At 42.0% G+C, this 71,608-nt stretch overlaps 2 protein-coding genes and 1 long non-coding RNA gene across 9 annotated transcripts; 2 read left to right on the top strand and 1 right to left on the bottom strand.

Moving 5' to 3' along the window:
- Positions 1 to 15,460: 15,460 nt before the first annotated feature.
- LOC123286127 (uncharacterized) lies at positions 15,461 to 25,570 on the top strand. Its single transcript, XR_011503113.1, has 3 exons — positions 15,461 to 15,907; positions 18,579 to 18,753; positions 19,099 to 25,570. It is a non-coding gene; the product is annotated as an uncharacterized lncRNA (long non-coding RNA).
- Positions 25,571 to 32,303: 6,733 nt separating this feature from the next.
- GPR15 (G protein-coupled receptor 15) lies at positions 32,304 to 39,906 on the bottom strand. Of its 2 annotated transcripts, none has more exons than XM_070508547.1 (2): positions 36,834 to 39,906; positions 32,304 to 34,308 (listed from the first exon to the last, which is right to left on the bottom strand). In XM_070508547.1, exon 1 carries the CDS (start codon positions 38,338 to 38,340, stop codon positions 37,258 to 37,260), a length of 1,083 nt encoding a protein of 360 aa, XP_070364648.1. In that variant the 5' UTR covers positions 38,341 to 39,906; the 3' UTR covers positions 32,304 to 34,308; positions 36,834 to 37,257. The 2 variants fall into 2 exon arrangements, with proteins under 2 accessions (XP_070364648.1, XP_014685948.1); XM_014830462.3 differs by having other exon boundaries at positions 32,306 to 34,464.
- A 6,299-nt stretch (positions 39,907 to 46,205) lies between these two features.
- CLDND1 (claudin domain containing 1) lies at positions 46,206 to 55,954 on the top strand. 6 transcript variants are annotated; one of them, XR_011503112.1, is made up of 6 exons: positions 46,206 to 46,343; positions 47,625 to 47,934; positions 50,080 to 50,190; positions 51,575 to 51,712; positions 54,676 to 54,877; positions 55,530 to 55,954. XR_011503112.1 is itself a non-coding variant. In XM_070508549.1 (5 exons), exons 2-5 carry the CDS (start codon positions 47,643 to 47,645, stop codon positions 54,759 to 54,761), a joined length of 627 nt encoding a protein of 208 aa, XP_070364650.1. In that variant the 5' UTR covers positions 46,206 to 46,343; positions 47,625 to 47,642; the 3' UTR covers positions 54,762 to 55,954. The 6 variants fall into 6 exon arrangements, 5 of the variants coding, with proteins under 5 accessions (XP_070364650.1, XP_014685945.1, XP_070364651.1 ...); XM_070508549.1 differs by having other exon boundaries at positions 54,676 to 55,954; XM_014830459.3 differs by lacking the exons at positions 54,676 to 54,877; positions 55,530 to 55,954 and adding an exon at positions 51,867 to 54,662.
- The last annotated feature ends 15,654 nt before the right edge of the window (positions 55,955 to 71,608 follow it).

Genomic DNA, 71,608 nt, shown 5'->3' with positions numbered 1-71,608 from the left:
GATGTTTCTATCCCGCCAAATGGCTCCATGACGTTTCATTTCTCCCTTTATTACAGGGAGATTCTGAGGTTGACAATGTCTATAACCCCAATATTGTTGGCTGTCTAAAGCAGGGGTCTCCATCTGAGTCCCTGAACCGTGGGTTCCCTGAAATCATGAGAAAATGTATGCATTTTTCATAGCGTCCATAATGTTAGTTTGCCTCTCAAAAGGATCCATGATCCTGAAAATATGGAGCACTTCTCATCAAAGTCGGGAGAGCGTCTATACTTAGGAGGGTGTGTGTGAGAAGTCAGTGAGGAAAGACAGGAAAACATTTTTATCTGTTCTAAAGTTCTATTTTTGTGTGTAATTTAATTATTTGCCCCTAATAAATTAGCACATTAATGCGTATACTTAATTCACAAATACGCCAGGATATTTTGTGGGTACAAAATCAGCGGCACATAATCAAAAACTTTCAAAATTTGCTTGTCCAAATAGTGTGTATTTTTACACTTTTAAGGACTAAACATGAAAGAGGAGGAGTCAGAAAGCAGAATACCTTGATAAACCAAAGAAAGAAAACATAATAACATTAAAGGTTGTCTGCTTACCTCTGGCTGGAGTTACAGGGCAAGGAACAGAAATATGCTAATTTCTCATTGGTTTTAGAGGAAACTAACTGATCCTGCCCAAACAAACGGAGAACTGAGATGTTAAATAAAGATGTAACGATAGGGGTATTCACTAGAACAGAAATATGAACCGGAATTATCCGCAGAAGACACAAACATAATATGAAGTGAAAAAAACAGCCTGTAGATTAATCCACGCAGTGTGATTCCATTAGTATAAGTTCAAAAGATGCCAAATTAGGCCACAGACTGCTCTGAGGTGACAGAACTCCAGTCAGTGAAAAACCAGTGACAAACACAAGCTCAGGAGAGTGAGGATTGAGGAGGATTTGGGGCAGGGCCCCCAGGGACGTCCAAGAGCTCTGGAGCGTGCTGTTTCTCGAGCTGGATTCTGGTACACAAGCGACCATTTCAATATTTCAACATATCAATAGTATATTTCTTAATATCCTACTCATATTTTCTAAATATTAATGTATATTAAATATTTCACTGAAAACCCTTTAGGCTAGGAGCAGAAAAGCTCTTTTCCTCTGATACCAACATGCGCCTCTGTGGGTTTTCTTGTCGGCATCTTGATATGCGTTTCTTCAAAAATCAAGGATTTTTTTCCCCTAATATTTAAATTATTTATGCCTGTACTTTGTGGAAATTTTGGGAAATAAACAAAAGTGTCAAGAAGGAAATAACCATCATGTTGTACACCACCCCTCAGAAATGACCACAACCAGTCAATACTTTGGTGGATTTCTTTCTAGCTGTTTCATGCATTCTTAAATAGGGTTACATCATACCATGTACATAATTTTATGTCCTGATTTTTTTCTCCCTTAACTTTATATCTTGAGCGTTTCCCCTGTTATTAAAAGCCTTCCAAGACAGGGAACGGGCTGCGACTGAAAACAGACAGGGAGCTGCTGCCTGGGGCTCTAAACCAGGGCCGCCTCCTTCTTCCAGGAGATTCAAATAGTAGTAAAAACTTATAAGGTAAAAAGAGCAATTCTTTTTACAGAAAAGATAGACCTAAAAGCCTTGAGGGCAGGAGACTCAAGGGGTCTTTTCTAGAAAACTATTGGCTAGAATAGTTCTAGAAAAAAACCGCCTTACCACAGGGAGCTTGGCATTTCCCCCACAAAGTGATGGCTCTTTTCTTTGCCTCCCTACCTCGCCCCCCACCCCCACATAGAGCTTCTAATCGATTGTAGTGTCTCTTTAAAGGAATTAATAGCCCGGGATCATCAGATATTTGAGAAGAAATCTCCAAATATGAGAGAGAGTGATATCGACCCTGATATCGGTTTCCCCACGTTAAACCCAGCATATATGGGGTTAAAACCAAAACACTCATTCCTTGCTTACTCCCTGGCTTCCTGGCTCCAGAATCCACTATCCTCCCGTGGAGACAGACACCAAGCACCTGGGTTATCTCCTCCCGGCAAAGAGATACAGGCTGGTGGGGAAGATGCTGACCAGCAAGGTCATGGGCTCCCTCCTCTCTGCAAGTAGTCTCAAGACCAAAGACAGGCTGGTGGGAGACCTTTCCCACCAGCAAGGCCATATGCTCCCCCTCCCCTACCTAAAACCCCAAATTAAAACCCTTCCTTTTAGCTTTTCAGGGAGTTTGGGATTTCAGCGTTAGCTGCCCTCTCTCCTTGCTCAGCGCTGTGCAAAAATAAAATTCCTACTTTCTTCCACCACACCCGGTGTCAGAGATTGCCTTGCTGCACAATGGGTGAGCGAACTCACTTCAGGTTCGGTATCAAGAGGGAGAGAGAAAAATAAGCAAAGAGACAACAGACAAACAGACCTAATTAATATCCTCAGACAGATCAGAGATTACACTTATTGTTTAGAAATATGGAAGTAAACAGAAGATAGACCTAAAAGGCTTGAAAGTGGTTGCTTTGGGAGGGCAGGACCAGGGTGAATAGAAATGGGACAGAGAATTGCTCTTTTACCTTGTAAGTTTTTACTACTATTTGATATTTCTGAACTGCAGGCATTTATTAGATTAATAAAAATATTAAAAAATAAAGGCCATGGGTTTTTTTAAAGCTCTCAAAACATCATTTTCTCTATGTGTATTTTTCCATCATATAAGTGTTTATCAGAAAGAACTTTCCATTCTGTTACATTAATGTCTTATTGTGAGTTGCCCTTACTTTATCAGTGTTTTTCAAGACCTCTTCCTGTTTTTAACCTCTTTGTTAAGATTAATTAAATGCATATTATCTTCTAACTAGTGCTAACTTTAAGAAATCAGATATGTGCAGAGAAAAGAATTATTTAAGCAGTTCTAACAGTTCTCAAAGATTCATAGCACTTTCTGCATAGTACTCATGTATCTTTACTATCAGTAAAGACAGAGATAAGTAATGCCAGGAAGTAAAACTATTGTTCAGAAAATTCAAACCATACAGTCCCAGGTTTCGTACACATCAGGGCCCACAGGGAAGGTATGTCAGAGGGCGGGTGCTGGACGATGTCCCAGATGTGTGCCCTCTTTAAAGTTTTTGCTTGGGTGTTTAGAAGTTACACAGAAATCGGTGACCATCTAACAACTTGACCACTGTCTCTGGGGTTGTGTCTTCTAAACATAGCAGCCCCCTAGCTCAACCACAAATGCGTCTCATGAGCTGCAGGGGAACTTGAGCATATTTGTGTTTGTAAAGGAAAAAAGCTAATAAAAGCATATTCTAGTTTTTACTGCTCTGCTTTATGTTTTCTTCAGATTATATTTTAGTGACAACTTGAAGGGGATGCTACCGATGGTTGAAAAACTTCAACATGGTTTCCTTGGCAATCACTAGAATAGGGAAATGAAAGGAAAATAACCCAATGAAGGAACAAAACCCACAATCCCTCACTGCTCCCCCTTGATCCTCCCCAAACCAGAGGAAGCTCGATGGAAGTACTGAGCCAACCTGGGGCCTGGAGAATACACCAGCCTCTCTCCTGGCTTCCCGTATATGTGTGGCCACTGCAGTGTCATTAATTCAGGGTCAGACAGTGTGAGATTCAGCACAGGAGAGCAAAGAGATAGGATGGAAGGACACTTTCTGGTTAGGAAAAGTGAGTTACAAGGTGAAGAATACTTCTTCCAGAAATCTTGCGGCTTTCTCTCTGTGTTGTTTCCTGGTGTGGTTTCACCCTGGCCAGGTTCTTGGTGGGCAGGTGGGGTGGGGTCCTCCCATTCTTAGTTGATTTATGTGGTGTGACATTCTGCTCACTGTGGTTTGTGCCTCATAATTTTTTAGTGCCTTCCTACCATCTTAGATAAAGTCAGAATTGTCATAAACTCCTCTTCTTGACATAGCATGAAATTGTACCTTTATTTTTATTAATTCGGAAAAATATTTTACAGTTAGAAGTATTCACATTTTGAAAAGACAACCTAGCATCATGTTTTCACTACTTATCTATCTTATCCTGGGACCCTTTAATTTTATCCCATCAGAAAATATTTTTATTTATGTAATGCTCATAAAAATACAGGTGGGCTAACACAAAACTCATTTTCCCTTTTTTGTAACTCATCTTGTTGTTTTCTTAATGTACAGTGGTTCTTGCTTACATCTCTGTGGTTTGATGTTTTATCCTTTGGGTTAATTTTGATACTTTCTGTTCCATCATTAAAACACTTTTCCTTGCACACCACTTGGACTTCTATTGCACGTCTTTTTAAATTCCACATCATTTATCACCTATATCTCCTCATCATTTTCTTCTTAGATATGGATAATTTGTATGTCCCTTCCTTATATGTAGTACTCTAAATCTAGCCTTGCCTAATTGCTTCAAATGATGAGAATCTATTTATTTATTTATACTTCTAACTTATCCTAAAAGGAATTAAGGTGATTTATAATAACACATAAAATATAATAGGGCGAATTCAATTAAAAGTTAAAAAAGTTAGCAAAGGGAATGATGTTGGGGAATTAAGAAGAAGCCAAGAGTGAGGTCGGTACCCAAATGCCTGCGGATAGCTCTGAAGGCGGCCTTGGCACTGTGCCCCGGGTTCTGCTCGCCAACGGCAAGCCCCCTCCTTGGAGCCTGAGGACTAAACCCACTTGTGATCATCAGGTTCTCCAGAGAAACTGAACCAATAGGATGTATACACACGTAGTCATGTGCTGCATAATGACATTTTGGTCAGTGATGGAGCACATATATGATGGTGGCCCTGTAAGCTTAGTGCCATATAGCCCAGGTGTGTGTAGTACGATCTGGGTTAGCGTAGGTGCACTCTATGATGTTTGCACAGTGGTGAAATTGCCTAACTGATGCGTTTCTCAGAACACAACCCTGTTAAGCGAAGCTTGACTGTATGTGTAAAGAGATTTATTTTAAAGAGTCGGCTCCTGCACGTTTGGAGGCTGGCAACTCCAAAATCTGCGTTTCCGGTCCGAAGGCTGAGAGGCTGCAGACCTAGGGAGGCGCCAGGGTGGCAGTTCAGGTCCCGCTGAAGGTCCATCACTGCGGAATGCCCTTCTCCTCAGGGCGGGTCCGTCTTTGTTCTCTCAGGCCTTCAGCTGTTTGGAGGAGGCCCACCCACATTACGGAGGGTGACCTGCTGTACTCAAAGTCTGCCAATTTAAATGATCGTCCCATTGGAAAACACCCTCGCGGAAACACCCGGAATACTGTTTGACCACATGTCTGGTCACTGTGGTTGCCCAGGACCCAGCAGCCCAGGGCATCTCTGCCACAGCGGGGATCTGGGTCCATTTCTCCGCTGCTTGGTCCCTCAAAGGATGGAGAGCCCAGACACAGCCAGGTGGGGCGGGAATTCGTTGCTCTTCCTGGCAGGATTCGGAAGCTTGTGAGGAAAAATAACTTTCCAGCTTTCTTTTGGAGGAAAAACAAAAACAAAAATGAAATAAAAATAAGCCGACACATAAGATTGGCCATCCTCCTTGGGCCTGGCCTTCAGTTTTCCCCTCCCCTGGTCTCTCTTTTCCTCCTCTGTGCCCCCTGCCGTTTCCCCCTGATCCATGAAGCTTCTTTAACCCCTTGTGCTCATGCCTTACACTGGAGAGAATTCCAAGGGGGCCATAGGTGATGAATCCATGTTTCCGGGCTTGGGTGAAGCTCTACTCCTTGCTGGCGGCCAATGACTTCTCAGGAACAGGTTCCCGGGTCATCCTGGGCTTCCCACTAACCTCTCCTCCAATGGCCCTGCCCTCAGTGAAAATTCCTTACCTTGTTACAGGCCTCCTGCTAAAAGGGTTTACAGTAGGAAGCAGCTTTACCTACAGATGGCAACCTCCCAAAAGTTCTAGGCAGAGACGGAGATTGAAGCCCGTATTGTCTCCTCTATCCTTTTTTAACCAGACACAGGAGGACACTTAAATCATAACAGTCATTTCTAAAACCTTTATAACATTCCCATAGAATCTGAGCCCAGATATTGGACCAGTCGTGGCTGTGTGACCTAGGGAAAGTCACACAGACGCTGCTCTTAAGTTACCTCATCTGTAAAACAGAATGAGTAATGTGTTCCTCTCAAAATTACTGTGAGAAGGAACTGAGGTGGTGCTTGAGAAAGAGTTCTGTAGGCTGTCTGGACCTTAGGCATTTAGTAAATCAGAGCATAAGGAAGACTTTAAAACAAGTGATCAGATAGTTCGCAAGTGGAGAAGCAGAAAGAAGAGGAGATGAGATGGGTCAGGACGAAGCGGGGGTCGTCTGCACGTTGGGCTCGCTCTCCTCCGGGCAGAAAATATAAATGTGCGTGTGTGTTCACAGGATATACATAGATGCGTCAGTAAATTGCTTTTCACTTTTTCTGGTCAACATCAAAAATGCTAATTATTTTAAAGCCAAGAAATTTGAAGATGGAAGAATTTAGCTAGAAATGTGAAAACAATTCATTGATAAGTATTGACACATGTGTGAAAATATTAAACACATATTTTTATATGTGTGTACATTCTATTTGGGAAGGAAATAATATGTTCCACGCTGTGTGTTTTAAGTCTGTTATTTAGCATTGTTTCCAATCCCTTGTCTAACTTTTAGATTCTCTTCTGTTTTTTTCCCTTTGTGGTCAAGTGTACATCGAGACCACCTTAGCTTAGCTGAGCGCATCATCCTCGTGACAGCCTCGAGAGTACCACATCAAAGGGGGCAGAGAACTTGTTTCCTGGCCTGCTCCAGCCTCCTCGCCCTGACAGTCGGCCCCCAGCTCCAACCGCTGCCCCCGTCACCGTCTCACCCCCACTGGAACCAGGCTTGTTTCATTATCTGTGATTCTCATCTGATTCTCACGTACCACTCTGAAACACTATTTACCTCTTTGTAAATTTAGATTTACACTTACATGCTCCATCTCCCCTCACACCACCTAATATTAATAGCTAAAATGAGCTGGGGATTTACTCTCTGCTGGTCACTGCTCTAAAATTCCCTGAGTTAACTTATTGAATATTTGAAATAATCCTGTCAGATGGGCCCTATTACCCCATTGCAGGCATGAGAAAAACCGAGGCGTGGAGGGTGAGTATTTGCTCATCATCACAGGGCCAACCGTCCAGCAGCGGTAGTCTGGTCCGAGGCCGCACCCAGAGCACTGAGTTACCAGCTCACCAGGCGGCGAGGCCCTGCCACACAGCTGGGCTCCTCCAGCACAGAACCGTGATTTGCATTCAATAAGGGACCTGTAAACAGCTTGTGGTTGCAGATCTGGAAAACAAATCCTACTGTTACAGAAAAAATTTTAAAAGGCTAGGAAACTTGCATTCTACTAAAGCTATTTTTATGGCTTTCCTTTCATCCTTTTGTTTTCTAGTTAGATTAAAGATTTTAGCTTAAGCTGACTTGTACTGAGTTCAGAGTCAAGGAATGTTAATGATATCGAGGCTTTTCTGGCACTGATTTTTTTCTTGGTATCAACCTGTGGTTTGGTGACACAACTATAGAAACATGGATAGAAACTCCCTATTACGCAACAAACCACTTCCTGTGTCTGTTTATTAATTTATCTGCAGTGTTTTAGCTAAACTCTTCTCCACTTGTCGGGTCATCCAATCGTACTGTCTCACCACGTGGAACAAAAATATCACAGAGTGCTGAAGAGCGTGGACTTGTAGCTGGATTTCCAGGTTAGCATGTATGGATCCCTTATAAAAACATGTGCTTCATGAGGGTGGTAGAAAGGATTACCTACATTAATGTGTGTGAAGCACGTAAAACAGTGCCAAGCACGTAATAAGCACTTTTTCTTTTTAAAGATTGGCACCTGAGCTAACATCTATTGCAACCTTCTTTTTTTCTTCTTCGTCTCCCCAAAGCCCCCCAGTACATAGTTGTATATTCTGCTTATGGGTCCTTCTAGTTGTGTCATGTGGGATGCCGCCTCAGCATGGCCTGATGAGTGGTGCCATGTCCGCACCCAGGATTCGAACCTGCAAAACCCTGGGCCGCTGAAGCGGAGCACTCAAACCCAACCACTCAGCCACAGGGCCAGCCCCAATAAGCACTTTTTAAAAGTTTACTATCTTTATGAAAACCCCACAACCTCAGGAGATATTCTTAATCCAGCCTTCTGCAATCAGGAGCTTCAACTCAGTCCACCCGCAGGATAATGAAGTGAGGCCTCTATTCTCACGGGACATCAGAACTTAGATTTGAAAGGGAACCAGCAGTATGCTGCTCCCACTTCTTCATATACACCTAACAAGTGGTAATTGTGATTCTGCGTAAACATTCCCAGTGATGGGGAGCTCACCACCTATCAGGAAATTACATTCTGTGACTGGATAGTTTAATTATGAATAAGCTTACACTTTACATTGAATAGAAATCTACTCTTCCATAAATTCCACTCACTGGGTCCAGTGGTGGATCAGCAAAGCAGAGGTCTTCCAATTTCTTGAGCAGAAGTGCTTCAGGAATTTTTAAAATGTTTGATTTAAATTTTATTTTTAAAAAAATCCATTTGTGGGGCTGGCCCCGTGGCCGAGTGGTTAAGTTCGTGCGCTCCGCTGCAGGCGGCCCAGTGTTTCGTTGGTTCGAATCCTGGGCGCGGACATGGCACTGCTCATCAGACCACGCTGAGGCAGCGTCCCACATGCCACAACCAGAAGGACCCACAACGAAGAACATACAACTGTGTACCGGGGGGCTTTGGGAACAAAAGGAAAAAAATAAAATCTTTAAAAAAAAAAATCCATTTGTGAATTATTTGTTAAAACTGAAAATCCAAAAAAGGTGTGCTAAATCCTTGGAAAGATTGCTTAGCTTCTCCACTTCTCAGCTTTTTCATCGGTAAAACAGTTATAATTAGTGAATGAATGATGAGCACTCAGTAAGTGTCAGCTGCATCTTTCCAGTCATCGGCACTGTATCATTGGCATTTGACACAGCTATCGGGGGCTTCCGTGAACTCTGACTGTTTAGCTCACGCTTGCTGCAGACTGTTCTCGGCTACCCTCCTCCCTCAACCCAGCAGAGGACTTCGTTTGAGGCCTCAAACCCCAAACATGGCCTTGTAATAAACTGAGCATGGGCTTGTGTGGGTCTACATCCAGCTCAAGACAGTCCATCAAGAATGATCACTCAGGGAGCCAGCCCTGTGGCCGAGTGGTTAAGTTTATGCTGTCTGCTTCGGTGGCCGGAGGTTCACTGGTTCAGATCCCGGGCATGGACCTACATACAGCTCAAGCCACATTGTGGCAGCATCTCACACAGAAGAACTAGAATGACCTACAACTATATGCTGGGGCATTGGGGAGGAAAAGAAAAAAACAGAGGAAGATTGGCAACAGATGTTAGCTCAGGGCCGCTTTTCCTCACCAAAAAAAAGAAAAAAAGCAATCACGCAACTCTCAGCAGCTTCAGGCCCTGGAGGCCTTCCAGGACAGTGCTCGTGTGCTCCCGCCCTCCTGGGGGTGGAAGCTCTGGGAATCCACTGGAGCTGAGCTTCCCTCTCTCAGAGGTGCTAGAGGCTTTCCACAGTTGTGACCCTGTGTGACGGCGGCCTCCTGAAACCCTGCACATTCTCAGCTGCCAGACCGTCCAAAGGACCCTGTGGCCTCAGTATAGCGAGAGACCCACCACAACGGATTTCTCCTTTTGGGGTAATTCCTGCCTCATGTAAATCCAGCTCTGCAGAGGCTGGAGACCTGGAGACTAGGGAGGCTTGGTCTCACTCAGTCCTCACTCAGAAACCCATCAAAGCTTCTCCTGCTGACCCGCTCATCTCCTCTGAGCAGATGCTAGAGTGGGGAGGAAGTCAGTCTGAGCTTGACTAAAACGACAGCCCCTTTGGCCACCTGTTCTGTAAACATCTGTGGAGCTTATTTTTAACTAGTAAAAATAATAAATTAACTATATGTGCATAGTAACATTTTTTGAACATTGCCAGTATAAGTATAGAACATAAAAATAAAAAGTTGTATTTCCCTAACCCCTATCACCCCTGATTCCACTGCCCACTGATGGATCTCTTTATAAGTTGTTGCAGAAATTTCATTCTCTTGTGCTTATAATTATGCATTTATGACTTTTTTTTTGAGGAAGATTAGACCTGAGATAACTACTGCCAGTCCTTCTCTTTTTTGCTGAGGAAGCCTGGCCCTGAGCTAACATCTGTGCCCACCTTCCTCTACTTTATCCATGGGACGCATACTACAGCATGGCTTGCCAAGCGGTGCCATGTCCGCACCCGGGATCTGAACCAGCGAACCCTGGGCTGCTGAGAAGCGGAACGTGTGAATTTAACTGCTGCGCCACCGGGCCGGCCCCTATGACTATTTTTATAAGAATACTGAGGGAATCTTGTTATAAACGTATAAATATGTGCTTCACACCCTATATAATATATGTGGGGCCTTTTTCCATAGCAGCAGGTATGTTGTTTCCTTCACGGTTCTATAACAGTTTATTAAGTTAAAAAATTTATTTAACCAGTACTTTATTAATGGACCTTGAGATTCCTTCCTGTCGTTGTTGTTATTCTACACTGTGGTAACTAGCCTCAGAAGATGGCCTCAAGGAGCCTCACATCCTGGTGTGTGTGTGTTCCCTTCCCTCCCTGAATTGGGCCGACCTGTGTAACACAAAGCTACGTGGAAATGGTGGTGGATGGCTTCCAGGACTAGATCATGAAAAGCATTGCAGCTTCTGTTGCTTTCTCTTGGATCACTCACTCTGGTGCAAGCCAGTTGTCATGTCATGGGGACACTTCAACAGTCCTCCTGAGACATCCGTGGGGTGAGGGACTGAGGCCTCCTGCAACTTGTCATCTGCACGAATGAGTCACATTGGGACCGATCTTCCAGCCCCACTCAGACCTTCAGGTGAAGCTGCCTCCACCCACACCTCCACTACAACCTCATGAGGCACCCACCCAGCTAAGTGGCAACCTAGCTCCTGAGACACAGAGACTGCGCGAGACAACAGTGTTTATTACAACTGTAAGCTTTTGAGCCTTCGGGCAATTTCTTATGCAGCAAGAGACAACCATTACGTAAACAATGCCCCAATAATCATCCATGTCTGCTTGTTTTTGTGAGACTTCTCTGAAAGTCTATAAAACAAATTCCTAGAAGTAGAATTACTAGTTGAAAAGCAGGTGAATTTTAAATTTCATTTAATAACGTCAAATTTCATTTAATAATGCTCCACAGAGAATGAATGGGCCTCCCCACATTTACCCTTGACTTTGCAGCCCATGCTAGATTTTTGCCATTTTATAGGTTTAGAAAAATATGTGTTTTTTTTCAATTTGTCTTTCTTAGTGACAGATGAGGGTGAGCATTTTTTCATATATTTATTGACCAGTTATACGTATATTTCTCTTAACCATCAGTTGACGTCTTTCACTCTCCTTTGTGTTGAATTGCTCATCTTTTTCCTATTAATTTGTTAGAACTCCTTGTATAATAAGAAAATTAGCCCTTTTTTATATGTGTACGTTTTCCCTCACTTTGACATTTTAATTTTCATGTTACCTACAGAGTTTTTTCAGAGTAGAAGATTTTTACTTTTTGTACAGTAAACTGTACCTTTTAAGAAAATATTTTGGATTTCATAAAAAAAGCTTTCTCTACTGCCTCTAAAATTATTAGAAGAAAAATCCTCATATTATCTTCTGATTCATATCTTACATGTTTTTTCCTACCAGCAGTGATAACTGGAAAATTGGGCCTCAAAAACCAAAAGCACAAACCCTGATTTGTAGTATATGCCAATTTCTGAAGTGTAGACGCCCCACCACACCCAGTTACAAGCTATCAGTGTGGCGTCACTGAACACAGAGTCAGAGAGGAAAAGATGTGCACAAGGGGCTCCTGCCAGCTGGCATGTGCCAGCCCCACACATCATGGTGCCAGAAATGTGTCTTGACATAAGGAATAAGAGAGATCAGTGGCTGCTTCTTTTTTTAATACGGCTTTTTCTCTTCAAATGGCAAATTCTTTTTTTTTTCTATACTGAAGTGCTCAATTCTATCCTATTTATATCTCCTCTAGTATTTAGGTCTATTTTTATACCCTATGTCCTCTTTCATTGATTGTCTGTCTATTCCAGCACACGGTTTAATTACCAGAGTTTATTAATATCCTTCAACATCTGGCAAGGCTAGTCCTCTTCAATAGTCTTCCTTGCCAGAGTTTTCCCTAGCTCTGGTCATACACTGCTCTCACAGATGTGCCATTGATTTAGGAAGGTTTACAGCTGGGCACTGGTCATCTATAAAATTTAAGCGTGTAAATGCACAGAACTGGAAGTACACCATGAGGATGCTCCCATGCCCATGTTCCTGGCGAGATTCAGGAGTGCTTCTTGGTGAATGTTTTCCTCAGGCATCAATACTCAGTAGATAAAAGCAATTGAAAATGCAACTTGGTCATATTTTGACATTTTCATATGGATGGTGTTAATGCTAGCTGTAAATTTTAGATATGTGTCAGACTTTTATACTTATGCTAAAGAAGGCAAGCAATTTGGTAGTGCCCTTCAACACTTCTCATTTAGTTTAATGGAATTAGTCCAAGACTACAAGTTGAAATCTTTTAAAGGAGCATTTTCAAATATTTATTATTATGAATTGGCTATTTCTCAATGCCATACAACTAAATCAAAATTAAAAAAAGATAGATTGGATGCTACCAGCTGAAGTAGATGCTGAGATGCATATAAGATTACAACTTTCATTAAAATAGCTAAACTTTCATTTAACATAAATTTTTGTCAATTGCATTCTTAGTTAACATATTATGTAAAGAAGTGTAAACTTTAATTTTGACATAAGTTTTCGCTGTTAAAAATGTTTGCAATCTGGGGCCAGCCCCATGGCTGAGCGGTTAAAGTTCTGTGAGTTCCACTTTAGAGGCCTGGGTTTGTGGGTTTGGATTCCGGGTGTGGACCTACTCCCCTCATCAGCCACGCTGTGGAGGCATCCCCCATTCAAAGTGGAGGAAGATTGGCATGGATGTTAGTTCAGGGCTAATCTTCCTCAAGTGAAAAAAAACAAAAAGAGTGAGGAGGATTGGCAACAGATGTTAGCTCAGGGCAAATCTTCCTCACACACACACACACAAAGTTTGCAATCTGGGCCAACCCGAGTGGCCTACTAGTTAAGTTTGGCACATTCCATTTTGGCAGCCCAGGTTTAGTTCCCAGGTGCAGACCTGCACCACTTGTCTGTCAGTGGCCATGCAGTGGTAGCGGCTCACACACAAAAAGAGGAAGACTGGGGGCTGGCCCGGTGGCTGAGTGAATAAGTTTGTGCTCTGCTTCGGCAGCCTGGGGTTTCACCAGTTCGGATCCTGGGTGCGGACCTACACACCGCTCATCAGGCCATGCTGAGGCAGCAGCATCCCACACAGCACAACCGGAAGGACCTACAACTAGAATATACAACTATGTCCTGGGGGGCTTTAGGGAGAAGGAAGGGAAAAGAATGGCAACAGATGTCAGCTCAGGTGCCAATCTTTTAAGAAAAAAAAGCAAAAAATCTTAAAAAAAAAAGAGAAAGATTGGCAGCGGATGTTAGCTCAGGAAATCTTTCTCAGTGAAAAAACAAAAGAAAAAATTTAACTAATATTCAAAAAAAAAGAGAAAAGTGTTTAAAACCCACTGAGTTGAGTCTTCAGCAAGATGTGGGGATGGGTGGGGCAGAGAGAGGTGTGTCTCTGACTCACACAGTTGCTAGGGTTTCTCTTTAGGTCTTCAACTTCCCCACCCACATCACCCGTGGACCTCAGCTACCAAGTGCTCTCATCTGCTGTGTTTTTGCTTTGTTTCTTGTTCTAATTTTCATCCCCCCCCAGACTCAAAAACTGATGTTAAAATGATGAATGAAATGGTCAGTGGTTGCCAAGGGTTAGAGTGGACAGAGGGATGGACCGGCGGAGCACAGAGGGTTTTCAGGGCCCTGAGACTGCTCTGTATGATACTATAATGGAGGACACATGTCCTTATACTTTTGTCCAAATCCATAACATTTACAGCACCAAGAGTGAGACCCAAAGTAAACTGTGGATTTGGGGTGATGACGCATCAATGTACGTTCATCAACTGTAATGAATGTACCATTCTGGTGGGGGATGTTGACCATGGGGAAAGCTGTGCATGTGTGGGGGTAGGGAGTATGTGGGAAATCTCTATACCTCCCACTCAATTTTGCTATGAACCTAAAACTGCTCTAAAATATAAAGGATGCTAAAAAAAACACCCGTGATCTCAGACCCTTTCTCACACTAAAGTGACCAATGGAAGTGCTTCCTCTCCTGAGGGCCTTTGTGTTTTGACAGGGGACGAAACCGTAAAGCGTACGGCTAAGGCCTCAGTTCTGGCTGCAGGTTACTGTGAGAATTTACCAACATCACAGCCTTCCATGAATCACAGGTGAGGAGGGGAGCACAGATAAAAGGCTGGAGGCAAAACTGTGCAAGTGGAAGAACTGAGGGCGCGAGATTTGTGCTCTGGTCATGGCTCTGCCATTTCCTGGATGAGTGATCTTGAGAAGTCCCTGAGACTTGAGTTTCTCACCTCAGCAACAAGCCTAATGAGAAGAACATCCTATCAGGGCTTTAGTTAAGGTAAATCGAGGTAATATCTGCAGAATATGTGCAGACGTGCTTCCCTAACTGAAGGAACACAGAAGTGTCGATCATCATTTACAAAGGATGCAGACGTGCTTTCAGAACATGTAGCCTGAGGTGGACAACGGGATCAGTCTGTCTGGATTCCATCAGTTCACTCTCCTTTGCCATTAACTTGGGGTCTCAACTTTTTCACCCCTGAAACTGGGGTAACAACATTTACTTCTCCGGGTTGTTTTAAGGCCTCAAATAGATATGCTGGTAAAGTGTTTAGAAAAGTATCTGTTTCTCATCTCTCTCACCTCAGTAAGTGCTCAACAAAGGTTGTCGTTGTTGCTCCTATTTCCTTTCCAAATCCATGTGGAAAGACAAGTGTCTGTCTGTGAAGTTCAGCTCAACCAGTCTTGCCCCAATGCCCCAGGAAAGCAGAAACTCTGACCTTCCCGTGACTTCTTAGGGCATTTATCACTTTCCATCTCCCTCTGCTCAAGGTCCCACTGCTCACTCCTCAACACTTTGGGTGGGTGTGTGGCTTTTGCCCCCACCACTCTATTAAAATTGCACCTGTTTCTGAGGAAATAAACTATAAAGTGTTATTTGGACAGTTAGAAGTAAAGTGATGCATTTAGAAAAGGTGAGAATTTTAAAAACACAGAACAGCAATCAATTCTATTTTAACGTGCAATATATAGCAGAGAGCAGCAGGCATAGGTGAGAACTAGAATAATCCTCATTATTTGTTCCTGTTGACAAATTTCTGAAAAAGCTGTTTATTCTTGTTTTCTTCAGGTTTGTGTTTTCAGTTGCCACCTGTCTTCTTGGATAGCAACGACGCTGTTTCTACAAAGCTGCTGGGTTTCTCTGGGAGCAGGAGCTTCTGAACCTTGCGTGTGACTGCCGTCCTCAGTTCAGTCAAGAGATCAGTCAGCAAGTCGCCCTTTGCTCTCCTGCGATGGTTGCCACCTCTCGTTTTCACAAGAAAGATAAAGCAAATGAGTCAGCCCCTCGGACCCTTCCAGATTGGCACGCGATGCTCTAGCTAACCTCAGCTTAGCTGTAGCTAAAGAGAGTTCAAAAAAAGCCTTCAGAAACCCTTCTTCCAGAAAGACAGACACACATCTGGCTTCCTTCTTTTTTTCTCTTCTGCCTCTTATTGGCTTTTCGGATTTTTTTAACTTTTTAAAAACACCAAAGTCTGATTTTTATATATAGTAGCCTGTGATCTTCCCCTTTAAGGTAAGATTCTGCATAATTATGTGGAAAGAGAAGGCATTTTGAACAGTAGAAGAGGGTGGGTTTGTTTACTTCTACTTGTTATCAGCCGCCTCCTGGCCACCAAGCGCGATGTTAGAAAGATGGTTTTGCTCATCTGCGTCGTTGGTTTCCTTTTCTTCCTGCGACAAACTTGGCTTCAATGACTGTTTTCATAACTCATGTCATGTCTTCTCCTCTGTCGATTTTCTAACTACCTTTTTCAAAATCACAACAATTTTTAAGTACTTGGAATGACATGTACAATAAAATAATTCTTAAATAAGGGGAGAGAAGCAAAATATGTGACCAAGAAATTCTAAAGGAGACCCAGATCTGAACTACTTTTTTAACAGGCTCTGTAAATAATTACTTCTTCATAAGGGAGGTGGTAATTCATGTAGTGGGAGGGGTAAAAGCATTTTGGCTCCTTTGAACTAGATGTATCCTCTAGAAAGAAAGCAAACCAACAGCGTTTTGAAATTGTTTCGTCGCTACTCATTGTATTCCTGAGCATTCTTTCTCGTTGGCAAGAATTCAGCGTGTTACCGTCGGACTGAGTAAAGTGAAGCCGCAGAAACAGAACTTTAGGCAGCAGGAGCCTGAATAAAGTTGAGGGGAAAGGAAATGTTGATATTAGAGAAACCAACTTAGCTCAGAACCCAGGATGGGAAAAGTCAACTATTTGGCCAAAGCATCTATGTTTTAAAAAGAGAGAATTTGAATCAGATGAGCAGCTAGGACTTCAGTAGGAATGTTTACTTTTGTCTGTTTATACACATTCTTTATAATCACTTAGAGCAAAGGACATAGATTAGGCAGCATTATGCTTATATATTCTAGTAAATCGATAGCCACAATAAAAAATGTTATAAGATTGTAAGAAATGCCAGACTAGGCCAGATCCATGATCATCCACCGTAATCTCATCTGTTTCCGACCAGTCAGGATACTGTGTGTTGCCCTCCAGACAACTTCCGAAGTTTAGGAAGAGCCTATAAACAATGCCGATAGCAGAGCCTGGCAAATGTGCACTTGGTAATGATTAACATTTGTGGAACAAATGAACACACCATAAGGCCAACCACCAAATAATTATCTTCATTCCCTTGAAGCTAATCTTGGTTTATGTTACCTGTTGTATAAGACAAGTACTCTAAGGGTCCTGCATTATCTTTAAAATTACCTGTCTGTAGCATCAAGCAAGTTTTTTTTATTTCCCCACTTTGGTGTTCCAGATTTGATGGGTTTAGGTAGTCTTAAAGAGTAAAACCGAGAAGGAATGATATATTCCCCTGGTTGGTGTGCTCCCTGCCTCAGTTGAACCCCTGTTTCACTCAGAAGTGGAAGAATTCCGGCTTAGGTTGTAAACAACAAAGCCGTAAGAAAACAAGCTGTTTACCAGAGTGTTTACAGAATAGCCTACGTGAGAATGAATGTTAATTATGACCACTCCTTAACTCCAGGGATGTCACAGGATTAATAGGGGCAGATAAGAAAGAGAAGAGTAATTTGTAAGTAATGCTGGCAGCAGGTTGATTATAGGGCAGTGCACTATTATCATGTGGTAAGGATTTATTGCAATAGACCCTACCAAGCCTTTTATAGCATATATTACTACACTTGGAAAGGCCTGGAGGGGCTGAAAGAGGAAGGAAGCAGAAGCTAAATCCTTTGTCCAACTGAGAATCTGTTGACAGAGACACTCATTACCGTAGTTTACAATTTCTAGGAGCGTGAAACGGTCAATTAGTCACATCTGCTGTGAGGATGGGAGTGAAGAGGATGGCAGTTGCCCTGTATTTGCTACCCCAGGTTAGATGTTGCAGAGAATTTGGCTTATTCTTTTGGGTAGAAATGCAATTAAAAGAATAGATCCAACTGGGGATTTTTAATAAAGAAATATACTGGATAAAGCTGGACAGTATGAGATTCTCAGATTGATATTTCAGTCTCAATGATGTGACTGTAGGAGTTTGACCCCAGTGGCCTTCGGAAGCAATGCTGGGTGTTGAAGAGAGGGCTGCAATTTTAAATCTAGGAGTTTGTTTGTGGGTGAAGTATATTCCACTGAGTGTCTCCAAAGAAAAACCAATCTCTCGAGTATTAAATTACAAAGAATAACAAGTAATAAACTTTTAGGACTTTTTTTTTGGCCAGCCGTCTGACCTCTGGTAGGGCACGCACTCTGGGGTAAGGAGTCCTTTGGGGTCTGTGCACTCCCACCTCTCCCACACCAGCAGGTCTGCGTTGCTTGGGGAGAGTGTTGGTGAAAGGGCTTTCACCTCTGACTTCTCCTCAGTGAGAACATACTTTCAACAGATTGGGGGAGTGAAGAGAATTCAGGAACTGCTTCAACTAGCGAGGACTGAGATGTCTTCAAAATGCCTTGCCCTGGCTGCAAGGACATTTATTCCCCTGGCTCCCTCCCTGTAGGGTTGATTCAAGTTGGCAGCCTTTTCTAGAGATGTTTAGAGAGGGCTGCGCAGCTCCCTTCTTTGGGGGGCTGGCTCCCTCTCCTCTTCCTTTTGGACGTAGATACAAGCTCCGTTCTTACCCACTGAGTTGTTACCAGGCTATTGCACCACCCCTTGTGATCCCCTGTATTAAGTTCCTCTTGAATTACAATTTTGGCAAGCCATCTGTTTCCTCCTAGGATCCTGATACATCACCTCATATCCTGAAAGAATATAAGAGGCATCTTCAGTGTGCAGTAAGAGTTTTGTGCAATCTGAGAGAGAGAAAAGATTGGTTCCACTAATGGATCACCCAACTTGTGATGGGATTTTGTGCTCAAACCTGGAAGAACATTGAGCGCAGGGAGTGGTCAGGTAAACTGAAAGACCCCCAAGGACTCTGCTTGTTCAGTGGGCCCCCCTCCTGGGAATGGCTTGGGCGGGTGCTGTTGGCCATCTTACTTCTCTGTTTCCACGTGGGGTCATTTGGTACCATAGCATGTTTCTTAGCATCTACCACAAAAACCCTCTGCCTCCCTTTGGTAATGCTGCCATCCCTTCAGTGACGATTCTTCTTTCAGTTCTTATAAAATTAACCAAAAGTGTGAGATCACTGCAGCATCCATGCCCTGCTCTGAATTTAGATTCAGAGTCATAGGATTTTCAAGTTGGACGGTCATTCGGGGCTGTGTTGTACAACTTCCTCCTTTTACGCATTAGGAACTGAGAGTCTCTGTAACCAGATGCTGACAGCCCTTGTGACAAGCACCAGAGCTCGTGGTGACTGTGAGTGTCAGAGCCCATGAAACCCACAGCCCGTCTTCCCTGGTCTGACCGTTCTGTCCAGAGATTTTGGACTTGACACGTCCCACTACTCCAGAGGCATCTGTGGGGAGTTTTGCAGAATGAACGAGGAGAGAACAGTATAAAAAAGGGGAAATGTTTTTAACTCCTGTGGGCATTTTCTGAGGCACGCTTTGAGGCCTGTGCTTTAACAGGAATTCTACAACAATCCAGACACCAAGGATTTCTGCCATTTTTTTTTTAAAGGGTGGATATTTTCAAGAAATAGTCAGGGATTGGGGCCATGTATGAGGCCGGCAGCTCAGGAAAGCAGTCCACCGTACCCCCTGCTCTGCTTTCCTCACGCCCAGTAAATGAGGGCGCCAGGGTGGCCCCGAGGCTGGTGTGTGCGGGGCTGAGCTGGGCGCAAGCATCTCCCTGTCAGCATCGGGCGATAATCCTGAGTGGAGCCAGTAAATGTTGTAGGTTTGCTGTCAATCCTTGGATCCCAGGATCATTCTTTGTAATTAAAGTTCATTCTTAATGTAACATGGCTGGTCTCTAAAACTAATATTTTATTTATAAATGTGGCAGCTCCAGAGGCAGAATATGTCCATGACATCTTTCAGGAAAAGAGATACTTTCTTAACCATTTGAAATAAAAATTGAGAATATGGAAATGGCATTCCTGGCAGTTTAGTTTTATCACTTTTGTGCCTTCATGGGCGGGGTTCTTCTTTGTATAAATTTCTGCTGACTTCCCGGAGGAGGTCCTGAGCTTCCACGAGCTACTGGGAGTGGGCAGAAGAAAGTTGAGGCCCAGTGCTTTTAGGAATCTGTGTGTTTGGAGGGACACACTTGCACATGGTGTGTTTCCTAGGGCGGCCACAACAAAGTGCAACACAGTGAGGGGCTGGGAACAACAGCGATGTGTTGTCTCACGGTTCCGGGGGCCGTGAGTCTGAAAGCCGGGCGCCGGCAGGCCGTGCTCCCCCTGGAGGCTCCAGGGAAGGGTCCTTTCTGGGCCTCCTCCTAGTTTCCAGCAGCTCTAGGCATTCCTCGGCTTGTAGGTGGCCATCGACCCCCTGTGTCTGCATCATGTTCCCTCTGTGCATGTCTGTGTCCAAATTTCCCCTTTTTATAAGGACGTCGGTCATATTGAAATAGAGCTCATCCCGAGGACCTCGTTTTAACTTGATGACGTCTGTAAACACCCTGTCTTCAAATAAGGTCACATTCTAAGAGACTAGGGGTCAGGACTTCAACATATCTTTTTAAGGGACACAACTGAACCCATAGCAATACAGGCTGTTGAAATTGAATGGAATTGCTACTCAAAGTTTCTGAGCTACTCAGAACCAAACATACTGACTGGGCTTGTCACAGCCCAGCCGGGTCCCGCCTCTGCTCACTGTGCTGCTCGCAAGTTAGGGTACAGCCGAGTGTTTGAAATGAGTGGTCCTGAGGTATGGGCTGGCTGGCTGTTTTCTCTCTGCCCTTTCTGAGTCTCCTAGGCAAGCAAGACGCTTCTCAGAAGTTAATGATGATGGCGCGCTTGTCTTGTGGTCTAAGGCAAAGAACGTGGCTTCGGGCAGAGCTGTGAGGGTTGAAAAATCACAAAATGCACATTTTGGGAATTTGGTTATAAAATAGACAACTTTGTGTCTTGTAATAATTATATTCTTAGCCAAAGTTGCTAATGATGTTGTTTTCCCTTTGGGTTAAGCATCCTCCTTTCTCTAAAAATTACCTAATGATAGCAATAAAGATAATTCTCAATTATACATCTTCTAACTCAATGGAAATGATGTTCAACATTTCAAAAAAAGTTTTCTGTGACTAAATACAGGAAGGTACAAAAAGTATAGTTGTAATAGAGGACTCCGGAGGCATGTTGATTCCCTTAGCCATATTCAAACGTATGGAAATACTTGCTTTCTCAGATCTATAAAATCAGAAACGCGTGGATTTGCAAAGTGACACGTGTCCCAAAGATGAAAGCCGTTTGCTATTTTACAGTTATGACCAGTGCGTTACTTTTGCTGCTGCCCGTGCTGCTGCTGACAATGGTGTTTACTGAGCACATCCTCTGTGCCGGGCACTGTCCCGGCTGTTCGACCGTGTTTTGACTAATTTCACTTCCACCACAACTCAGTGAGGTAGATCCCCTTATCTGTGATTAAAGAAACTGAGGCATGGAGCCTAATGTTACACAATCAGTGGCAGAGCCAGAATTCAAATCTGGACTCACAGCTCTTACCCTTAATCACTAAAAAAGTCTTCCAGGGAAATACATTCCAAAGTCTGTGCCACAGATCACTGACTTTATTAAAAGCTCCAGGAAAAAAGAAAAAAGAGAAACTTTACATAGTTGAATCCTTTTGGGAACTACTGCAAACAATACCCGCTTTGTGTAGACTCATCATGCATGCTGTATCAAAACTTATGAGAATCCTCCCAGAAAAGAAACCTGGATAACAGAAGGCAAAACTGAAATTTCGGCTCGGCATCAAGATAAAATAAATGCAAAATTCCCCGGTGAGGGTTAAGTCACCATATGCATATGTCCAAGCACAACATCTGGGAACCGGTTCCACAGCTCTGGAGCCTCTTGGGGAAGAGCGAGGTTTGGTAAGACATCCTCAAGAGACACAAGCAGCTGTGCTATGGGCCCCAACCTTTTCCCCTTGGAAAGCTGCTCCTCCCACACCAAGCCCAGTGGGCAAGGGCTTCAGGGGACGACTCCGAGAGCTTAATGCTGGAACACTGCAGACTGAGGTTGATTCCCTCCTGGGAAATGTAGATGCGAAAGCCCATCAGCACTTTGGTGGCAAATCTAGGAGCTTGCTGCTGCTTGGAAGTAAGGATGTCTCATGCTTCCCATGGACCAAGGGTGGGCTGTAGGAGTGACAACTGGTGTGGGGCCTCCCAGCTGATGGCCTAGGGGCTAAAGTGGGGCAGGCATCCTGGGGGCATGAGAGGTATCACTCAAGTCTTGAGAGTTGACACTGGAGAGGACCCCCCAGGTTGGAACGTTCAAAGAACTCCTAAAATTGGCCCATAAGGAGCCACTTTCACCATCTGCCATGCCCAAGGAACATGAAATCACTCAGCAAAGTAAGGACTGGAAATCCCCTCACCTCTTCTGCCTGCCCTCACCTAGGGGTTGCCACAGAAAATACAAGGTGCTCAGTTAAATCTGCATTTCAGATGAACAGTGAACACTTTTTTATTATAAGGGTAGCCCATGCAATATGTGGGACAGTCTTACATTAAAAATTATTTGCTAGTTATCTGAAATTCAAATTTAACTAGGCATCCTGTATTTTTATCTGCTAAATCTGGCAACTTTACTACACCCCACCTTCCCGGAGCAGCTGGTGAGGAGGTGAATGATGACAGGAAGAGAAGAATGGAGGTTATTCTGTTGTTGGAATTAATGCTGTGTTTTGAGATTTAAAGTTCTTCCCAAAGAATAAGCAGAAAAGTCCATAGACCAGCCAAAGTCTTCGGGCAGGGGCAGGAAATGATCAGCATACTGAATAAATTAGAAAAGGATTGGGTGAGAATAAAAAATTAAATTTAAATTTTGAGTACACCACAAATCTTCTCTGCCGGGTGATCTAGTTCTGTCTGTTTGACTTTTCTTATTGAGCTGTTCCTCTCCAGGACCATAATATCTATTAACTTCTCTTGGAATTCGTGCTCTTCAGAATATATCTTGGGAAATTCTACTTTGTTTTATAACTTTGTGGTATAATTAACTTTAGGGCTGTACTGGATAATTTTGGCAAAACTTCACTGGGGAACCAGGGTATGAGTTTATGAGGTCCCTTAAGGTTTCAAGTAAAAGAAAACCAAACTGGGAGGGGCTTCAACAAGAAAAGAAGTGCTTGGATCAGGTGACTGGGAGTCCAAGATGTAGTGAGGACTTCAGGGATGGCTTGATCTAGCAGCTGAGCCCTGCCAGCAAGGACCCAGCTTTTTTTGTTTTGTTTTGTGTTGCTTTGCTTTTCTGTCTTTTCTCCATACTGTCAACAATGTTAATTTTATTCTAAGACTGGCTCCCTTGCTGTTAATGAGGTGGTTGCAAGTTTCAGTAGGGCCCAATGCCAGAGAGAGCAGGGCTGTCTTGCATTCCAAATAGCCTGACGGGCTGGTCACATGCTTACCCTGTGTGACCGTGGCCAGGGGATGGAAGTCTGAGGACCTGAAGTCTATCCAGGCTTTTCCATGGGGCTGAAAGCAAGTTCAGCTTTTACTCAAACACATGAGTCGTGTGGGAAAGAGCAGAGAACTGATTGCCTAGGGGTTGGAGTAGAGCATGAGAATGCCTGCGGGCTCAACCAAACAAATGTCCAGTGGGCTGGGAATTTAAGTTTCTGTCATTGACTGCATGCAGGGGTGGCACTCAAAGCTATTTAACAAGCTGCACCCTCCTGGGCACCACCAATGGAAAGGACACTGCTGTCAGCACAGGAGGCTGGCTCCTAGCGGCCTCTAGCTTGGAAAGTGTTAACCCTTCAGTTGCTTGATGCTGAAGGGTCCAGGAGCTCCCGGGGAAGGTGCCCAAACGCCGCGACAGGAGGGCACTCAGAGCACTCAGGGCAGGGCTGTTTCCCGGCTGGCACAGACATACATCATTCTCTTAACAATGTTTGTAGTTGTAGCCATGAGTACCAGCACAATGTTGTAAAAAGCACAACTGAGTTTGGCTTCTGACTAAGACTCTTCACTTAATTTCCTCATTTGAAAAACAGTGGGTTGAATGAGAAGATTTTACAGTTCCCTTGACAGCCATGTGTGTGTTGTATTCTATAAAAATTTATATAAAGGAGCCTTTAATTCTGTCTATCATGCACACTGTGATATGTCTGCATTAGATAGAATATTGCAAACGGTTGTTATGAATTTTAAAATGCAGAGAACCAAATTTCCTTTTGAAATTCAGCACATTAAATTGAACTGAATTTAAGTCTGAATTTAACCAGAGCTTTACCTCGAAATTTCCAAATACACTATTTCTAAAGACGATGAGGAGCTTCTTGCTGTTTCTCATTTTCTGTATTTTGCAGTAAAACAAAGGAAAATACCCACCGTTTACCCTGTCAAAAACCGTTAATGCTGTTTTGACCTTAATGGAGAGCAGAGAGGCACAAAACCAGAAATGGCTGAGGAAAATTAGACTTGAGATGAAAGCCATGCATTCACCTGAAGATGGTTCAGCGGCTGAGTATTCCGTGCATGGCACCGCTGCTGGCAGCCTTACCCAAGGGTGAGGATAGCAAGGGGGTATCGGCCCCAAGGTCCCCTCCCCCCTCCCCCCTTCTGGGCCGGCGCCCTCACAGGGCACAGCTGAGTGCAGTCAACAGGCGCTTTTCTCCAGGGCTTTGCCTGCTGGTTCTAACACTCCTTGGAAGCCTTCCCCACCCCTTGGGTTCTCAGCTGGCTGGTCATCTGAGCCACAAAAACACACAGGGGAGGGGGCTGGCCCTGTGGCCGAGTGGTTAAGTTCGCGCTCTCTGCTTCTGGCGGCTCAGGGCTTCGCCCGTTAGAGTCTCACCTAAGCCAAGCTGAGGCGGCGTCCCACATGCCACAACTTGAAGGAGCCACAACTAAAAATACACAGCTATGTACCGGGTGGCATTGGGGAGAAAAAGGAAAAATAAAATCTTTTAAAAAAAACAGCACAGGGGAGGAATTTTTTCCTAAAGTAAATGGAAAATCAGTAAGAGTGAAGATGCCGTTTTCTTATTTCTCATCCTCTTCCTTGTCTCTCCCACATGCCCCCCACCCTGCCCCCAAACTGAGCTCGTTATTCCGGAGGGCAGTGTGGTGGGCACCACAATTGCAGGCAAGAATATTATATCTATCTCTTTCTTTTTTTTTTTTACAGACACAGGCACAAAATGTGTGTGATATTTTGAATTCCAGTCTATCTGATGGAGCATTTTAAACATTCGCAGATCTATATTCATAGATCTGTCTGCGCTTTTTAAGTTCTCAAAAATGTCAAAGCCAAGAAAGGGTTTGACTTTCAAAGAGAGAAGTTCTTGCCTACAGCTAGCATTTTCTCCTACCCTCAGAGCAAAACCGCGGCTGGTAGATATTTATGTCCCTCCCTCCCTCCTTATGTATAATTTCTGACAGAGATATGTGTATACACACATCTGTGTTCATTTTTCCAGATGAAAAACTTGACGTACAGAGACTAAGGAAAGACACAGAGTCACGGGAATAGGGATGATCACCTGATCCCCTTAAAGGTGTTTTCTGTTACAGCGGGAGCTGGAGCTAAATAATAAATGTATTATAATGATTTGAATAAAAATCATTCTCAAATATAATTTACATAATTTGCTGCCCAGAGGCTAAAATAGATTTATTAACCATGAAAGAGGGGCCTGGTTCTTTGGGTCTGCATGCTTGGGTATGAATATAGTCTGCCTAAGACATCATGTTATGTATAGTTTATACAGACTCCAACAACAGCTTGATGAATGTAAGTCTCCACAATTAAATTATTTTAAATTAAAATTTGTTTTTTAAATATATATATATATGTATACATATTTGTGTCTGTGCACACAGGGTTAATAAAGAATATAAGAACAAAGCAGACATTACTTTCACAACGTACATAAGTTAGCTCACTTATTTAATTCTCAACAACTCCAAGGAGATTAGAGTTATCCTCATTCTCCAGGTGAGGAAACTGAGGCAGAGAATGTAAACAACTTGTTCAAGGTCACATAGGCTGTACTAGTGGTTTCTTGTTACGGTTTTCAACTCTAGTTTTCTGATTCTAAAGTCTTTGTTTTCCATTGTATCACACTATGGTTTTTCACTCCATTATTTTAAGGCACTTCTCATTTTAATTTTCCATGGAAGTGGGAGAAAGTTTGGAAATAGTAGAAAGGTGCAAATAGACAAACTCTAATAATATATTAGACATCACTATAGTACTAAGAATTATTACCTATCGCCTAAGGTGTCAGTGAGGATTTTTCTTAAGTCAGTTAAAAAAGATACTTCTCAGAGGCACATTTCTACAATTCTCTGCTGAATATATGACTTTCACAGTACGAAAATGCACAAAATACTTGTTATTCTGTTGTATAGTGTGCTCCGTCTTTGATATGTCTGAAAACATTTCCCAAAAGGATTCTTGAACCCTCAGAAAACTTATATTCTCTCAGAAATTTTTTTTGTCTTCATGTGTTAGTTCAGGTTTGCAGAGAAGCAGACCTCAAGACAGGAGTAGGGAAGAGATTCTTGGCGGAGGAAGATAGAGGAGGAGGGAACGGACCCACAGACTGAGCCGAAGAAAACAGAGGGCAGGAAGGAGCAGAGGGTAGGCCTTTCGACAGGCTGGTTTATGGGTTAAATTAGGTGTGCTAGTGTATTGAACCATCTGACGGGTCCTTGGTACTAAATGAACACTTGATAACCACAGATTTGATTCTCAACCTTCATTTTGGAAAGTTTTTGCAACTAGAATTGTAGACACTGATGTACTGTCCTCTGCCCTGGGCACTTTTCTTGGTGATAGAGCCTCACTGTTAACAATGGAAAATTGACATCAGGCCGGTGGTTCTCTTTCCTTGAGAGTTTAGTGAACAATCTTCAGACATTGAAACTAGAAAACTTTCTAGGTAAATCCAAGCGAAAGGGAAAAACATTAAAGGTCGACATTATCCTCATATGACTATTCAAATAAAAGATTCAGTACTTTCGTTTTAGAAATTTTTTGCTTGCGAGTATTTGCTCTTTTCTGGAAGTATCACGTTATTTATAAATATTTTAGAATAGAGCATTTGGAATGAATGATAAAACTCACAGTCTACTGTTATCCTATCCAAGCAACTCTAACTTGCACTTCATTGGAAAGTTTAAATATTTAAAAATTAGATAAAGACTGTGTCTATATACACAAACTAGCCTGACCTTTGACTTAATGGACAAGTCAATTTAGCAAAAGTAAATCAGAAGCTTTGAACCAAACAATAGCTTTCTGCATTTGATGTGAGAACAAATGTGATTTGATTAAGTTTTAATTTGATAAGGCTTTGCCTAAAGTTAAATCATCCCAAAGTTATGGATATTAAATTTAAAATTCAATATGATGTTTAGAAAATTCCTATTTTGACTGTAGAGGAGAAGGCAAAATTATACTGAAATGTTAATAGTTGTTTAATGCCACCTGTGACATTTAGTTCAGCATCTTTTAAAGTTTAAAAAAGAAATACATACTCATTATAGAAAATGTAAAATATTCATTAAAACATTAAAAAATAAATTAAAAGTAAAAGTAAATTTATCCTTATTTCTACTACCTAAAACAACTTAGGTAAAACTAGTTTTAACTAGGTTAAAACAATTGTTAGCATTGTAATATATTCCCTTAGTAAAACAAGCTGAGATAATTGTTCTTTGATGTTAAAAAATAAAGAACAGGTTTAATACTCAAATACCATGCTGTCTTATTCTAAAAAAAATTATGTTTCCTTTTCTCCTTGGTTGTGAGTCAGTAATTCTTAACCTTATTAGCGTTTTCCTTCATTACATTCTGAACTCCCCCTCCTAAGAATGCTGCATGGAAAATATAATTTCTTGTTTAAAGTAAATTTAAATTGTTTTACTTTATGATTATGGCAATCTACAATGTTCCTGATTTGAGAAACCCCTGTGTTTCCTAAAACTAAATTTGGGAATCCCTATTCAAATTAGGTTGCTCGTACAAACGTGCCTTCTGAAAAGTGTAAAGGGATCTCCTGCAGGACAGGAGCGCTGTCTGCTGAGTCTCTTCTGCACACAGGCTGGTGCAGCTTCTTGTCGTCCCAAACAGCGTCTGACAAGAGGGACGGGAAAGTCTGAACTTGTGATCCTGGCTCGGGTCGCACAGCCCGTGGGCACACAGTGCACAGAGGGAGCGTTGGCATTAGATTTACTTTGTCTTCTTGCCACACGTGTATTACAAGAAAAATGTGACTAGAAAAACTTTCAGGGATAGAGAAAATGAGGCTACAATTCTTACTTAGTCTGTATATGCTCTTAAAAAAGTTGTTTTCCTGTGAGGGCCCCTCCTCCAGGTGCTGCTGTCCCTTAGTGTGGGACTGGGTTTGGGGTATGAAGTCAGTAACCGTTCATGTCTTACAGGCAGCATGAGATTTTTACTCACCATCGGAAGGGACAGAAGATGCCATTTCCAGTGCATCACTATTAGGAGATCATGTTACAGGGAAACATGTTACAAGAAAGCATTTTCCTTTTGGAAAAAAAATGTATTTTTAATAAAATGGACTTCCTCCTCCCTCAAGCCACATTTTCCTTACGTTAGTCCTGAGCAGGCAAACCGTTTGGTGATTTGGGATATTTGCACTGGCAAAAAATAAGAAACGTAGTTTGAATGTGAGAAATTATTGTAGAGAGAGAGAGAGAAAATAAACTAAACCAAGAGAAGACTGTGGTGTTAACAGAATCTATCAAAGATTCTGGGAATCCGAGAAAAAAATATGGTGAAATGGAAAAAGCTTGTGGTTTGGGATCACATAGACCTGGGGTTAACCGAAATCAGAGTTTCATTTTTGGTTCAGTCACTAAGAAATGTGTGAAATCTGATTTCTTCGAATCCTATTTTCTTCATTTGTGAAATGGAGTTGTTTCTGAACTATGGTTTATCAAGCTCTTCCCATGTACCAGACTCTGTGGCAAATCCTTACACTCCCACTTCAGTTAATCAGAGCTGCCACCATCTAAGGCCAGTAGGGCAGTCCCCATTCATGGAGAGAAATAGACTCAGAAAAGGTAGGAAACTGGCCCACATTCCATAGGCAATCAATGGCACATTTGGGTCTATCTGTGTCCTTCAACCACAATGCTGTACTACCATCCAGGGGAAGCAGCTGGATCATAGTGAATATGATCAGCTAATGATTTAAATGTTTTGTATCACGGTACTTGAGTTAGCTCTGCTCTTTTCAGGCAGCCCCAGAAAGATACTATTAACCGGTATAGTGTTTTTTACAGTCTTTATGGAGTTTATCTTCCAATCAATTATTTGACCCATAATACTGTTCCCAGTCCCTCTCAAGAGTGCAGAGTCATACAAATTAGGCACTACCTAATGTGGAATATAGGCTTGGAGTTTGTGAAAAGATTTATAACATCCTGGCGATAGCTGGAGGCACTCTTCACTCTCAGATGATTATAATTGGGAATCACTATTTTTTATCACAAATCATAGTGGATTTACATTAAGAAAAGTCTTCCACTTAAATAGGAAATCAATGTCACAGAGAGAAAGAGCTGACTAGGACTCAAGTAAAAGTTATGTTTATTTCTCTAATCATAATCCAGCTGGAACGACCTAAAAAGTTAAAGGAGAGTTCCAAATGAAGTATGACTGGTATAGACTTCTGGCCCCCATAGTTACAACACGTTAAAAGCAAGGAAGTTAAAAATACAAAATTTGAATAATAACATTTGTAAAAATTCTTCATTTTACTTTTAGCCAAAGGTGTCAAGCTTCTAGCATGTTCAGTGCAGTTCAACAGTCCCGAGTGCCCGATTTAGAACAGGGATGTGGATGTACAGACGTGAAGACGTGGCTGTCCCCGTCTTGGGGGCTGTCTCACCTCAGCTGGGGGACAGCCCACCAGATGATTCGGCACGCAGGCTGTAATAGCTGCTGGGCTAAGGGAGGACACGGAACATGCTGGAATGGTCAACCCCTCATCACCATTTAAGAATTTTAAATGTGTACCAGTTCTGAAAGTTTTTCTCTTAGGAAATCAGGTACTTGCAGAGGTAAGAAGAAAGGCCCTTCTAAAAGAATCAGAAGATTATTAGGGAAGGTCTCAAGGCCAGTGTAGGAGTTATACTCAGAAATCAGAAATACACTATGATGAAGAACCGGAGGACCTATGGTTCAGAGTCAATGTTCTACAGCAAATTTACTTTAGCTACTATTTTTATCTTGTGTACTTCATTTAGAAAAGCAGCTAAATTTAGCTTTTTTTCTTACTACAAAATTAACACATGTTCTTTTCGGAAAATACAAGCAATAATAAAAAAAATAAAAATCACCTTAACTTCACTACCTAGTGATGAACAAAGTTAACGTTTTGCTGCATAGTGTTCTGGCATTTTTGTATTCTCACATAAATGAAATAGTCACAAATGTGATTATTATGTAGATACTATTTTGTAGTCTGCTTTTTTCACTTAATTTCTTTTAATTTGTTATGAAGACTTTTCAATGTTGGTAAATGGCACCTATTTTTAAAGGTTACACAGTCTTCCATTGTAAGGATGTATAGGAACCCTAATTTATTCAGACAATCCTCTATTAGTGAACATTAGGTTGTTTTCACTTTCTACTTTTGCAAACAATACTTCAATAAAAATGCATGTACTTATATCTTTGCACGTGGCCATAATTACATTCCAGGGTAAAATCCTCGAAGTGGAATTGCTTTTCATATATGTTTCTTAATTTCCTCTAGAAACTTAATCAAATTACACTCAATTAATAGTCCAAGAAGTCTGCCCACACTCCACACCTCCAATTCTGATCAACCTCAGTATTTAACGTTTAAATCTTTGCTAACTTAATAGGTAAAAATTATACCTTTTATTTTAATTTGGCCATCCTTACTTATCATGCTAAATATTTTCATAAGTTTATTGGCAATACTTTTTCTATGTTTGAATAATAGAAGTGAAATTATGGTTTAAAATCCTAAAGACTGTATAAGTTATGCAGTTCTGCATTGACTTTTTTGCAATTCTTTGCTAATTGTCTAATTTTAAACCACTTTCGTTAATGCACACAAGTCAGGCCTGCATCGCATGAACATCTTTTTCATTAGAAATAGAGCAGCTGTTTCCAGCCTCCTCCAACTCCTCTGAGTCTGTGTTTTTTGCTTTAAACCTGAAACCACAGGCAAGTGTCTTTTTTTGCTTACCACGTCTTCACCTGACCTGTCAGTTTTGCTTTTGGTGTAGACTGAGGGTCAGGGAGAGGGCGTCTCATGACATCCCTGTCTTTGGGCAAGGTTTGTGTAGTCACCACTTTGCATATCTTCTTTACTTCATCATTTGAAAATAAATTGAAACCTAATGCTTTTCAAAGATGTGCTCTTTGGTTTAAAATAATCTTTTATGTGTAAAAATCTTTAAGGATGATGAAAGTATTTTCATTTGGTGATGCCAGTGTGAACATTTCTTTAAGAAAATGTGACAATATTTAGTAAATAACCATATCAAAATGGCGGGTAACTAAGTGACTTGTACATGGACTAAGTATGGGCTTCTCCCTGAACATTGGAAAAGAGCAAAGAGGGTGATCTGACTTGTAATTTTCTTTTCATCTACCAAGTTCTTCTTGCATGCCAGTACCTCATTCTTTGATTCAAAAATAAGTAACTATTTGGATCGTAAACTCCATGAAGAAACAAGTTCTACTTCTTCCTCTTTAAATTTTAGAGTTAATAGTGCCATATATAGAGCAGCTGATTGTGGAACAGGCTGTTTGTTCAACCTTTTAATAGGGAATTTTTTTTTCTTTTAAAGATTAGCACCTGAGCTAACAGCTGTTGCCAATTTTTTTTTCCTGCTTTTTCTCCTAGATCCCCCCAGTACATAGTTGTATATTGTAGTTGTCGGTCCTTCTAGTTGTGGCATGTGGAACGCCACCTCAACGTGGCCTGATGAGCGGTGCCATGTCCGTGCCCAGGATCCGAACCAGCAAAACCCTGGCCACGAAGTGGAGCACATGAACTTAACCACTCAGTCACGGGGCCAGCCCCTTAATAGGGAATTTTAATCCATTTGTATTTTATTGTTGCTGTTGATATATTCATATTCATATGTGCCACTTTGTTTTGTATTCTCTATTTACTATATTTTTTTCTTTGTCTTATTTTCTCCTTTCTTGTATGTTCTGTCAGGTACCAAAGTCTGATTATTAGCAACAAGATTCATAGATGCTTATCAGTTTCATTTGCACACCATGTGTTTGTGTATTTGTGTGTGTGTGTGTGTGTGAGATAGAGAGAGAGAGGTTTTGTGAGTGAGAGACCACTATATGCCTGGTTCAAAATCTATCAGTTACAATAACAAATCCTTGGCTGTCGTAGTGCATTGTGCACAGCAAACACTTCGCATTCACAGTCTGATATTGAGATGCTGACTGTTTTCAAGGAACTCCACAGGTCTGTAGCATAAAGGGCATAAAATTAAACCACTGACCTATGATGTGATGAGGAATGAGTGACTTAACTAGCGAGTCGGGCCAAACATCCAGGACTGACATCTCAATTCTGCTTTATTTTCCGCACATCATGCAGTAGCTTTGAAGAGGTTACACTTTACCAAATTTGTATGGAATAAATTAGATGCTATACCAGAATTTGCAAAATTTAGGGATTTGTGAAAGTTTTGCAATAGACAGTTGTTAATACCGTCTATACGCTATAAGGGAAAGAGCAGAGTTGCTTGCTGAAGACTGCCACAGAAACATTTTTTTAAATTAAAAATAGTCTTTAGCCACACAATTTTTGATGCATTAAATTTTATTTGCTCTAAGAACATCACAAGATCTAAATCTTCTGCATTGTATATAATTAAGAGCAAATGGGAGAGTACACTTTTGAAATATAGATCATAAAGTATTCTAGCAATGAGGACCTTTCATGTTTCATGTGAACTGATAGTAACAGAGAAATGAAATGTTTCTAATCAGAATTGATAAGAGTTAGCAGATAAGTATGTTAAATTTCCCATCAATGTTGACAAACATGAAATACTCATAGATGAAGCTTAACTCTTGTTAACGTGGGCGTAATAGGAAACTAGCTAATTATTAACTCCTCTTAATTAACAAATAAGAAAATCTCTGAATAATGTCAGATTGATGATATCTTCCCTTGGTCCATAGAGCATTATAAAACTAATATGAACATTGTATCATAAATCTTTTAAATTGACCACTTTAAGTTAACCAAGATTCAACTTAACCACATGTGGCCAACTCAATAAAGTTCCACTGTAATTTTAAAGCACCTTTGGGTCTTAGAAATTTGGTATTCATGTACGTACACCAAGAAATCTTTAGTTTAATAACGGCTGCCAACTAACACAGTACTTCCCTCCACTTTTAGATTGACTGATGGACATTTCATGTGAATTATATTTTGCTATGATTTAATTTGTCATAAGAACCTTCACTTTATTAACAGTTTAAAACATTGGATATTTAAAGTAGGTGTTTTTTTTAATGCTGTAGGTTAATCTTAGGATGCAACGCCCACTGATCAAATACATTTAGGAAATGCAGCTCTACTAAAGAAATGACAAGGATAACAAGAGACCAGGGTGACCTATCCCAAGCTGTATTTTTCCGTCTGCAGGACAAAGGCCGGTCACTGGCACTGTTGTTTTCCCCTAACACTTATACGTAAAGTCTAGTCATAATTGTTTACTCACAGAACTGATAAAAACAAAGAATGTTGACTCAAAGAAAAGTACTTAAAATACGAACAGGCATTTTCAAGAGGCAATCCAATCCACACCAACCTCTGCGGAAGGCCAAGCGCAGTGCCGTTTGCAAATATTCTGGCGGTTGGAACCATCCTCCTGCTTTCTCTCCGAGGGCACTTTTCTCTCGGGGCTGGAGGCCTCATCTTGCTGGCAGTCTACACCAGTGGCACTTTGAGAAGTGAATTTGTAATTCTTTTAATAATGCTTGACTTTTGTGAATGAGCACTGCAGGGAAAGCCAAGGCTCACTGTCTTCTGTGGCACACATTTGACAAGTCATTTCTTACTTCTGAGATTGCTGGGGGAATAGAGAATGATTTGAGGAGTCGAGATGAATCATAGAGGAAGACTTCTTTCACTCAGCTTACCATCGCACTGTGCATTTCTGCATCTATTTAAAAATTAACTTGTGACCCCTAGCAATGGTCCACTGTCAGTCACGCACATGGCTTCCTCCAAGACAGCCGTTCTCACTCGGAGGTGATGTGAGTTGTTAGAGAGGACAAAGGCCGGGGCTCCCAGGAACGTCAGGTTAGTCTTCATCTTTCAATGCGACCCGAAGAGAGCAAATGTGTGTTTGAGACTTCATGCGCCTTGAGGATATCTATTTTAAAATCAATTGTAAGTTACCAGACAACATCTTACGTGCGCTTTAACGGAGAGTTTTTCTGTGGTAGGTTCACGAACAATTGCTTGAGAAATCCTTGGGAGATGACTCTCCTTTCATATTTGTGATTAAAGTGCTGGCAGTGGCTTTGGTCTGCTTAAACAAATGACAACAAATAGTATTAATCTGCACTAATTTCCTTACGCAATTATTCTTGTTAAATTTTATTTTGTTTTTCTCAGTTTGCACGTAACCAGCAAGGCATGATCCTGTTAGGGTGCCCAATTAATTTTCTAGAAATTTGTGGCAATATGTGTTGATTTGTTCTGTAATGACATTAAATTCCCAGAAAGTAGCCCTCAGCGAAGTTTAATTGAGATAATAAAAATATTGAAAAGTTATAAATATATGTCTATGTTTCTATATATATCTGTATCTATATATGTATATAAACAAAATTTGTTCACATCAAAAATGTGGAAATTATTATGGTTTAAAATACATTTAAGTGGTTAAAATATTATAACGTAAATTACATTTCATACTAGAGGAATCCATATACGACATAGTAACATGCCAACTTAATCAAGTTTTGAGTTACCTTCCATCAGAGTTATGCTATCTGTAAAATTATGCCTATTTTTCCTTCCATCACTGGTACATTATGAATATAAAATACACTAAGTTTCTTAAGGCACAAAATTATCATATCCATTTAAAGTAGTAAAAAGTTCAACAGTATATTTTTCTTCTATGTTATTTTAAATATTCCAGAAAAAAGTAAAGAGATAAAACAGAAGTGAGACAGAGTCTTAATATTTGTTAAATGAGAGTGATTGTGTCATTTGATAGTCTAGTTTGGAAAATTTTAAGTAACATTCAATAATTAATAATAGAAACTCAATCACTTTATATCGTAACTTTTTACTCAATATTTTAAAAAACTTTATATTTATTAGTCTTACAATATCCTTGAGAATTCTATAGACGTGGGTATTACATAGGTATGAAAGATTAAAATGATTTGTTCAATGTGCCAACATTAAGGATGAAGCTCAACCTAATAACTCCAGTTTTCTCATTTCCTAACAAATACCTCAGCTGATGGACTGGGCTCTTGTTCAAGGGTTATATCTCTCAAAGGTGATGCTTCGTGATGAGTAATCCTGCTTTTGCTGATTTTGCTTTTGTTTTATAGAAGTGAATGTCTTCTATTCTCTGTATTTTGTTTTTATTTAACTTTTGGAGATCTATTCAATTGTTTTGAAGTTTTCCAACAACTTTATTTCTTATGATTTACACAGTCTTTTCTTTCTCTATTTATGATAATTTATTAAAAGGCTGTTTGAATATCAGTATTAATATCAATATGTTGATAGAAATTAATACAACATATAAGAATACTTATACATGGAAATTATATTTTTTATTTAATAAAAGTTTAAGAGAAATTAACAAATTAACCAATGTATAAAACCAAAAACTATATTTTCAACTTTTAAGTAGATTATAATATAAGAAAATGCCTGGTATTTGAGATTTCATTTAATGTGAAAGGTACATAGGATGAACTTGAATTACCTAGTCTCTGAAAAGATTTAAAGCTTTCCCTGATTTTCAAATCTAATATTTAGAATTAAAATAGTAATTCATTTGCATCAACAGGGGGGTAAAAACATAACCGTTTCTCCTGAATCAAAAGATGTTTACCCAATAGTATGTTGCTGCTCCAAAACCTTTCGTGGTTGCTGCTAATCACCTATTTTTCACTTCAAAGTCTTTAAAAGGAATATGGGTACCAATTGACTCAATATACATTTATTGGGTGAAGGAATTCAGGAAGGTTGTCGGGTTTGGAAAAATGTATTGAAAATACGAGTAACATCTTCATTATAGATTTTTCACTTCAGAGCATCCTACCTTCCTATACTACTGGACCAAACCTTGAAAGTATATACACTGAGCAAATGATGCTACAGGGAATGTGTACTACTAACATTTTAATTAAAATACAAAATAATAATCTGCATGTAGCTAAGCATTTGATGACCTCCAATTATATTATTAGTAACATTTTCATTTGATAACTAGATAACTGGGTAATTAAAAACATGTAATTAAAGCAAAATCATATCCTAATTTATAAAGGCAATGAAAACAAAAGAGCATAGTAAAACCCCATCGCAAAGTAGTTATTGCATCATTCCAATGAGATACATTTTTACCAACACAGCTTATAAAGAAAATAAAGGTCAAACCTTGCTCTATGCTTCCTTGTTAAAATACTCTAGAAAACCGGGTGATAAAATAAATCATAAATGCAATCATAAACACAATACAAAATGATTTTATCCCCAGGAGCTTTTGGCTAGGCCAGAGTTACTGTGAAAGGCACAGGGTGGAAGACAGTGCTGGAGATGGTAAAGAATCACCATGCAAAGTTTCAAAGATTAGGCCAGACCCTCACTCATTACACAGGAACAACTAATTACAGAGCATAGATGTATTATATTTTTTTCTACCTGCATTGTCACCACATTTGTCACCAGATGAAAGTGGGCAGAATCCTTTAAATGTAGTCCAAATGGAGCCTGTACAAAAGGTCGTATGGAGGAAGGCACCTTGGTTCTTGGAGAGGAAAAGGCCTGTACATGCACGAACACTCCTGAAGAAAGCTGGTCCAAGCAGGAGACTTGCCCTCAGAGTTCAAGGCCACAAAGCTGTATTGTGCCTGGTGAACTTGATTGTCAAAGGTCAGATAAGGCCACTCAGCTAAAAAACAGCACACAGCCTGATTATATCCACAAACACAGGGACTTTGCAGTCACGTCTTCAAAAGTCAACTCTTGTATTTATGAAGTAATGTGAATATCATCACTAATACTTTTCTTTGTCGCTGACAAGTTAACTCTCCAGCCAACAGAGCTTGAAATGTCCCAGTCTCCTTTAGAGTGACACAGACCTCTTCCTCCTTCTGGCAAAATCCTCTGCATGGACGAAGTTGGAGAGAACCTTAGTGAGGTGACTGTCTGAGGTCTCGGTGCTGCTCCCAAAGTCATAGTTCTTCAGGCAAGGGCACAGGCAGCGCACGATGGCCCGGCGGATGTAGCCATCAAAGACGTAGTAAATGAAGGGGTTGACACAGCTGTTGGCAAATGCCAAGGGCCCGCTCACGTCCATGCCCTGCTTCAGAAAATCTTGGGAAATGTAGAGTTCTTGCTGCAACCCAGAGACAATGGACAGGAGCTTGAAGGTATTGAAGGGCAGCCAGGAGAAGACAAAGGCTGCCACGACAATAAGGATGATCTTTATGGATTTCCTCAGCTTTTTGTTGTGCTTTCCTGACTGCTGGTAGTGGGCACACAGCTTCCTCGCGATGCAACAGTAGCAGGTCACAATGCTCACCAAAGGTGCAAAAAAGGTAAAAATTAGGGCCACCAGGCTCCATGCCCACTTAATCGAAGTGGCTCTCTTCTCTGCACAGTATGGCTTGTCACCAATCATGGTGAGCTCCCTGGACAGAAGAGTAGGCAAGCCCAGGAGACAGGAGATAAACCAGACACTGGCGCAGACTCCATACGCACAGTCTCTCCTTCTGAATTTCCTGGAGATGGCTGGACACACGATGGCCAGGTAGCGGTCTACGCTCATGCAGGTGAGCAAGAAGACACTGCAGTGCATGTTGACTGAGATCATGTAGGAGCTGGCCTTGCACAGGAAAGAGCCTGTCCTCCACAGTCCTGATGATGCTTCTTTATCCACCCAGAGAGGCAACGTGATGAGGAAAATGAAGTCAGAGGCAGCCAGGTTGATGATAAAGATGTCAATCAGTCTTCGGCTGCCCCGTTTGAAATGCAAGGCACTCATGAGCACGAGGTTCCCCAACACTCCGGCCAGGAACACCGCCGTGTAGAAGATGGGAAGGAAGATGGATGTGTAAGGCACAGGGGAGTGGGCCTCCTCAATTTCAGGGTTTTGGCTTGTAGCATAGAAATAATCCAAATAAGCTGAAGTTGCTTCTGGGTCCATCACTAAAGATCAGGAGCCAAACCTGGTGAGTTTCCTTACCCAGGAAGTTTTTGTATGAATTTTAGAAATCTCAAGACAGTTTCTTTTATACAGTACCTGCCTTTCCCCAACCCCCACCCTCAAAAGATCTAGGGACAAACATAAAAACAGAGATGAAAAACTGCAGTTTCTACCAATCCTCAGAAAGGGCCCACCAGGAACACCCCCTGATTGGTGTCGGGTGGCTGTGGTTGTGGTTTTCTTTATTTGCATTTGCCCAGGAAACTGAGGTGTTTTTTTGACTTTTTTCTTCAAGATATTCAATTTGTTTCTTTAAATCCAGAAATTAGGAAATGAATGTTTTTCCTCATCAACTTTAAAGACATCCTCTGCTTTCCTGACGCTGACCCCTCTGATCCAGCCTTCCATCTCACATAGAGGATTCTCTCGTATTTTAGAATTTTAAGGTGATGATGATGAAGATACTCTTTTTACTTACATCATTGATGAAATGTGAAGAACACAGTCTTTCATTGCATAAAGAGTAAATTGAAAATTTCCCGATTCAGACCAGTCCACATCTGCGGCAAACACGATTCCAACAAGGGTTTGAGATTTTCCCCATTTATTTCGCTCTTTTGTGTCAGACATAATCGATTCTGTCACATTCAGCATGTTCTTAAAAACAACTTGTGCTTTCATTACTACTTTCCAAACTTTTCCACTACAATTAGCACAGCAACTTGCATATATCTGGTGCTGTGGAAATGTTACTTTATTTGAGTTGATTAGGAAAATGTGTGTTTCTGTGATCCAGTGTTGTCGGCAAGGATGAATTCACTGGGGTATAGCTGCAGGCATTCTTTTTATTTATGTAGTTTACAAACAGGTTTAAAAATCACAAAGTGCTATTTTTACACTCTTGTCTGCTATTCTAATTCAACTGATGAAGTTCCCTTAGGTTAGAGGCACCATCCCTGACCAGGAGCTTTTCTCCCGACAACCCTCCATACCCATCCTCCAGCGGACTCCAGACTCCCTCTGATCTTCTCTTGCTCACACCTACCTCCAGTGGCAGTGAGTTTTCAGCTTTTGAGCGATGACTTTTCCTTAAATACCTCCACACACCAGTGAACTTCGCTTTTGGAATTACAGACCCGGCAACAGACAGACCTATAGTAAGTGACGTTATAACGGAGGTGCCAGTATAGACACAATAAAAGGAAGATCTTTGGTTCAAAACACTTTGACAAACAGGCTAACACCGAAAGGATCCTATTACGTTTTCCTCTCATCTGTTCATCTTTAGACAATAGCAAAACATAACAAACTCTAGAACTGACTCCAGCTGTTTCAACTCCTTTCTGGCCGAAGCAGCTGGAGGCTCTCTCACATTCTCCTCTTTTCCCTTTCCCTCCATCTCATTTCATCGCCAAGATCACAGTTCCAGGCTGATGTTATACTGCACAGAAGAATGTATGCCGGTAGATGAAAATACAACTGTTAACCATTTGAAATCCTTTCTATTGAATTTCTATTTCTTCCGTAATTAATACATATTGAAAAGCACGATCCTACCCGCTGGACGCCCTCCCCACCTCCTTTTCCTGATGTGTTCTAATGTCACCTCAGTCTCTAGGGAAGCACGAGGGCTCCCTGATCTGGGGCAGCCCCGGGAGTCACCTGGGAGTTGAATTATGGGCCTGCGTCTGCCTTCTTCTGTGTCCCTGGCGGCTCTGTGTGGTTCATGGGGCATATCCTTCACCCAGCAGAAGCCACAGGTGAGAGAAACGAGTGAATACTTGACATTTCTGGGATACAATCTTTCCCCTGGGTAAGCATTAAATATTTAGTAGAGTAATTCATTTTGTCAAGTAGTTTGAAGTAGGACAATATTTGAAAAGGATAGATGGTGTAAACATGGAATATTTAAGCACTCTATCTCTGTATATGTGTGTGCGTATTAAAGTACCAATCATATATATATATGATCGTAAAGTGTATATATGTACATATATATATACTTTATTTACTTGATTTATAATTGCACTTTAATCATACTGTTAGAATTTTGCATTCTACAACCAGAACTTCTTATGGCATTTGAGAAAATTGATGAGATTGATTCTAGGCCTAAGATATTAAAAAGTTTCTTTTTTAGTTATGTCTCAAGAATTCCACATAAAAGTATTATAAAATGAAAAAGAGTTCACACGCATACTCTAGAGGAAAACATCTGGCCATACGTTTATTCTGTGGGCCTTACATTTTCTTTCAGCATTCAAAACAGCATTCAAACATTGTGGGCCTGCTGATATAAACTATCTCAAAGAAATCTGACTTCCTCAGTAACGTTTGAAGCAGTTTGTAGACAAAATGACTCACTTTATCATTCACAGTCACTTTATAATATGGTAATTAGTGTAGAATGCTGCCACACAAGAGCATCCATCACTGACCAACACTATCTTGGGACCCCAGTTAGAAAACAAATCAAGTGTTTTGAACCAAAAAAAGGGGAACAAATAGCATAGTACTGGGCTTTTAATAACTCAAAGAGTACAAAGCTTTTCTAAGACAGAACCCACAGTAAAAGCTGACTAGATAAAGTAGGAGGTCATACTTCTAAACAAGCTTGGTGCAACGGTCATTTTTAGGACTTTCCCCTTTGAAATAAAGGTGAGGTTTCTAACAATAAAACAACCAACTATACGCAGACCAAAACTCAGGAACAACACTGGACACCATAAGCACATGGAAAGACAGCGTGAACAGTCCTAGCAAAAAGAGAGTAAGATGCAAATATTAGTCACTGCAATATAGCACACATGCCACCTCTTAAGAATTGTTTTCCCAGGAAAAACGCTCCGCTTTCCTTCCTCTTCCCTGGCAGAGATAATTACTTTCACCTTCGTGTTCTCTAAGAACTTTACAAGACTGTTTGCAAAGTATCTATTACCTCATTTCACATGGTTGGTTTGGAGTCTGACCTCCTGAGCGGATCAGAGCAACTTGAAGGGAGATACCATCTGTGCTCTCTCCACCGGCCTCTGCTCATGGTAGTTACCCAACTACAGTCTTTTTTGGACTTTCAAAACCATTGTTTTGAACCTGTGGGTGCCAGACCACGTACCCACATTAGAGTCACCGGGGCTGCCTTCTAACTGTAGCTTTCTGAGCCCCGTCCCAGAGCTATTGATTGAAATCATTCTGAGTGGAGTCTAGGACTCTGTATTTAACATGCGTCCACAGTGATTCTTACTCACACTAAAGTTTAGAGTCACTGTTCTAGTTTACAGCTGAACCAACCTTGTATGTTATGCTTTGTTATTATTTTGGCTAGCTTTTTAAAAAGTTTAAAAAATCCCCTCTAAATTTGAACTTCTTAGAAGTCTTCTAGCCTGGATCTCACAAAATTTTAGGAATTAGTTTAGACTTCTGGGCCCTCCCTATTCTGGGTCCCAATTCCTGAGATATGTTCAGCATTGGATCAGACATTGGAGATGAGGAGAAAGTAAGGTTTTGTCCCCTGAGACACACGCTCGAGTGAATCTATCATCATCTATTACACGGCCATGGCTGCAACTTGCAGCCTCTGCTTCACGGGTGGGCTGCAGGTTTCGAGTGAACACAGCCATCCCTAATGGCATTACAGTATATTACTTCTGCTTCTTCTCTGTCAACTGCTCTGGACCCCATATTAGAGATGGATTCATCAGACTATATAGCATATGACATGGCAGAAAGAAACCTCTATTCATACCTGCTCTACTGATGTGTCCTAGAATAAATGGCAAAAATCATGAAGCAATCAGAGTGATATGTTCATTTGTTAGAGAGAAATACTCTCTTGTCCATTTCTTACTTGAGCATCATAAAGTATATAACCATTTAAATAGTCCAGTTTAAGAGATGTGTTTATACTTTAAGAATTAATGATTTTTTTATTCTGACAGTTACTTGGCGAGTTCAGTGCAATGCAATGTAATATATCATGCCAAGTTAAGTGGCATGTATTTGCTGTTATCACGGTCCTCCCCCACTTCATTTATTGGATTATTTCCCTTGGTACTCCACATTTACATGAACAGTAGTGACATTACTATTCTAGGTACATATACTTTAGGCTTCTTCATAATAGTTGATTTAATCTGGATTAGGTTGTGCATAACACAAACTGTATTTATTTACATTGGTGTCCCTGGTACCAGCATGGTGTCTGGCGTAGAATAGGTGGTCAGTAAACGTTTGTAGATAAGGACTGAATTATGCTTGAATTTTGAGTCATTTCCAATGAATAGTGTCTTTTCACAAACTTCTTGGATGGCTTCCAGTTTCCATGATTACCGTTTGTTGTTGAAACAGCAGAGGGCTGTGTTGTTGTATCTTTTCTAATTAGAATGCAGAGAGCCTTCTTGCTTTTCCTTTGTCTGTCTGCGTCTCCCACTCTCTCTCTGCCTTGCATCTTTCCTACGCTGGAGGTGTAGGATACATGAATTCCCCAACGGAACCTGAACACTGTGGATCTATGACAGCCACATTTTGGAGTTACGTTCTTCTTCTTCCAGCAGAATTATGAATCATAAAATTCTAGAGCTTCAAGTGACATTAGCGCTCATCCAGTACGACCATTTTATGAAGGAAGATACTAGGGCCCAGAAAGAGGTCAGTCCCAAAGACTCACATTGATGACTTTAAACTTCTCTTGGGGCCAGCCCAGTGGTGCAGCAGTTAAGTTTGCATGTTCCACTTCAGCGGCTTGGGCTTCGTGGGTTCAGATCCCGGGTGCAGACATGGCACTGCTTGTCAACCTATGCTGTGGCTGGCATCCCACATACAAAGTAGAGGAAGATGGGCATGGATTTTAGTTCAGGGCCAGTCTTCCTCAGCAAAAAGAGGAGGATTGGCAGCAGATGCTAGCTCAGGGCTAATCTTCCTCAAAAAAAAAAAATAATAATAAAAATACACTTCTCATCTACACATGGTCCACTCCCTGTCCTTCAGAAGCAGGGACATCTACACAGCTATAGTTTGTTACTTTGTGTAGATTTTGGCAGAAATTGCTCAAAGGAAAGAGCCATTTTAGATGCACATTTCCATTTGCCTCATCCTTGATTAATTTTGCCACCATTCTAGAGTGAAGGAGTACAAAGAAATTCAAAGACTGATGCATCTTTTTTGAGGATGGCTGTTGATTGGAACTCAGAGCTTGCATATATTCCTATTTTCCTCCTTTCTGCACTCCAAAGTTCACAAGGAGAACAATGAGGACAAAATTATATGAGAAAAGCCTAACGTAGATCTATCTTGTTTAACATAATTTTTAGTTCCTAAATATACGTGCAACTAAAAGGAAATATTTAAGGGATTAGGGAATTTGGTATTGAAGGGGATTCTCACATGGAACTGTTTGTAAGTATGTAATATAAACAAGTTATAATATCTGCATATCTAGATCTTCAGTTTTGGGGTTTATTTAAAATGTAGTGTAACTATACAACCTTCCTGCTGAAACCAGAACCATCTTCAACAAATTAAGCCAGAGGTCTAGTGCAACTTCGCTTTTAAATCTAAATTTCACAATCTGTACATGGTTGCACTAAATCATCTTTAACATTTGTAAAAATACGTCAGGCCAGCCACTGTTTCCCAAACAGCAGAGTAAGAAACAGAAGCAGAAATTTAACTCCATTAATTCATTAAGGATTTATTTTGCCCACCCACACAACATGCAAGCAGAAATAGAAAACAGAAAACACTCACAATACAGGGAGAAATCAGAAATACGGCTGTGTGCTTGGTGGTCCTGGGAGGGAGGAGGCGGTTCCAGTCCTTTGTGCTGAGCGGGAGGACAGTCTCATCTCCACACGCAGACAGTTCCAGGTCCACACTGAACGGGTGAGTGAAATGTGTCTTATGTGTTCTTGAGGCATTCTGCAGACTTGATGGGTGACAGTGTCCTCCTCCTTTGCAGGGCTCCCCAGAAGCATCCACTCTTGAATCACGAAGACTTAAGTATGCTGTGAGCCCAGCCTGGGAATCTCCTGGGCAGAGCTAAGCATGGATGCCTGACATCTGGTCCCGGCAAGCCTTTCCTAGTCGTTTGGCAGTTGGTCCAGAGGCTGGTAAACCTGCTGAAGTGAGCAGGGACACCTACCTCTATAAATGGCTTATTTCTAGCCTCTGGGAAATTGGGAACTTTTAAAGCTGTTTATACTGACCCTACTCAAATATTACAGATGTTCAATAAATATTTGCAAATACTAATTATTTAATAATTGTTTACTAGGCCCTAGGTCCTGTGCCGGGCATTTTATGTGTATTTTCTCATTTTATCCTCACAATGATCACATGGGACAAGTGTTATTGTCAACATCCATATTTTGAGAAAAGAAAAAAGACTAAAAGAGGTTAAGAAAATTGTCTAATGTCACAAAGCTAGTCAGCTCACCCCAGTACTCAAGCTTGGTAAGTCACTTATTCACCCTGGGCTCAGTTCTCTAGTCCATGAGTCGAAGTGGTGTCTTTCAAACTTCCTGTTTACCTGGGTCTGTCTACCGTGTGACTTCACCGGACAGGTTGTTCTGAAGGTAGGGATTTCCAGTGAGGGCCATGGATGGAGATATTTCCTGGTGCATAAATGCACTTAGGAGTCAAGCTGCACAGAAACAATTTGCCTGTGCACCTCCACCACTTTCTCTAGCCGGTGCCTCTGACAAAGTTCTCCTTTGATCAGGTATTCTACACGAAAATCCAGTCATATTTGAATATTACATTTGGCCGTTACTTTATTTTTTGTTACTTTTATTTTATTTATTTACTGGATATGAATACCAGTTCACCAACTCAGGCAAAAGAAATATAACTCCAGATAGAAAAACAGATCAATATCATACCTCCAATCTGTCATGAATGCCTTCAATCATGCCTAAATCTAGAAATTTAATATCAGTGTGAGGCTCCCACCTTTCTCCCGTGCGGTGGCTAAATTCCAAGGCACTGGGGGATGGGATAGCGTTTGCAAGCCGCTCTGGTCCTTGAGTCGGCTGTCTCTGCAGATGTCTGTTGAGAAACCCATCATTTGCTGGTCCCAGGCCACGTCCACGGGTCCACACACGTCATTGCTAAGATGTCCCTGCTTCCTGTCCATTAATTTCGGTGCAGCACTTGACAGCTTAGAATCATTCCGCTGACTCTGTGCCACACAGTCATCTGCAAACTCTGAGGCTGTCTGCCACCTTATCTGCTTACGGCAATATTACGCCAAATTCAGTCTTTTTCATAGTACGTAAGCAATTTTCTTATACACGTTTTTTGACATATCTGGTACCCTCACTATTATTATTAATTTCATATTTCTGTTTAACTAAATGGAGTTTATTTTAAAAGGAAACTTACGTACAGTCAATAGAAAACCAGTATCGTGCCATAAAGAGAAGTATGCATAAATTATTTGCATCCCCATGTCATCACATTCTAGATGAACCCTGTCAAGTCACATCCTTCTTAGTCTGAAGTTCAGCGATAAAACCAGAAGGACTATCTGCTCCAGTGGGAGTGAGGTTGTGAGAAAAGAAACAAGCAGGTTAATATTTAAAAAGCGTAATCTCGTTGCTGTTCACAAATTTAGAGGTCGGGAGGTGTCACGGGGGAGCACCGGACTGGACCGCCTGAGTATAGAGGTCACAGGCAACGACTAGCGGTGACCGCAAACAGATGGCCTCCGACCCAGGACCTCGCTCTCCTCTAAAACCTACAAAGGCCTCAGCCCACACCAGCCTCTGGCGCACGGACGTGACTTTCCTCTGGCGCGGAACTACATCCCCCACAATGCATCGCGCGGCGCCAGGCCCCCTGCTCCCCCCCCCTTCCCGCCTACAATTCCCACAAGCCCCCGGGCGGGGCGGGGCGGCGCGGGAGCGGTGGGGGGCGGGCTCTGCGGGAAGTGCGTCAGACGAGGCGCGCGGAGGACAGGGCTGCGGTCCGCGCTGGACGGCGAGGCCGGCGGAGCAGGAGGATGGGCGGTGAGTGCGCAGCCCGGCGCCGGGCGCGGGGCGCGGGGCGCGGCGCTGCCCTCGTTTTCCGGAGGGTGAAAGGGGTCCTGTGCGCGGGGGCTGGGCTGCGGGGCTGGACGGCGGGTCCCGGCCGAGCGGGCTGGGCGGGGCCTGGAGCGGACCCGGGTCCCTGGCCGGGCCGCGCGGCCGCTCGACCCCCGGCCCGCCCTGCGCCCCCCGGGTGACAGCGCCGTGTCGGCCCGGGCGGGCGGCCGGCGGCGGCGGGACCCTCAGAGGTCGTGGGCGAGCCCGGGCTGGAGCGGGTGGTGAGGATGAGCGCGCGGAGCCGGCTCTGCCGTTGCCGCTGCCGGTGGGCTCGCCGGCCCCGAGTGCCCGGTCCCCCGACGCCCGTTCCCCCCTGCGCGGGGTTCGGGGTCACGGCGGACTCTCCGGAGGCTGACTCAGCCTGTCCGCCCTGAGTCATGGTGCTGCGGCCCTTTCCCGCGGCCGAGCAGCCGTCCGCGCCTTGGGAGGGCTCCTGTTTTCCTCGTTCAGTTTTCTTTCTGGTGGAGGAGACATCGTTTAGTTTGCAGATGAGGTTCAGAAGTTTGAGGAGTGGGGAGAGTAGATGGGAGCGAAGAAGTCGGCAGCGCGAAGGAGTTGGCTTGGCGTTGGTGGATTAGGGGCAGATTAATATCTAGCATATTACATGTTGTTCTCTTTGCTGCTCTGTGCACCCGGAACAGCTTTTCTCTCTGGGTTAACAAACATCTTCAACCCTGTCTCCCAGATAGCGCCTGACCCTTCCCCTTGTTGTAGAAGGTTACCCTCTTCAGAGGAAGAGCGGATTTCCTCTGCTTCCTTTCCTCTGCCCTCTTCACACTCAAACCCAGAACGCTTAATGCTCTGCAGTTTGTATAAAAATTCAGTCTGTAATTACAGAGGTATTCACGGTGCCTTGCTGACTCCGGGCATGTCTGTTGTTTGTATCTGTAATGTGTATGTCCATTTCAGTGTTGTCTGTTTTAGTGTGCAGGTGATAGACTAGAGAACAAGACCTCTGTCTCCGTAGCATCCTGGGTATGTGAGCATTCAATAAGTACTTTCATGATCATGAGTTTTGTTTTGAACTTAATTAAGAACATGCTTGCTTTTTTTTTTTTTTTTTTAATTCCTTAATGATCATATGTTACTTTAAAGAGTCAAGGGATGGGGAATAGGGTCAAGGGTGATTTTCAGATAATTCTTTTCAGAATAATCTCTATTTGTCCTTGAAGTCTAACTTTTCTTCTTTCTTCAACTTTTAAACAGAGCAGTCTGAATGCCAGAATGGATAACCGTTTTGCTACGGCATTTGTAATTGCTTGCGTGCTCAGCCTCATTTCCACCATCTACATGGCAGCCTCCATCGGCACAGACTTCTGGTATGAATATCGAAGTCCAGTTCAAGAAAATTCCAGTGATTTGAACAAAGGCCTCTGGACCGACTTTGCTAGTGATGAGGCAGATGAAAAGACTTACAATGATGCGCTTTTCCGATATAATGGCACAGTGGGACTGTGGAGACGGTGTATCAGTATTCCGCCAAACACGTACTGGTACAACCCGCCAGAAAGGACAGGTATTCTCTTGTTTCAACTTCTGCCGCCTGCACCTACTCAGTAGTAGACAGAGGGATGTGCTGAGGCCCCACTATGTAGAAGCAGGTTTGTGGGTTCTTGTTCTCCCCAAAGAAAGAAATCTTACTTGTCTCTTCTCTCTCTACCACCTTCCTCTCCCCAGCTTCCATGAATTACCATGGTGCTGATTAATATTGGTTGGATGAGGAACTGTCTTTATCTTGGGAAGGCCATTTTAAATTTTTGTAGTTATTTACCCACTCATTAAAATTTTTTTTATTAACCTCACACATGTCGTGAGGAAATAGTTGGAAAAGTACGTTAGAAAACTTGAAATACTTGGTAACTGGTAAAAGGACTAGTATCCAAAATCAAGTCAACAAATATGAATTGGTAGACTTTTGTGTGTTAGCTGTATCTTAGTAGATATTAGCATTTGCCCCTGAAATCTTAGAGGATATAATCTGACCAATTCTACATTTAAATCTGTGCATATTTGAGGCTGTTTTACAACAATCTTGATAGAATTTGTAGGTTAAAAATATGCATTACAGAAGTAAAAAAAGAAATCTAAGAAATTGTGTCAGGTTTATTTCGCAGGCATTCTTAACATTTAAAAATTTTAATTTCCAGTCATGAAAATGGAAACTTTGGAGCTCTTTACCAAAAGGGAAAACGTTACAGTTTGTTTCTATTTGTGACTACTTCACTTGGCCTCTTAGTGGGAAGCACTGTATTCAAACCCGAGCACAACAGGCTTGAGTTTCCATACATCAAAAGAATGATAGTTGTGATTATATATGGAAGAAAGAAAGTAGTTTGGGAAACAGGGGGAAGTTAGTTAGAATTAGTTGTAAAATGTTCAGTTTTACTTATGAGAGGATAGGCACACTTGATATTTGAATCTTGCCGGTCATTTATCATTCAGTCAACAAATGTTTATTATGTGCCTCCTATTCCACAGCCTAGTAGCTTGGAGGAAATCAGAGAAAAACAAATATTCTTACTCCTGGGGAGCTAACATTCTAAGAAGGAGTGACAGGCAATAAACAGAATAAGTAAGTGTAACAGTATCAACAGAATAAATAATTATATAGATGTTAGCAGATGACACGTGCTATGGGAAAATACAGCAAAATAAAGGGGATTTGGAAATAGGTGGGAAGGGGCTGTTTGTGGGTGTATGTTACGATGTTCAGTGATAGAGGCGGGATATGCTTCAACGAGAAGGCACCACTTGAGTAAAGATTTGACGTAGGTGAAGGAGTTGGCCGTATGGATAATTGTGGAGGCTGGGGGTTGATGTGGATTAGAGGGAACAACCACTGAAAGGCCCTGTGGTGGGAGCATGCCTGAAATAGTCAAGGGCCGGCAAGGAAGCCAGTGGGCTGGAAGGAAGGGAGAGAGGAGAGTTGGTGCGCTGTCAGATGTACCCTGGGCGTGGAGTGGGGCCGGTGGGGCAGGATTCCCTGGGCATGACGAGGACTTTGGTTTTTACTCTAAATGTGATGGGTGCTTTGAGCAGCGGAGAGGTGATCTGGTCACCTAGGCTGATGTGCTGAAAACAGACAGGCGGCAGGCAAAGGTGGAAGCCAGGAGACTAGCTGGGAGGCCGTTGGGCTAATTCAGATTTGAAATGATTATGACTCAGACCAGGCTGGTAGCACTGAGCACTGGCTGGATTCTAGATGTGTTTTGAAGGTAGGGCCTCTAGGATTTCTTGATGGAATGCATGTGGCAAGAATGACTCAAAAGTTTCTGGTCTGAGGAACTGGAAGGATGGAATAGTTGTTACCTGCGATGGGGAAGATGGGTGGAGTAGGTTTTGGGGGAGAAGAGCCAAGTCTCTGTTTGTTTCAGGCTCTGTCCCCGCCTCCTCCTTCCTAGTTGTCTTACCTGTCTATTCTCATTCATTTTACTCCTCTCATTTTCTTTCCCTTCTTTGTGCCCATGTCTTAAGCCTGCCGCTGAGAACCACTGGCACCCATTGGGCATTGATGGATCGTGTGTGCCACTTAGGGCCAGAGAGGTTGCTGTCCCTTCCGGGAATATCTTTCTCTATCACTATTTCAGACAATAATTACTAAGACAGATTTTTGAATGTTTATAATTAAAACAACAAGCAATCATTTTTATTCTTGTTCTAGAGTCATTTGATGTGGTCACAAAATGCATGAGTTTCACCCTAAATGAGCAGTTCATGGAGAAATTTGTTGATCCTGGAAACCACAATAGTGGGATTGATCTGCTTCGGACCTGTGAGTACTTTGACTCAGCAGGACAATTGGGAAAAAAGGAAATAATTTTATTTGCCTTTTGTTGAACTCTGTGTTTTGAATAAGATGAATTAGTACATTGTGTCAACTGGAAATGAAATCTCTAATGGTATCCCAAGGAACTCTCTTCTGTTGATTCTATTTTAGAAGTGAGATGGATTCTTAGCACATTGCAAATAGGAAGTTGAGAGAGGTAGCTAATACACTGGATGACAGAATCCAGACACCCCCCCCCCCAAAGATGTTGTTAGTGGGCCCATTTAAAGAGGAAATCTAAATAAGGATAAATATAGGGATAAAAACTTATCCCTGTATTTGAGTTAAACACTTCAGCTACCTGATTTCAGATAGGAATATGACAGCAAAGTTGACTGCAAGCTCTGTATGAGTCAACTGAGGGTCAGGCCTGCCAGAGTGTTCAGCCAGTCTTAGGTTGTAGTAACAAAGGTGTATCTATTAGGAACATTCTATTCCTTGATGGTCAGGCTGCTCAGGAAATACTGTCTTCAGATTTGGACCAAGTTTCCAGGCTAGAGAGACTTACTGGAGCTTGCCCGGAAGAATGACCACATCATGAGAGGAAACATTGAATCAAAGGCACGTGTTCAATTTTGCATTGCGAATAAGGAGAAGTCTGTTACTAACAGAGTTTGAAGGGAAGTTAGAGAAAAGATGTTTATGTAGTTCCGGAAAGTGAAGCCAGCACTAAAAGGTAGACTTTGGTTTAGAGTTGATATTAATACATTGCTAATAATTCAAATAATTTAGAAATGGAATGGGAAGCTTTGTGAAGTCATCAGCTTTCTTCCTACATTGTCGAGGGAATTTACGATAACTAAAACTGCCGTTTATCGAGTGCCTGGCGTGTACTGGGCCCTCTGCGCTGTGCCTGGTGTGCGTTCCTTCCACAGGGCTGTTACAGTCACCTTCGGTTACTCGTCCTCCCGCCTGGAGGCCCTGTGAGGACTTAGCTTTGCTGGTGTGCAGGCCAGGATGTTTTGCTGCACGTGTGGGTCTGCCACTGACTGCACTGCCCCGTTCAGGTTATTGACCCTCCTTGGTAAAATGGAGGTGACGGTAGTAGTGCCTACCTCAGAGCAGCATTGGGAGGAGTACACAAAGCATGTGTGGAGCAGTGACACACAGTAGGCCCTCAGGAATTATTCACCGTTCCTGTCCTTTTACCTTCATCAGGACAAAATTTGCATCCTTTTAAACAATGTGCTTTAGAAAAGGAACTGTAATATTAAAGTACCCCCTTCTCACCTTTCAAGAAAAGATGTAATTAGAATATGAACGAAATCGCTGTGGGGTAGACTGTCTGAAATCATGGTAAGGTTTCTTTCTTCTCTCTTTCTTCCATCAGATCTTTGGCGTTGCCAGTTCCTTCTACCGTTTGTTAGCCTAGGTTTGATGTGCTTTGGGGCTTTGATTGGCCTGTGTGCTTGTATCTGCCGGAGCTTGTATCCCACCATCGCCACCGGCATTCTCCATCTCCTTGCAGGTGGGTCTTGCTCATACAGACCTTCCATCTTCCTGTCTCCTTGGGGACCGGAGAGTTGTCATTCTTAAACATTCACATATTACCACTCTGTCACGTTGCCAGAAAAGCTCTCTCTGTGCTCTTATCTGCCAAGTTTTGTTTTGTTTTCTCTAAGGTCTGTGTACCCTGGGCTCAGTGAGCTGTTACGTTGCCGGAATTGAACTACTCCACCAGAAGCTGGAGCTGCCCGAGAATGTGACTGGCGAATTTGGATGGTCCTTCTGCCTGGCTTGTGTCTCAGCTCCCTTACAGTTCATGGCTTCTGCTCTCTTCATCTGGGCCGCTCACACCAACCGGAAGGAGTACACCTTGATGAAGGCATACCGTGTGGCATGAGTGGGAGCTGCCTGCTTTACAATTGCCATTCTTATTATTTTTTAATATTAATATGTTTCCTTGTCTCCCCTTCCAATTGTTTTTAATTTTTTTTATGGATATACCATTTTATCCTGAAAATCCGCTTTATTTATTCACACAGACAGTTGTTCCTTAATACCACTAAAATTTGTATGGATTGTTCTGAGTGATTCCATCTTTCAAACAGACTAGTCTCGGTTTGGAGTCCAGACAGAAAGAAATGGGTAGACGCTTGGCACAAATTTGTGAAAGAAAATTGATAATGGGAAATTGACCCAAAGCGAGTTCTGCTGATGTCTGTTAGACTTTTCAGTAAAGTAACTTTTCATTCAATTGGAAACTTTAGTTTCTTTGGGAAACCTCTTATCCTTGTTAACATTTAGGTTCACTTTGCCGTTGTAGATAGCCAGTCAGTCAGAGGTATTAGCGCTGTTTTCAAAGACTTATACTCTATAAAATAGAGAAATTACCTAAGATCCTTTCCCCTAAATGTTGGCATATAGCTTCATCTGAGGTGAAATATGGCAGCTGTTTATCTCCACTGTTCCTGTCTACAAGAAAGGAAGTGAAAAATGTAGTGTTTCCTTGAAATTTTAACTTTGGATCTGCAAGAATTCCAATTCAGCCAGACAAGAGGACTGACCTTGTTTTACTTTTTTTTTTTAACTCTCCTTGCGATGTCAGTAGGATTTTTGGTACCACCAAACCATTTTGGATTTTGCTCCTTCCTTCACACATCAGGCTTATTAAGAGTGCTTTCTTTTTAACACTGTATTGGGGTCATAAAGTAAAATTCTCCAACTGCTATCTATTTATTCCAGCTAAGTACCATAAAGAAAGTTCCACCATAATGACCCTCCCAAGCTAGGAAAACTACCACAAGACCTAAAGTTTTGGCTGGTCATTAACTTCCAACTATGGTCTTTATTTCTTGTGGTGAAACGATGTGCCTTTCCTTGCCTAATTCCCTTCCTGATGTGTATTAATGTTGTTTAACGTCTTCTGATTCAGTCACTTTTTATAAATATGTCTATAAACATTGAACTTTAAAAAATCTTATTTATTTATTCCATTACTGTAGCACTTGACAGATTTTAAAAAAATGTAACAGTAATTTCTTACAGTATCCTAAATCTGTCTTTTTTAAAAAATAAAGTAAAAAATGAGACTCAGAATTGTGTATGGTGTCTGAGTTGATTTAAATCTCAGTCGCTCAGGATACAGAGGTACAGGATTCTGAATGAGGATCTCTGTGCTTCTCCGTGGAAGATGCACTGTTGCTCTGCAGGCCTGTCTTTAGGACCAGTGTTTGGGGCTCTGTTTTATCTTCCAGAAAGTGTGGGAACCCCTTACCCCTCTTAGAAAATGAGAGACTCTGTCTCCTGTGTTTGAGTTTTAGAACATGTTTTCAAAGTAGTTTTGCCATCTCTCTGTATCATACCTACTGTGGCTAGTTTCTCATCACGTCGTTTAGTGGCTGTGGATGTTTGTGTTCTACCTTAAAGAAATAAGTCAGCTTCTGACACGACAAAGCCACTGTTACTCTGTGGCCTTTTTCTGCCTGTGAGGTGGCTGCCTACTCAGTTTTCTACCTCTTCCTAACTTGAAGTTTCACTGCCTTCTAGCACCTTCTGTGGAAGGTGGAAGGGCTAAGTGCACAAACGTAGAACACTTTTGGGAATGGGGTTTTAAAATTATTGCCCAATGACATTTTTGCATTGGGAAGTTATTTATTTTAAACTGTCCCTGCCTCTCTTTACCCTAAAGTTCCTCCAGTCTGTAGTGTGCGCTGTGGGACCTCGGTCAGACTCAGCCTCTCGGGCTGTGGGCTCCACAGTGGCCTCCCTCAGCCTGGGAAGCAGCACCACGAGCCCTGTGCTGACTGTGTGGGCTTCATGTTTTAAGCACATTTCCGAGTAGCTGCGGTCATCCCGTCCTGCAAAGACTTTTTTCTTTGGAATACATGGGGCTGCGTTTCGCTTGATGTGAGAATTAGTTTTTCAACTGTCTCATTCTAATCAGGTAGAACCATGTGAAATTACTGGTATTTGACTGTTTTTGATTAAACTAATGCTATATAAAATCAGTGGCAAGTGAAGTCCTATTGATCTCCTTTCACTTAATCTTTGAAAGCAACCCTCAAAATAGTTTTTAGATTTTTCAGAACATGAGTTTTACGGCAATTTAAGAAACGTGTTTTAAAATCTTAGTTTTATGGTTCCTAATTTCATTAAATGATGTGAATAAATATCTTCTATATCCTTTCTAGCAAAAGACATTTCGAAATTTCTTAGGGATAGCCATAAAAACAAAGATGCAATAAGAAAGGTGGAATAGTTGTTCAGTTAACACTGTGTGCCTTCGCTCTGTGTCCTAGTGCACGGGGGCCTCGGGAATTAATCTAGTAGTAACGCGGAGGTTTTACTTGCTGTAGGATTAGTGTGTGTGTGCTGGGGGAGATAGAGTTGACAGGTCACTTGTAGGGGAACAGATTTAGTCACACCAGTGACAAGAATGACATGGCCATACAAGTTGATTTAGAGAGTTTGATTGTTTTTCCGTTTCAGAGACGTCACTGAATTGCAGACTAGCACTGTTCACACTTACGGCATGGCTCCAGCATCTTCGATCGACTGTACGATATACAGTGTGAGAGCATTTAAAATTTAACCCTCATGTAAGCTTTCTCCAGAAGTGAAAACGTGTTGCATTAACCTGACTTTGCCAGTTGCGACGCTTCCTGAAGTTTCCTGGGAGCTAAAGGAGCAGGTAATGGGTGCAGTTCTGAAGACGCAAATTGTTACTTCACGGGCTTGATGCAGCTCTGTCCTGGACAGACGGGTGGAGTCTGCTGGCCTCCTTTCAGCCTTTTACTCATAACTCATGAGGGAAAAATGATTCATACCATGAAAAGAAAGGAATAAAACAAGGAAACACGTCTATGTATAGGAATTCCCTTTCTGTTGCTCGTCACGTGTTCCAACGTGCTCTTCTCACGAATGCAGTTTTCCCTTGGATCAAATGATGATACATGCCAGTATCTTGCAAATCATTATGTGAATATTCTAAATTGCAAAAAGAATAAATTAGAGTAACTATTTGCTCTATAGAAGAAGTTACCATAAAAGTCATTTAAATCCTTTTCAGTGCTAAAGTTTCTATTAGCAAAATTAGTACATTATTTGACATTAACATTTACACACTTCCAGCAAACTCATATAAAACAAGATCCAATTTATATTGCTTTCTACCTTTGTGGTGTTTTAAAAATATGAGACGAAAGATAATTCTGTTTGTCTTCACCTTTTACAATGTTTGAGTTGTGGGGTAACACACCCCCTTTCAGCTCCAGACGCGGCGTCTCGATGTGACCCTTGCCTCACCTCTGCCACCGCCTCTCTTCTCGCTTGCCTCTCCTCAGCCTGTACCGGCACCTGTAGGTTCACAAGCAGCCTTCTCATTCGATTGCGATGGTCTCCTCCCGTAGTCTCCCCTGGCACCTTCCTTTGCTGTCGGCACGGACTGTGCTATCCAGTTTTCTTATTCTCCGTCTCCAGATACTGAGGATGGCTGTTCGAAACTAAAACTAATTCTGGTTTAAAAATTATGCTCTTTGGGGCTGGCCCCGTGGCCAAGTGGTTAAGTTCGCGCGCTCCGCTGCAGGCGGCCCAGTATTTCGTTAGTTCGAATCCTGGGCGCGGACATGGCACTGCTCATCAGACCACGCTGAGGCAGCGTCCCACATGCCACAACTAGAAGAACCCACAACGAAGAATACACAACTATGTACCGGGGGGCTTTGGGGAGAAAAAGGAAAAAATAAAATCTTTAAAAAAAAAAAAATTATGCTCTTTGACTTTAGCTGCTTGATAATTTTAACTATCTGTGACTGTTGATTTATTACTCCCCACCACACATTTTCCAAATCTCTACAAAAGTTAGTTGCTGGAAACCCACATTCCTCCTCAACTTCCACGGAAGGAGTTTATGTTCTCTTTAAGGAGAGAATATTGGAATGAACTCTTCCAGTTTCTCAAACCCTCTTTGCCCCTCCCTACAAACGAAGGCATGTGTTATCTGACTGGAGAGACTTCTGGAATCGTGGCACCAAAAACAGCAAAGTGTGTGGTGGTGAAGTATCCAGGTCAGGAGACGCACACTGAGTTTGTGATTCTAGGTCTGTCACGTGGCCGTTCCAAGCCCCACTTTCCCCATCTGGGAAATGCTATGATTATCATACCTGCCTCACTGAGTTGCAATGAGGATTATGTAAATTGCTCAGCAGAAAGTAGCCACTCAAAAAATGCTGGTTATGACTGGCTGCGTTAAGAGGGCATGGGGTTGCCAACCGCATAAAGCAGTGGTTCTCAGCCTGGGCTGCACCTGGGAACCTCCTGGAGAACTTCTAAAAATACTTGTGCCCTAGAGATCCTGATTTAGTTGATCTAGTGTAGCCAGGTCACTACAATTTTTTAAACCTTTCCAAGTGATTCCAGTGGGTAGGTATGTTTGAAAACCACATTTAAAAGCAAGAGAGAGGATTCTCTCTCTCCTGGGCAGGTTGTTAGAAAGAGACAGTAGTCTCTGTCAAGTAAACAGACCTGGCGCAGTGCCTGCTTCCCAGAACCCACTTCTGTCCTGTGCTTTCCAGCTCTGTCTGCTGGTGACTGGCTCTTTGAGATGGGTCCCAATCCATCACACCCCTGCTGGCTGGAGGTGCGTAGGAAGAGTCTGCCTGCAGACCCGACCCCCTCCAGCAGCTGGTCCTAAGGTTCAGATTCAGCAGGAGGGAATAGGAGGCCTCGTTTGCTTTGGCTTCAATTCCAAATGACTTTTTCTGGTCCAGTACTCTCAGGGACCCTGTAGTTTGGGGTGATAGGGCCTCCATAGAGAAAGGGAATACTTTGACTCCTGTCCCCTTATCAGTTCATTGCATTCCTACTCTTTTGGGTAGAACCAGGAAGGACAGAGGGATGAGTGACTGACATTATTAACCTTTATACAAGTCAGAAATGCTTGAGAATGCAGGGATAAAATGAGGCAGGTGACTGTGAGTCTTAAATAGGAAGGTGCACAGATCCTGAAACATCAGAGCTCAGTGATGGTAGGTTTTGTTATTTGGAGGCTGTCACAGCATGCGGGGAGGAGGCAGCCTTGCCTGGCTGTGGTCAGGCTCTCCGACGTGCGGGAGGTGGAGCTGTGGCGGCTCGCATCTGCATCCAGCAGGCATTAGGGCTGGGGCTGGTGCTACATGTCAGGGAGAGTCTAGTTTCCAGCTAAGGGTCATTTGAAAGCAGACAGAGCTTTATTACACGGGCTTTTTAGCCATCCTTGCATCTCAAAGTGGAAGAATTTTTTAAAGCTTTTTTATTCTTTTTCTCAAACAGGACTGCACTGGTGTGGGATTTTTGTTTTTTCAGTGATTTTGCTGAGCATTGGTTGGTGATTTAAGATTCACTGTACCAAAAGTCTGTCTTTATCTTGTTTAAATTGGATCCAGGTCCCTCAAGGGAAGGGGAACGGGACGAACTTGGATTCCTGTGGCTTATTCTCGGGCTCCTGAAATCAACTACCACCAGAGGCAACACAACTTGATTTGGACGGTTCATTTGAAGTGCTCAGGGTGACAGCAGATTTCAGAAGCACACACCTACTCCCTGTAGGGCCAACCCCCTGGTGTTATTCATGAGTGCTTATAGTAAGTTGCCGAGTGGCACTTCTCCTGTTGTCCTGGACTTAAAGGAGCATTCAAAGATATGAAAGATAAGAAATTATCTTAAAAAATTCTAGACAGAATTCAAACACTTGGGGCTAAAGCCCTTCCAGGATTTCCTTAGAGGAGGCAGAACCCAGTTTTATTATCCTACCTGTCTAGCCATCTCCCCAGGCAGTGCTCCCCCTCCATCCCCCGTTGAGCCAAGAAGATGACAGGTGTGGCCTCCCTGCTGTGTGCTGGACATTGTTCTAGGTGAACGGGCAGAGCAGCTCCCAAGACAATTCATGACTCAATCTGGAGAACTGCTTTGGGTTGAGACAGCACCTCCTTCCCTTTACAGCTGGAGAAACTTTGTGCAATCTCCATTATTTCTCTAGGTCTCGGTGGGATAATAATGTCCACTCTCCACATTTGTTGTGAGGCTTACATAATACATGTAAGCCACTTAGCATGGTGTCCAGCACATCTAAAGCTTTCAATAAACGGTAACCTTACCATAATTTGTCTGCAAATGATTCCACATCCCCAGGCGTGCCTTTTCTCCTAAACTCTAGGTCTCCATTTCTAACTGCCTTCAAGATAGCTCCATTGCAATGTTTTCATGAGACCGCAAACTTAATACATCCAGATTTCTTTCTTTCTTTTCATAATTTCTCCAATTCCCATTTTCTTTATGTTTCTCCCACCTCCTAGACTTTCAATGGCATCGTCTTCGACCCCTCCTGTCCCCTTCCTTATATATCGAATCAGTTACCAAGGCTGTTTAATTCTCCTTCCATAATGATCTCACTAAAACCCTCCTGTCTTACCCTGGTTCTGGCTACCGGATGATGACGGTAGCCTCTGCTGGTCTCCTTGCCGCAGCTCTGTCTCCTGTAATCCATTTTTTATAGCCTGCCAGTCTAATTTGCAAAACCATAGATTTGATCACATCAACCTTTTACTCAAAAATTTTCAAACACCTCATTGCTTACAGAAGCAATCTAGAATAGTCTAGATTTACCCTCACATCCAAGTTCTAACATTAACCAGTTGTATATTTGTAGTGTTTTCTGTTCTCCTCCTTTGACTTTAGTCAAACTCACTGTTGCTTGTACCCGCCCAGCTTACGCTTTCTCAGATCCACGCTTCTTGTTATGCTGTCGTTATTTCCGGCATACTGTTCTCCACGTATTCAAATCCTGTCCATATCACTTCACTGAAATTATAGTTTCAAAAGTCACGACCCCTTCTTTACCAAATGGAATAAAGCTCATCTCAAATGTCTTATTCTTTCAACCCTTACAGTGTTGAGTAACCCCGTTCTCATGGCTTTTGTCACTTTTACCTTGTATGACACTGATTAATGTGCATATCATCTTCTCTACTAGAACTTATTGCCTATTTAATCTTTGTGTCACCTAACATCTCCCACATTGCTTTGCAAAGCATAGTCACTCCAGATATGAGAGAGAGGTTTCTGGGTTATAATCCTTGAAATTATTAAAAAGTCTATTGTAAAATATATACATGAAAGTAGATTATCTGTGAAAGAATTAGAATTGACAAACAGGAGCTCAAGTTTTTCACTTTGAAGGGAAAGCTCTGTAACGACTCCTTCAAGGTAACTTTGAGATTTATAGATTCAGTAGTCCCCACTCATCTGAGGGGGATATGTCCCAAGACCCCATTGGATGCTTGAGACTGCGGATGGTACTGAACTCTGTGTACGCTATGTTTCTCCGCTACATACAGACCTTTTTTATAAGAAAGTTTAATTTATAAATTAGGCACAAAAAGAGATTAACAATAATTAAGAACAGAATAATTATAACAATATACTGTAATAATAAAGTTACCTTAGATCTTAGCAACCTCAGAACATGGTTTTTTTTCTTTCCTTATAGAGAACTTACACATTTTCACTTACAGGAAACACTTTATGGCTTCTCTTAGGCATATCCAAATTGCCAGCATCACTACGCGCACTTTGGGGCCATTATGACGTACAATAAGGGTGACTTGAACACAAGCACTGCGATATTGCGACAGTGATCTGATAACCGAGAGGCTACTAAATGACTACCGGGCTCTTGGTGCCTACAGCGTGGATCCACTGGACAAAGGGACGAGTCACATCCTGGGCGGAATGGAGCCAGAGGGCATGAGATTTCATCACACTACTCAGAAGGGTGTGCAATTTAGAAACCTATGAATTGTTTACTTCTGAAATTTTCCATTTAATATTTTCAAACCTCGGTTGACCGAGGATAACTGAAACCGCGGATAGCGAAACCATAGATAAGGGGGGACTGCTGTATACTTTTTTCCCCCTAAACTAGAAGAGGATGTGGGTTCAGTTCTTTGTCAGTTCTGATAGCAAATGAACAATTTATCTCAATCGCTTAGGCTTTTGTGATTTTTGGACATTTCATGTGAAGAACTTGTACTAGAAAATGTTTAAAGCTTTTTGTTGACGTGGCTAAAAGACAAAAATTCAGAACTAAATATAGCACTGATGGAGAAGTTGATGAAGTCAATATATCCCTCTCCATATTTAAACTATGGAGTAAAGTTCTACAGGGCAAGCAGGGCATCGTTACAGTTACAAGTTTGATAGCTAAGTGGAGGCGAGCACGACAGCTTTAACAGAGAGCCAGGTGAAGATGCCTCATTTCGAAGGCATCTTCATCAACAGGAAAGTTTTCATCAAGAGGAAATCTTACCCTCTATTTCCAATCAGGGTCTGTTCCCAAAGAATTCTGCCCAATACTATGCAATTCTGTCTCGATTACTAAAATAGCACTCATCTTGATTAATAGTAGATGTTTAATAAACAATAATTGATTTCTTTCAAAGGGAATTAGTCACATTCTTGGTTTAATGAATAATTTTTATGATCCCATGCAGTATCTTTGATAATTATTTATTTATCAACAATCTTTAAATTTTCTCCCATTTCTCTTAGGACAACTTCCAAGTTCCTTAAATGGCCTTACACACATACCAGCAATTTCTATACTTTAGACACACTGATCTTTGAGTTTTTTCAGTGGGCCATGCCTACAGCAGTTTAAATACGTGGCCCTATAATTCTCTGATCATCCTCCCATTGCGAGGTGGGATCTCAGTCCCCCTCTCTCGGATCGTGGCTGGCTTGTATTGCTTTGCCCAATAGGGTTTGGTTGAAGTGATAGGATGAGGTGAAGTGAAAGGCTATGTGGCTTCAGACCGGTTTACTTGGAACACCTGGTTTTAGAATACTCACCTGTGGGATGCTCGCTCTCAGAACCCAGCTCCATGCTGGAAGCCCAGGCTGCATGGAGAAGCCTTGTGTAGGTGATCAAGTTGAAATCCCGAGCTGAGCTCCCAGCTGATGGCCAAGATCATGTTCCAGCCATGTGTGTCAGCCATGTTGGATGTCTCATCCTGCTGAGGCTGCACATGATTCCTGCCCAGCCACTCTCTTTCTATAACCCTGTGAGACTCCAATCAAGACCCACCAAGCTGAGCCCGATCGACCTACAGAACTGTAAGAGATAACAGTAAGTTGTTGTTTTGTGCTGCTACATTTTGGGGTCGTTTGTTACACAGTCATAGTATCTAGAGCAATGCTCTTTCCCACCAGAGGCTTTCAGAAGGTTTTTTCTCTTTCTACATGGCTTTTTCTCCCCCCACCCCAAAACACACATTTTTCTATCTCGCTAACTCCTATTTATTTTTCTAATCAAAGCTCAATATTTACCTATTCAGCGAAGTTTTCCCTGACCACCTGTCCTGGGTTAGTTCTCCCTCATATTTTTCACAGCACGCTGAAGTTCTTGAATGTCGCAGGCAGTAAAGTCCAATTTTGAGGGTGATGCTATTTGTCATCGCTCCTTTTAAGCTCCATGGATCCATTCTTCCCATTCCTTAATAAAATCTAAGGTGGGTTTTGGGTTACTTAATAATGAATGAAGTTGTCCTTTTTGAGAGGGACATGAAAAAGTTCAGTCCAGTCTGATAATCATCCCCCGGGCCAGTTAGTGACACATTAAAACTACAACACCACGCAGAGTTACAACCACTCCTCTCTCAGCGTCAGCCTGCCTCTAGCTGGAGGCCTACGACGGGGGAAATGACCTGGTCAGCTGCTCTGTGACCTCAGTCGCTTTCTTCTCCACGCACAGGGAGCGTTTCTGAGCCCTCTCTGGTCAAACCCTGGGCATAGGGAAGAGTACAGTTTTCTGTGGCTGGTACCGTTGTCATCTGAGGGCGCATGCACACTCGCTAGCTCTTTCTCTTTTCAAGGCCACTTTGAGGGTTTCTCAGAGACCCTCCCTCTGCAGACCTGTAGACTACAGTCCTTTTACAAGGGAGATTGATGTCTCTCCTTAGCTGTCTGCTCCCGACCCGCCTCGGCCCCAGGTTCCTGGCAGGCTGGTTCCTCTCTGTGGGGCTCTTGCTGCTCTCAGGTGGTTCAGGGGTCCTCTCCTACCGGGACCCCAGCTCAGCTCCTTCTGTGGAGAAACTCAACCGGCTGGCTCTCTCCCCACCCCTCCTCGGTCTCGCTGCTTCAGGTTCAGGTAGCCCAGCCCCTGCATCTTCAGATTTTCCAAGAGTAGGTCAGGTAGTCTTCCATAGGTTCTCAGCTCTGGGGGGCATGCGTCAAGCTCTCTGAGGAAAGCCCCACTCGGCTGGCTCAGTAGAGTGAGGGGGAGGCAAGCTCCTTCCTCTCCACAATGGGGGGATTAGGGGAAGCCCATAAGCCCTCAGGATGTCTCTCCAGAAATGTCCGTCTCTTCATTCTCCAAACTCTCATCAACCCCCGAGGTACTTAGAGATCCCCGGGAGGAGCGATGCGCTAGGATCAGGAGACGGGTTTGTGGAGCACCTTCTGCAAATCCTGCACCGGGGTCTGACACCTCAATTTAGAATGTGGGGCTTTGGATGAAACTAAAATGAGGTAACAGGATAAATTACATTTAAATCCCATTAAACATTAAATTCTAAAAATTTTTGTTTAACATCTTCTCCCTCTCCTGCACTACTTTAAACCATGAGAGCAGAAATCTTGTCTGACTTCTCTCATAGTACACGGTGCTTAGCACAGTGCCTGCTGGATGATAAAATGCTCAGTGAGTGCTCAGTGAGTGAGTAAATACATACAGTTAGATTAGGCAATTGCTTTTCATCCTCTGTGAACTAATCGTCTAAGTCCAGTTACCCACAACACTCATTTTTCAGAGGTAAGTGCATAGATATGCACATAATTACTTAATTTTGAGATCATTGTTTCCTCTCCTCAGTCCTCAAACAAAAAGAAGTTATTTTCTTGGTGTGTTTCTCCTCCGGAGGAGAGTAATACATCTTTCTATCTCAAAAGTTAATATTTCCCTCTAAGTAGGGGCTACGTGTTTAAATATGTAGTTAAATAGAAGAAAAAATTAGGAGAGGGAAGCAGCGTGGAGAGTGAAGTTTACTCTTAGTCAGTCATGTTCAATGCGCTACATGTATCCTCGACTATTTTCTTTCCTTTTTTAACAGCCTGCTGTAGATAGATTTCTAAGAGGCAGGGATGGTGCTCATGTCATTGTTTTTATCGCGTGTAGTTCTGTATCGTTTCCTACACTGACAGGAGCTGACCTCAGAACCTACTTTCCCGGGGATAACATGGGGAAAGATGACACGCTTTACAGGGGCATGAGGAGGAGAGAGTGGAGAGCAGAAACAGAGCAGGACAACCTTCAGGCAGCGGAGGGAATTAGGCCAAAGATTTCATCTTTGGTGCTCCTGGCTTGCCTCTGCCAGAATCCTTGTCATGATGGATTCCAGTCTTAATTTGTTTCCTGGGACAAGGTAAGACTAAGAGAGTGCTCAGGTGGTGTGTTCTCCTGAGAGTCTCTCTCCTAGTCCAGCCAACATAACACCGAGAAGATAACTTGTTTCAGAGCCCTCCTCCCTCGCACTTTTAGTTCTGCTTTTTCTTGTACAGTCTGGTGTCCCCTGGCCTGCCAGGAGCCACATGTTTCGGGCATTCTCTGGCCACTCTCATAGAGAGTACTGGCTTCCTGGATTAGCGCCTCATTCCTCTGGGCTGCTTCCTGCTGAAAAGCTGGCAAAGCAGCTATTGAATTTGATTTGTGCTACTCAGATGAGGAGTCACACCTTCCAGCTAAGTTATTTCCATTTCAACACCTGGACTTGCAAGACTTTGATCTTAATGTTTTGCTTCTTGTCTTCCTCCCTTCCTGCCTTTCTTTCTTAATACAGTGTTTGAGCAGCTCAGCTGGTGCAGACTGCACCCTTGCCCTCGCGGCAGCCATGTGGAACGTGGGCTGCCACTGAAAACACCGCACCACAACTCATTTTCTTTAATATGGAAGCAAAACACATTTCATTTTTGAGTCCATGAACAAACCTCTAGTCAGTCATTGTGCTCTTACTTGCTCATTTGGCAGAAAAGATAAACTCTATTCACCATGTTTGTCTCAACATTCTAATGGTGGAGTATGTCGTTGCTATAGAGATGGAGAAATATTTTGACTAGGAAAATCGTCAGGAGCCTCTCAAATCTTATTACTCTGCCTACTCACAGAGCTAGTCTGTACACAGTCATCTTGCGGGGATGCATAAGGCAATTTCCCTGCCCCGTTGTCCCCAGTTGTGCTGACCTCAAGGAACTCTTTTAGTCTACGTCCAGTTTTATTCCCAGCGTGCCAAGCATACCCTCCCCCCACCCCACAGGTGACACACCAGGAAGCCTAGGTGCCTGCCCGCAGATGCCCTAGCCTTCCCGCCAGAACGTCACTGCCCAAAGGTGCTTCTTTTCTCGTGTTCCCGCTCTGGTTTTATGAAGAATTAGTTCCACACAGATACATATCTGGGCATGAAATCATGTTTAAAAAAACTCCCAGTAGATTTTCTCTTAACAGAAAGTTTTGGGTTTTTATCTCAGTTTTCCTTCGTTCGGGTTCGTGTGTGCTATTCCTTCCCTTCTAGAGGGAGGAGCAACGACAATCTGTCGGTAAGTGCTATCAGTACACAATGACTCATTTCTCCCAAATCAGCGTGCTAGCGGGATAGCACCCTCTTTCCCACATTAGCATTTGGCTTTCCCTCCTCCATGGAAGAGAACTGCCCTCCCTGTTAACTCTTTAAACAGGACTAACTAGTTTGTAGTCTCTGTCTCCTGGGATTGCTATTGATTCACCAACAAAAACAAAACATAAAATTATAATACAAGGCGATGAAGATAATTTAAACTAAGTGAAATAGGAAGTTCACAGTTATCAAAAGGAAAACATGTATTTGCTTAAAATGAATTGTATTGACTGTTGTTGCACCATATTTCTATCAAGTTCATTACCTTTACCTCCTGTCCAATGAGATTGAAATAATTTTTTTAAAAAGAATGTACAACTCAACAGTCAACTGTCTACTGTATATGATTTTCCTTTTAAAAAATGAATTAACATATTTAGCTTATTTATTTACTGTTCATTATTTTTGCTTTTTTTTCTAACCCACTATATATCTGACTACATATTATTTAGTCAGTGAATTAATAAATTATTCCTTCTGGGCCTTTTCAGTCATTTCTCTCTCTCTTTTTTTGGTGAGGAAGATTGGCCCTGAGCTAACATCTGTTGTCAATCTTCCTCTATTTCGTATGTGGGACACCCCAACAGCATGGCTCAATGAGCAGTGCTAGGTCCGTGCCCAGGATCTGAAGCCACAAACTCTGGGTCACCGAAGTAGAACATACGAACTTAAGAACTACACCACTGGTCCAGGCCCCATTTCTCTCCTTTTTTAACATTTTCACTGTAAAAGATGAGCTGAGACAGTGAGAAATTGTTCAGATCACCATATTTTATAGTTTATAACAGCAACTTGGTAAACATTTTTACTACAAGTTAGTACTGAGGTACAATGAGAGGCAGTACTTTGTAATGCAAGGTTATGCATTCAAAGGTTCAGAGGGGCCAGGCAGGTGGCATAAAAAGCACTAATTGTTACCAGATCTCCCAGCTTTTTGAGAGAAGTTAAATTTTCTTTTAAAAATATTCTCCTGATTTTTAAAGCTTGGAAATTAATTTTTAAAAAGTACAATGCTGTTCTGCATTGCATGGGCTAAACTAAACAATTCTGTGCCACCCTGGGTGACCTTTGTGACTTCTCATGTGATAATTGAGAATGGGGGTTTGTAGTTAGTCTGGGGTTCAGATCACAGGTGCAGTGGCCCCTCTCATCTATGGGGGATATGTTCCAAGACCCCCAGTGGATGCTTGAAACTGTGGGTAGTGCTGAACCCTGTATATAGTATGTTTTTTCCTATACATATAGACCTATGATAAAGTTTAATTTTTAAATTAGACATGGTAAGACATTAATAACAATAAGAGCAGTAATAAAATACACTAATTCTAACAGTGTACTGTAACGAGTTGTGTGAATGTGGTCTCGCTGTCTCTCAGAATATTTATTATACTGTACTCAGCCTTCCTCTTGTGAGGATGTGGGATGCTTCCACTCCTGCGTGACAATGTGAGTGAGGGGAATTACATAGGCATTGTGACTGTGTTATTTTTAGACCACAGTCGACCGAAGCTAACAGAAAACACCAATAAGGGGGAGACTGTACCTTTGTGGGACATTGATCAAGTGACTCAACCAGATTGGGCTTCATTTTCTTACCTGCCACATGGGGATAAGAACCGGACCTCTCTCATCGTAGTTTGGCCTTTTGGCAGGTGCCAGTTAGGGAGCATCTGAAAAGTCCAGAAACTGAAGAGCCAAACTCCCTCAGAGTTCATTGCTTTACTTTTTGTTTCAAAATAGCCATCTTACATTCATTTAGAGGAACACAAATTTTAAAGAGAACAAGCGAGGTAAGCGTCCTTAACATTGCCAGCCTTGATGTACCCTCATTCATGCCCTACCTCCTCTTTCACTCCTCCTAAACTCTTGCAAGGTGGGTAAGCTGTGACGGCCAACACTGCGTCTCCTTCCGCAGGCCTGTCTTACAGCATGATGTTGACTTTCTTCCTGTCCAGGTGTCTATGTCCCCTCTCCTTGAATGTGAGTAAAACCTGTGACTGCCCCAATGAATGAAGTACCCTGGAAGTGCCATTATGTGACTTCCGAAAGCGGGCCTTCAGAACACCATGCACTCTGCCTGTTCTCTTTTACACTGGTTCTCGGAACCCAGGAGCCCCACTGTAAGGACACCCAGGTGTATTTGTTTCCTGGGACTGCAATAACAAAGTACCACACAGGGAGTGGCTTAAAACAACAGAAATTTATCGTCTCACAGATCTGGAGGCTAGAAGTTTGAAATCAAGCTGTTAGCAGGGCCGTGCTGCCTCTGAAACCTGTATGGTAGAATCATTCCTCACCTCTTCCTAGCTTCTGGTGGTGTGCTGGCTCTCCTTGACGTTCCTTGGCTTACGGCTGTCTCGCTTTAATTCTCCGTCTTCATGTGGCATTCTGCGTCTTCATGTGGCATTCTCCCTGTGTCTCTGCATGGTCTTACCCCTGCACGTCGCTTGCTGTGTCCAAATTTCCCCTTTTAATAAAGGACGCCAGTCATATTGGATTTGGGCCCACTCGACCTCATTTTAACTTGATTACTTCTATAAAGATCCTATTTCCAAATAAGGTCACGTTCTGAGGTATTGGGGGTAGGACATCAACATATATTTTTAGGGGGCACAATTCAACACCTAACACTGGGTCATAAGGAGAGGCCGCATGTTGGCTGAAATCCCATCTGACAGCCAGCGTCAGCGGCCAGTCATCCTAGTGAGGGAGCCTTTGAGATTACTCCAGCCCCAGGCATCATCTGACTGCAGCTGCACAGTATATACTGAGCGAGAACTTGCCTAGGTGAGTACAGGCAGCACCCAAACCATGAGAGAGAATGATATGGTGATTGTGGTTGTCTTAAGTCATCGAGTTTTGGGGCCATATGCCAATAAATAACTGGAGCATAAGTCATGGTGGGATGGTAAAGAAGCTTTCTCCCCGCTTGTAAATATTTCTTAGGACCTGTGGCTGGATCATGCCCAGCCTGCCTCCTGCCTAGGCTTGCTCTGGCATTTTTCAAGATGAACATCATAAAGTCTTACCCTTTTTAGATGCCTGAAGCCTCGTTTATCACCTTTTACCAACAATTCTCTCATTCCTTGTATGCAGCAATTAAAATGAACCTTTTCTTTAGGTCCTGCCTTGGCATATATGGTGCATATTCTCTTGCCACTTCTTGTAATAGTATGGGTTTCTGAAGGAGTTTCTGTTATTTTTGATCAACACAGAATCTGAAATAACTTGGAATTTCAAATGTTTGGAAATAACATATTCTTTCTCAAAAAATGCTAACTTAGTTTTCTACTATAAACATTGGAAGTGGAAGGAGCAAAATGTTCAAGCTTAGTGTAATATACTGTTACCAATTTTTGAAAATTTATCTTTCACTTTTTGAAATTATTTTATTGAGGTCATACTGGCTTATAACATTGTGTAAATTTCAGGTATACATTATTATATTTCGGTTTCTGTATAGACTGCATCGTGTTCACTACTAACAGTTTGGTTTTTATCCATCACCATACTTACATGCCTCTTTCCCTTTCAACTTCTCCCCAGCCCCTTCCCCTCTGATAACCACCAATCTGTTCTCCTTATTCATGTGTTTGCTTGTTTATCTTCCACATGTGAGTGAGATCATACAGTATTTGTCTTTCTCTGTCTGATTTATTTGGCCTAGCATAATTTCCTCAAGGTCCATCCGTGTCGTCTCAAATGGCACGATTTTGTCTTGCTTTATGACTGAGTAGTATTCCATTGTTCATATGTATATATATATATATATATATATATATACCACATCTTCTTTACCCATTCATTCATTGAAAGGCACTTGGGTTGCTTCCACATCTTAGCTGTTGTAAATAATGTTGCAGTGAACATAGGGGTGCATGTATCGTTATGCATTTGTGTTTTCATGTTCTTTGGATAAACACCCAGTAGTAGAATAGCTGGATCATATGGTATTTCTATTTTTAATTTTTTGAGAAATCCCCATACTGTTTTCCATAGTGGCTGCACCAGTTTGCATTCCTGCCAGCAGTGTATGAGGGTTCCCTTTTCTCCACATCCTCTCTAACACCTTATTTCTTGTCTTATTAATTATAGTGATTCTGACATGTGTGAGGTGATATCTCATCATAGTTTTGATTTACATTTTTCTAATAATTAGTGATATTGAACATCTTTTCATGAGCCTGATGATCATCTGTACATCTTCTTTGGAAAAATGTCTGCTTATATCCTCTGCCCATTTTTTGATTGGGTTGTTCATTTTTTTGTTGTTGAGTTGTATGAGTTCTTTATGTATTTTGGACATTAACCCCTTGTCAGATCTATGATTTGCAAATATAAAATTTATCTTTTATTTTTATCAAAGTAATTTATATGCAGAATTTTGGAAATCAAATAATTTTACATGGCTGAAGATGAAAAATAGCGTCTATACCCTCACCACAATTTCTGCCTGCTCCAACCCTCAACTACCTTCAACTCTTTTAACTTTTTTTCTGGATTCACTTTTATATTTGTGAACAATATGCTGATACTGCTCCTTCATAATTATATAGATTTCTATTAAATGCCCTCCGTGTAAGAGGAAGACTGTGCTATATGCTACGCCGTACCTCTGCTCACAACGCGCTCTGTCATTCCCCTCGCTTGCTCAGTCAAGTTGTACCACAGTTTCGATTAGATCAATCCTCAGTATTTCCATCCATATGAATATGTATTTATTTTTCATACCTGAGCCATGTAGTGTACCATGATTTTACTTTTTTTCTTATTCAAAAAATTTCTGCTTAGGTTAATGAGTGACCCTTTTTCCATTTGCTTATTTTCCACTCCACTATTTTGATCCACAATTATTTCCAAAAAGTGTAACTCTTCTCAAAACAGTGATGCTCGAGATCAAATGCATAAATTGAACCTCCTCCCGGGGCCCTCGTCCGTCTGCTCCCGCCCTGCTCGTTCTCTTGTCTTGAGCTTTCGCTCGGCGGCCCTCCTGAGCTCCCTGCCTCTTCCCTGTGTTGAGTCCCCTTTCCTAGGCCTATTTCTTCTTTGTAGTTTTTGCGTCCTTTCTTGTCTAAATGTGTTTTTCTATTCTTAACCTTTTTTAATAGTTTGATGGTGTATAGATTTTATGTTGGAAATGTTCTTCGAATTTCAAAGGCTCAATAATTCTGATGCCATCTTGATTTCCTGATCCTTTCTTACGTGAGGTTTTCTTCACTCTCTGGAAGATCTTAGGATCTGCTCTTGTCCCTGGTGTTCTGATATTCAGTGTGCTTGGTGTGGTCTCTCCTCTTCTTTCCTTCCTTCCTTCTTTCATTTATTGTGCACTTGGTAGGCCCTGTAGTCTGGAGAGCATATGTCATGGCAGGAAATATTTATGTATTATTTCTGTGATGATTTTCTCCTCTCCATATTCACAATTTTCTTTCTCCTCTCAAACTATTATTTGAACGTTGGAGTTCTGAATATAACTTACCTTTTCCCCCCTTTAATATTTAATCTTTTTGTTCTCTCTAATATAGGTTCAGCTTTATTTTCTAACTCAAATTGTGTTTTCTCAAAATTTCTGCTATCTTAATTCAAATTTTTCAGGATCTTTTTGTATTCTGAATGTTCCTTTTATATAGGTTCTATTCTTATATTTTGGATACCATATCTTTTTCATGTCTTTGATGATATGAATTATAATTTTTTGAGGTTTTCTTTTGTTACCTGATTTTTTTTTTTCAAAGTTCTTTTTTTCCCCTTCGGTTGTTTTCTCATGAGAACTCTGGAAACTTCTAGCTCCAGGGCATTTGTGGGGTTGCCCTGTGCCACCCGGGATCTCTATTTTACTGGATGTCTTCCCCTGCCAAACCCTTTCTCCTCCTACAAGAATTAGCCCCAAGGGTGTCTCTCATAAACACCCTACGCTCCCTCTCGCAGCCTGTTTCTCGGGAAATCCTACCTGAGACACTAGTTTTGAGAGAGATGGTTTTGGCATGAGGGGGAGAACATGATGTTTTTCATTCCTTGTCCAGCCCCTTGTACTGGATTCGAGCCCCTCAAAAGATGGGTACAAGAGGCAGAAATTAAAGTTTGTGTAAAGTATCTGCTGAGACAGTCAGCAAGAGCTGAGGGCCAGTCTCAAGGAGATTTTAATGAGACTCCAGGAGTAAGAAAAGATGCCTGCTGTTTGTGCCACTATTGGAATTATTTGTGAAAATATATTAGGATGAATCATGAAAATGTCAATATTCTACCAGTTTTTGCTACAAAAAGGTTTCATATGGATTAATCTAAACTATCTTTACTTCTTGAGAACAAATTTTACTCTTTCAAGCTAATACTGAGTCTTATTTAATTTTTATTTTCATCCAAGATCTACTTGAGTGTTTCACATATTGTAAACCTCAAAAACAGTTTGGCCAAATGAAAGGGCAGGTCTTGTACATCTGGAAAAAATGAAAACGAAAGAAAAAGCCTTCTGGTTTTATTAAACTGGTGAACAAACAGAAAACAGGGAAACGGTCAGATGGAAAAACAAGCAGGAGACTATGTTTTACAGTCAGTTGTAGGTAAAGTCAAAAACCAGCAGGAGACCTGGAAGGAATAAAAAGAAACTGATCTTTGCTAGTGACTGGTAGACCACAGAGTGCTTGGTGAGGCAGAACCAGGTGAAAAGATTCACGTGTGAGCTACAGACTGTGTGTTTGACTTTTTTTTTTTATGTTTAATAGACT

The sequence above is a fragment of the Equus asinus genome, chromosome 5 (genome assembly GCF_041296235.1).
Source record: "Equus asinus isolate D_3611 breed Donkey chromosome 5, EquAss-T2T_v2, whole genome shotgun sequence".
In the NCBI taxonomy this organism is placed as follows: Eukaryota; Metazoa; Chordata; class Mammalia; order Perissodactyla; family Equidae; genus Equus; species Equus asinus.
This window is presented reverse-complemented; position numbering and strand designations above follow the sequence as displayed.

Coding starts and splice junctions, on each gene's coding strand:
- GPR15 (XM_070508547.1), bottom strand. CDS start 38,340: ATGGACCCAGAAGCAACTTCAGCTTATTTGGATTATTTCTATGCTACA.
- CLDND1 (XM_070508548.1), top strand. CDS start 47,643: ATGGATAACCGTTTTGCTACGGCATTTGTAATTGCTTGCGTGCTCAGC. Junction 47,935..50,079: donor CAACCCGCCAGAAAGGACAG/GTATTCTCTTGT, acceptor TTCTTGTTCTAG/AGTCATTTGATGTGGTCACA. Junction 51,713..51,866: donor CATTCTCCATCTCCTTGCAG/GTGGGTCTTGCT, acceptor GTTTTCTCTAAG/GTCTGTGTACCCTGGGCTCA.